At 45.8% G+C, this 71,461-nt stretch overlaps 4 protein-coding genes across 23 annotated transcripts in view; 2 read left to right on the forward strand and 2 right to left on the reverse strand.

Moving 5' to 3' along the window:
- The window catches only part of LOC109758571 (uncharacterized), an 11,596-nt gene extending 3,106 nt beyond the window's left edge, over positions 1-8,490 (forward strand). Inside the window, exons 3-4 of the mRNA XM_073501991.1 lie at positions 1-903; positions 8,465-8,490. The exon at positions 1-903 is cut by the window's left edge and continues 205 nt beyond it. Of these exons, the coding sequence (XP_073358092.1) occupies positions 1-903; positions 8,465-8,490 (929 nt within the window). The remainder of the gene's footprint in view (positions 904-8,464) is intronic.
- Positions 8,491-11,609: 3,119 nt separating this feature from the next.
- LOC109758568 (U1 snRNP-associated protein usp106) lies at positions 11,610-16,267 on the reverse strand. Of its 4 annotated transcripts, none has more exons than XR_012187816.1 (14): positions 15,927-16,267; positions 15,773-15,825; positions 14,715-14,883; positions 14,550-14,613; positions 14,078-14,157; positions 13,816-13,963; positions 13,633-13,694; positions 13,445-13,504; positions 13,175-13,233; positions 13,007-13,052; positions 12,789-12,870; positions 12,560-12,609; positions 12,225-12,467; positions 11,610-11,835 (listed from the first exon to the last, which is right to left on the reverse strand). XR_012187816.1 is itself a non-coding variant. In XM_020317431.3 (13 exons), exons 1-13 carry the CDS (start codon positions 16,071-16,073, stop codon positions 11,820-11,822), a joined length of 1,233 nt encoding a protein of 410 aa, XP_020173020.1. In that variant the 5' UTR covers positions 16,074-16,267; the 3' UTR covers positions 11,610-11,819. The 4 variants fall into 4 exon arrangements, 2 of the variants coding, with proteins under 2 accessions (XP_020173020.1, XP_040248466.1); XR_012187815.1 differs by having other exon boundaries at positions 13,007-13,055; XM_020317431.3 differs by lacking the exon at positions 13,007-13,052.
- A 52-nt stretch (positions 16,268-16,319) lies between these two features.
- LOC109758564 (uncharacterized) lies at positions 16,320-24,479 on the forward strand. Of its 16 annotated transcripts, none has more exons than XR_012187811.1 (8): positions 16,320-16,587; positions 17,181-18,114; positions 19,197-19,400; positions 19,674-20,036; positions 20,153-20,219; positions 20,390-20,446; positions 21,201-21,938; positions 23,883-24,479. XR_012187811.1 is itself a non-coding variant. In XM_045229927.2 (6 exons), exons 2-5 carry the CDS (start codon positions 17,209-17,211, stop codon positions 20,436-20,438), a joined length of 1,272 nt encoding a protein of 423 aa, XP_045085862.1. In that variant the 5' UTR covers positions 16,320-16,587; positions 17,181-17,208; the 3' UTR covers positions 20,439-20,446; positions 21,201-24,358. The 16 variants fall into 16 exon arrangements, 2 of the variants coding, with proteins under 2 accessions (XP_045085862.1, XP_040248468.1); XR_002231826.4 differs by lacking the exon at positions 23,883-24,479 and having other exon boundaries at positions 19,674-19,826; positions 19,913-19,977; positions 21,201-22,034; XR_006665409.2 differs by lacking the exon at positions 19,197-19,400 and having other exon boundaries at positions 19,674-19,895; positions 19,994-20,219.
- LOC109758563 (BAG-associated GRAM protein 1) lies at positions 19,746-26,953 on the reverse strand. 2 transcript variants are annotated; one of them, XM_020317421.4, is made up of 18 exons: positions 25,362-26,953; positions 25,207-25,263; positions 24,995-25,092; positions 24,774-24,849; positions 23,496-23,624; positions 23,342-23,388; positions 23,140-23,260; positions 22,891-23,007; positions 22,590-22,619; positions 22,401-22,500; positions 21,878-21,984; positions 21,652-21,798; positions 21,462-21,566; positions 21,198-21,344; positions 21,059-21,112; positions 20,625-20,688; positions 20,458-20,519; positions 19,746-20,024 (listed from the first exon to the last, which is right to left on the reverse strand). In XM_020317421.4, the coding sequence occupies exons 1-18, from the start codon at positions 25,710-25,712 to the stop codon at positions 19,917-19,919; spliced, it is 1,920 nt and encodes a 639-aa protein (XP_020173010.2). In that variant the 5' UTR covers positions 25,713-26,953; the 3' UTR covers positions 19,746-19,916. The 2 variants fall into 2 exon arrangements, with proteins under 2 accessions (XP_020173010.2, XP_045085861.1); XM_045229926.2 differs by having other exon boundaries at positions 21,198-21,566.
- Positions 26,954-71,461: the final 44,508 nt, after the last annotated feature.

Consider the following 71,461-nt stretch of genomic DNA (forward strand, 5'->3'; position numbering starts at 1 on the left):
TCATCAGCCGCACCAAGTGTAGTTTTAATAAGACTAGACCACTGTTAAGAGAAATTGTAACATACCATCTTCCGTGTTACTTAGCCAAGTTGGATCATGAAGATGTCATCATGTCTGAGTTGTCTGAAATTTTGATAAATCCTGGCAGCTACCAATCTGATTCGTTGAGCCTTGTCACACCTGTGTCACCACTGCTTCTGTCATCTATCAACCAAGCTTTGGATAGACTTGATGGGATTCCTGACCAAGCTCTTGTTGCAGTGAACAGGAAACTCATAGGAAAAACATCTATGCCGAAATTCTGGCATGTGCCTCGGTCTTCCAGTAGAGGGCATCTTATTGAAATAGTGAGGAAAAGATGCAAAATGATTATAGCGCGTATTGAGGAAGGTTACATGCCAAAGAGATTAGCAAAGGCCATGTCAATGGTGAACCTATACTGGAAGCAGAAGTTGAGATCCATGGATATTTCTCAGTTAGAGTACTTCCCCTTTTCAAAAGAAACAGCGTCTTTGCAAAATGATGTCCTGAATGCTCTTTGGTTGCTTCCGAAACTCCAGCATGATGACCTAAAATTGCTGCGTCCCATATTGGACCCAGATCCTAAATTTCGAAAGATGCAATTTAGAGTATCTTTGAGGAAGTACTTTAGAATACCGCGTGCATCTTCTACTTCCACTTCACCATCACCTCCATCAGGTGCCACCTCCAGCCGTGATACAAGAAAGCAGGCACAACCACCACTCTCTGCCAAGAGCACACCTGCCGGGCCTGCGCAGAGCTCTTCTTCTTCCATGGCATCGACAGGGCACACAAGTGATATTATTTGTCGTCGTTGTAAGGGAAGAGGACATTTTGCGAGAGAATGCAAATCTCAGCGTGTCATGATTGCTACTGAGGATGGTGGGTATGAGTCCGCTAGTGACTATGATGAGGAGACTTTGGCTCTTATTACACGTGAAGAACATGGTGGAGATGATTCTGAAAATGAGACGCAATACATGGCTCCTGAAGACGCTGACAGGTATGAATGTTTAGTTGCTCAACGTGTTTTGAGTGTGCAGGTCACACAAGCAGAGCAAAATCAGAGGCATAATTTGTTCCATACAAAGGGAGTTGTGAAGGAACGTTCTGTTCGCGTCATCATAGATGGAGGGAGCTGTAACAACTTGGCTAGCATGGAGATGGTGGAGAAGCTATCTCTCACCACAAGACCACATCCACATCCTTACTACATCCAATGGTTCAACAACAGCGGCAAGGTTAAGGTAACACGTACTGTTCGTGTGCATTTTAGTATCTCTACCTATACTGATTATGTTGATTGTGATGTGGTACCCATGCAAGCATGTTCCTTATTACTAGGTAGACCATGGCAATTTGATAAAAATTCTGTACACCATGGTAGAAACAATCAGTATACTCTTGTTCATAAGGATAAAAATATTACTTTGCTTCCTATGACTCCTGATTCCATTTTGAAAGATGACATTAATAGAGCTAATAAAGCAAAACAGGAGAAAAATAAGAGTGAAAATCAGATTGTGGCAAAGGAATTTGAGCAACAAATGAAACCTAATAATAAACCATCTAGTGTTGTTTCTGAAATTAAATTGAAAAGTGCATGTTTACTTGCCACAAAATCTGATATTGATGAACTAGATTTCAGCAAATCTGTTTGCTATGCTTTTGTGTGCAAAGAGGCATTATTTTCATTCAAGGACGTGCCTTCCTCTTTGCCCCCTGCTGTCACTAACATTTTGCAGGAGTTCGCTGACGTCTTCCCACAAGACGTGCCACCGGGATTACCACCTATTCGAGGGATTGAGCATCAAATTGACTTAATTCCCGGTGCATCGCTACCCAACCGTGCACCATACCGTACCAATCCAGAGGAGACGAAGGAGATTATGCGTCAAGTACAGGAGCTGCTCGACAAAGGTTATATACGCGAATCTCTTAGTCCTTGTGCTGTTCCTATTATACTAGTTCCTAAAAAGGATGGTACGTCGCGTATGTGTGTTGATTGTAGAGGCATTAATAATATTACTATTCGTTATCGTCATCCTATTCCTAGGCTAGATGATATGCTTGATGAATTGAGTGGCTCTACAATATTCTCCAAAGTTGATTTGCGTAGTGGATACCATCAAATTCGTATGAAATTGGGAGATGAATGGAAAACTGCATTTAAAACTAAGTTTGGTTTATATGAGTGGTTAGTCATGCCTTTTGGGTTAACTAATGCACCTAGTACTTTCATGAGACTAATGAACGAAGTTTTACGTGCTTTCATTGGACGATTTGTGGTAGTCTATTTTGATGATATACTGATTTATAGCAAATCTTTGGAAGAACATTTGGAACATTTACGTGCTGTTTTTATTGCTCTACGTGATGCACGTTTGTTTGGTAACCTTGGGAAGTGCACCTTTTGCACCGACCGAGTATCTTTTCTTGGCTATGTTGTTACTCCACAGGGAATTGAAGTTGATATAGCCAAGATTGAAGCTATTCAGAGTTGGCCGCAGCCCAAAACGGTCACACAAGTGCGGAGTTTTCTTGGACTCGCTGGTTTCTATAGGCGTTTTGTGAGAGATTTTAGCACCATTGCTGCACCTCTCAACGAGCTTACAAAGAAGGATGTGCCTTTTGTTTGGGTACCGCACAGGAAGAAGCCTTCACGGTATTGAAAGATAAGTTGATACATGCTCCTTTACTCCAACTTCCTGATTTTAATAAGACTTTTGAGCTTGAATGTGATGCTAGTGGCATTGGATTAGGAGGTGTGTTATTACAAGATGGCAAACCTGTTGCATACTTTTCTGAAAAATTGAGTGGGCCTAGTCTGAATTATTCTACTTATGATAAAGAACTATATGCTCTTGTTCGGACTTTAGAAACATGGCAACATTATTTATGGCCCAAAGAATTTGTTATACATTCTGATCATGAATCTTTGAAACATATTAAAAGTCAAGCTAAATTGAATCGTAGACATGCTAAATGGGTTGAATTCATTGAAACTTTCCCTTATGTCATTAAACTCAAGAAGGGTAAAGAAAATGTTATTGCTGATGCATTGTCTCGTCGCTATACTATGCTTTCATAACTTGACTTCAAAATATTTGGTTTGGAGACCATTAAAGATCAATATGTGCATGATGCTGATTTTAAAGATGTATTGCAGAATTGTAAAGAAGGAAGAACCTGGAACAAGTTTGTCGTTAATGATGGATTTGTGTTCCGTGCTAACAAGCTATGCATTCCAGCTAGCTCTCTTCGTCTTTTGTTGTTGCAGGAGGCGCATGGAGGAGGATTAATGGGACACTTTGGCGTGAAGAAGACGGAGGACGTACTTGCTACACATTTCTTTTGGCCAAAGATGAGACGGGATGTTGAGCGTTTTGTTGCTCGCTGCACTACATGTCAAAAAGCTAAGTCACGACTCAATCCTCATGGTTTATATATGCCTTTGCCTGTACCTAGTGTTCCTTGGGAGGATATATCTATGGACTTTGTTTTAGGTTTACCTCGAACAAAGAAGGGGAGGGATAGCATATTTGTTGTCGTGGATAGATTCTCGAAAATGGCACACTTTATACCATGTCATAAAAGCGATGATGCTGTTAATGTTGCTGATTTGTTCTTTCGTGAAATTATTCGCTTGCATGGTGTGCCAAATACTATTGTTTCCGATCGTGATACTAAATTTCTTAGCCACTTTTGGAGATGTTTATGGGCTAAGTTGGGGACTAAACTGCTTTTTAGTACTACTTGTCACCCCCAAACTGATGGACAAACTGAAGTAGTCAATAGAACATTGTCTACTATGCTTAGGGCTGTTTTGAAGAATAATAAGAAAATGTGGGAAGAATGCTTGCCTCATATTGAGTTTGCTTATAATCGTTCATTGCATTCTACTACTAAGATGTGCCCTTTTGAAATTGTGTATGGTTTCCTACCTCGTGCACCTATTGATTTGTTGCCTCTTCCATCGTCGGAGAAGGTTAATTTTGATGCTAAACAACGTGCTGAATTGATCTTAAAAATGCATGAGTTAACTAAGGAAAACATTGAGCGTATGAATGCTAAATATAAACTTGCTGGAGATAAGGGTAGAAAACATGTTGTGTTTGCACCTGGAGATCTTGTTTGGTTACATTTGCGTAAGGATAGATTTCCTGATTTGCGCAAATCAAAGCTAATGCCACGTGCTGATGGTCCTTTTAAGGTGTTAGAGAAAATAAATGATAATGCATATAAACTTGAGCTGCCTGCAGATTTTGGGGTTAGTCCCACTTTTAACATTGCAGATTTGAAGCCTTATTTGGGTGAGGAAGATGAGCTTCCGTCGAGGACGACTTCATTTCAAGAAGGGGAGGATGATGAGGACATCAATACCATTGTTACACCCACAGCCCCTGCTGCTATACATACTGGACCAATTACTAGAGCTCGCGCACGCCAATTAAATTACCAGGTACTTTCGTTTCTTGGTAATGATTCTAATGTTCATGAGAATATGATGCTGCCTAAATTGGATACATTTGTTTTGCTTACAAATGAAGGGCCTAGCTTTGAGAAGGATGAACATTGGAGTAAGAACAAGCATGGAGATGATGGCATGCGCATGGGGAACAAGAACGGAGTTACAAGTGATGATTTCAGGACGTTGAAGCCACCATAATGCGTGCATGAAGCCTTGGACGAAATATACAAGATGCTACTTCATAACTTTCGTCCAGAGGCTATTCTAGGTGCTGCGTCACCTTATTATTGGGTCAGGCCCATGTAATTTCGAAATACATAAGTATAGGCTGTTTTTAGAGTCCGTATGTGTGGGGAAACAAGAGATAGGGTTGGTTTCGGACCCCTTCCTCAAGGGCCACGAAATTCCCCCCTCTTCCTCCATATATACAGCCCTTAGGGCGTCGTTTAGACTTTGGGTTTTGTTTAGATTAAAAGTTCGCCATAGCTGCAACTTCGCGTACTTCGTTTGTGTTCAGCGACCAGACAAAGGCGTCACAGAACTCCACCTTGATCAATAAAGCTTTCATCTTATATTCGCAATATCCAGATTGCAATCTCAGTTTCTTGCTTGTTCTTCGTTTGCTCGCAGGAAACAGACCCTCGTGGTCAGGTTGATCGTGCTCTGGCGTGGTCGATAACCTCTCGGAGTTGGTTTAGCGATTGCTAAGGCGCGACGTCCTCGCACGTTCGTAGTCGGATCGTCAAAGTCGACTTCCACCAAAGCGATATCCATCATCTCATCGAAAGACGGGACACCTTTGCCTCTATCACCCTTGAGTCTGCAGAACCCAAGGGAAAAAGGCTTAGGTAGGCAAATGGTAAAACCAAGGTTGGGCCTTGCTGGAGGAGTTTTATTCAAAGCAAACTGTCAAGGGGGTCCCATAAATCACCCAACCGCGTAAGGAACGCAAAATCAAGGAACATAACACCGGTATGACGGAAACTAGGGCGGCAAGAGTGGAACAAAACACCAGGCATAAGGCCGAGCCTTCCACCCTTTACCAAATATATAGATGCATTAATTAAATAAGAGATATTGTGATATCCCAACATATCCATGTTCCAACATGGAACAAACTTCAACTCACCTGCAACTAACAACGCTATAAGAAGGGCTGAGCAAAAGCGGTAACATAGCCAAACAACGGTTTGGTAGGAAAGGATGGTTAGAGGCTTGACATGGCAATAGGGAGGCATGATATGGCAAGTGGTAGGTAACGCAGCATAGCAATAGAGCGACCAACTAGCAAGCAAAGATATAAGTGATTTCGAGGGTATGGTCATCTTGCCTGCAAGGTTCTCAGAGTTGTCGAAAGCTTGATCCTCGTAAGCGTACTCAACAGGTACCTTGATCACGAACTCGTCTCCCGGATCTACCCAAAACAAGAACACAAGAAACGAAACCACAATCAATCACGGGAAATGCACAAACAACATGATGCAATACATGAATGATATACAAGATATGATATGCGATGCATATGCGTGCTCCGGAAGAACAAAGATGAACAAGGCAGTAACTTGGCAAACCAAGCATGCCACTGGAAAGATGAGATGATTTCGGTCGAAATCGATATAAAGATCACCGGAAACGGATGCACGGTTTGCAAATGGCAAGCAAAACAAGAATGACACGAATCTGCGATTAACAGCATGATAGCACTTAGAATACAACAAGTAACTATGCTACAACACTCCAACATAGCAACAAAATATATTGCAGTAATCTACAGGAGATGCTTGACAAAAGATGAACACTGATCTACGGCTAGATCACAACATAACAGGTTCAAACAAACATGGCAAAAGTGCAAAAGATATCAGGTTCACAGACTTAGTGAAATTACTGGACATGACTGAAACAGCATCAGATAGCAATGTTCAGAGCAAGCAATCAACATGCTACAGGAACTTAACATAGCAAAACAAGGCATGGAATGAATCTACTAAATGCATGTGACAAAAGTCCCTTACTGACCATAAGCCAAAAAGGAACAGAAGATATGATGGCCACCTTGTGAACATAGCAAGTTTCGTTAACAGGTTTCAGACTTAGCAGAAAACAGAGCATGGCAGAAATAGTATTATGAAGACATCTTGGTGAGTTTGATGCACTCATCATCAAGCAATTCATGACAAAACAAGCATACCTACAGCAATATGGCATGTTTATGAAGTTATCCATGGCAAGATCAAGTTCAAATCATGAAAGGAACAACTACAACAAGCTTGGCAAATTTGAATAACACGTAAACAATCTGCCAGGAACATTTTATAGCAAAAGTAGAGCAAGATTAAGACATGCTATGGCACTCCATAAATGCAAACAGTGGCATGGATGGATAGAGCACAACTATATCTATAAAACATCCTTTCTGAACATCACCAAAAAGAGCATGGATCTCTCTGTAGCCACATGGATACATAGCAACAAAATAACAGCAGTAACAGACTTAGTAAAATTACTAAAGTCCCTGAAATCAGAAACATCACGGAGCCTAGTTTGCATGCTTGTGCTAGTCACCACAGAGATCAAAAAAATACATAGCATACACTTCTGTAAAGATGGCATGACATACATCAAAACACATGTAGAGCTCCTACTCATAAGATGCACACATCAATAGCAACAAAAATAACAATTCCTCAAGTTCTGATAAGTAACAGCAGTTAACAGCAACTAGCACTCTTGCACCAGAGATTTGGGCATCAAGATGGACCCAAATAAACATGGCACAATGGAATAAAATGAAGAGCATCTCGGGACGAACATTTCGATATATTACACGCACGAAACGGAGCTATATGCAGAGAGTTATGATGCGATAAACAGTTGCATATAATGCAAATATTTAGGACTAGGAGAAAAACGGGGAGGGGAAGAGGTCAACCAGATCTGGATCGGGCCGAGCTAGGGTTCGCCGGGGCTGCCGGAGTTGCTGCCGGAGACGGGGGAGAGGAGGCGCCGGCGGGGAGGACTCGGGGAGGACGCCGACGACGAGGAAGGGCGCGGTTGCCGGCGGGGAGGAGGGAGACGCCGGTGACTGCGGGCTCGGGGAGGCGCTCGGGCGGCGGGGTAGCGCGGAGGAGGAGCGGCGACGGGCGCGGCGCCGGCGGGCGCGGCGGCGGGGCGCGCCGACGAAGGGACGGGCGGCGGAGCGCGGGCTCCGGGCGGAGGGAGACGCGGGACGGCGGACGGCGGCGGCTCGGGCCTCAAGGGCCGGCTGCGGGCTCGCCGGGCCGCGGGCGGCGCGGGTACGGGCGCTGACGTGGCGCGCAGAGATTGGTCGGGCGCGGCGGCGGGTTTCGTCCGGCCGGCGACGGACGTGTCCGGCGGCGCGGGGGCGATTTGATCTAGGGTTTGACCCGGATTTCGGAGGGGGAGGTGTTTAAATAGATAGAGGGAGCTAGGAGAGTTTTCGCCCACACGATCGTGATCGAACGACCTAGAGCATGGAAGTGACTTAGAAGGGTTTTGGGCTGTTTGGAGGGGGGTTTTGCTGCAACACACAAAAGGACTTTGCGGTTACCCGGTTAACCGTTGGAGCACCAAACGACCTCCAAATGGCACGAAACTTGACAGGTGGTCTACCGGTGGTATACCAAGGCCACTTGGCAAGCCTCGGTCCATTCCGAGAACGTTCAACACCCGCTCACGAAAAAAACAAGAGGGGTGCGCCGGAGGAGGTGGGAGTGCCGGATTGCAAAACAGACAACGGGAAAAATGCTCGGATGCATGAGACGAACACGTATGCAAAAGTGATGCACATGATGACATGATATGAGATGCATGACATGAACAAAATGCAAAACGAAAGACAAAACCCGACCACGAAGGGAATATCCTAACACATAGCCGAAAATGGCAAGAGTCGGAGTTACCGATATGGAAAGTTACATCCGGGGTGTTACACCTTCGATATTTGTGAAGTTTTCCAGGAAGAAGATTGCATGTAGCATCTTGGAGTGCACTAATATGAATAAATAAACCCTTCAATATTTGTGTCGCCCAAAGGCTACAAATTCTGGTATTTACGATCCGGACTTCCGCCCACTTCTCGCACTTGTCAATGCGCTTGTAAACGTGGAGGTACTTGAATTCTTGGTCGCTGTTGCCCTGGCGATACATGGCGAACATGCGCACCAGCTGCGCGGAGGAACAAACAGTTGGCGGGCGCACACGGCGAAGAGAAGCGGGAGACCGGCGTGCCATACCTGATCCTTAACGTTGGCGCCGCTCTCCGGGCGAGCCGCGACCTCCTCGACGATCTCATGCCATTTGTTGCACGCCACCTGGATGAGCCCCCAATGGTTCGCCATTGCCTTCGCCCCGCGCTGCATGTAGACGCCTTTAAAGTAGGGGGTCGACGAGCTTGCGCTCGTCGAATTCGGCCTTGATGCGCTCCCAGTATGTCTCGATGCTCTGGTTCGTGCCGGTGGTCGGGTCGAGGCAGACGACTTTCCACGCTTCGGCGAGGCATTCCTGCTCCTTGGACGCCACTTGATGCGCGGCTCGCCGGTCCTGGCCGCCCTCTTCTTCTTCTTGCGCCCCCTCGTCGGAACAGTCGCCGGCTCCTCCTCCTCGTCCTCCTCCTCCTGCTCCTCCGGCTCCTCGCCGTCCATGCCGCCGCTGAGATCCACCGGGTCGTCCAGGGTAGCGAACCCGGGGGACGCGGCAGCCGCGGCCGAGCCTGCCGCGATGATGTCGTCCATGTAGGCGTCGGTTTCGCCGGTGTCGCCGAGGTGTGAGAAGGGCAGCGTGCCACGTCGGAGAGGGGGCGTCGGGGAGGACGCGTAAGCCGGCGGCGAGTAGTTGTATGGAGGGTACTGCACGCCGGCGAAGGCGGGCGAGGGCGTGCGCTGGGCCGGGTGTCCATGGGGGAAGGTGACGTTGGGTTGAACCCACCGTGCACGTCCCCGTCGGCGTAGCCCGGCGACGCCGTGCATCCCCATGGCTGCGGCGACGACGAGAAGCCGGATGGAGAGCCGACGCTTTGCTGGCTCCAGGGCGCGTACTGGGCATGGCCGCCGGGTGGATTCATCATCCCCGCGTGAGTCGCCTCGGCCTCGGCTTGGTCCGCCGCAGCCGCAGCCGCACGCGTCGCGTTGTCACGGGCCTTCTTGGCGATTGCTCTGTTCCGCCGGTCGGCGGTGATAGCCTCCCGTCGCTGAACTTCCGTCCTCCACTCGGCGTTTGTCATGCCCGGTGGCTTGGACGACGGCGCCCTCTGCTTCCTCTACTTCGGCTGGGCGACGGAGGCGGTCGCGGTTGTGGCGGCGCGGGGGATCACGTACTTCTTCGGCGCCATGGCGGCCGGCTGGGAGGCGAGCGGGAGGGAGATTGGCGGGAAGAATGGAGAGAATGGGAGGGAAGTGGGGGAAAAGCGGGAAGAAACGGCGGGAAGAGGCTCTCAACTCGCCGACAAAGCGGCCCCACGCCCCTTTTCGCTTGTGCCGGTGCCCCCAGGCGCCCCCCAGCGCGCCGGGTTCGGCTCGGGTCCGCCGGCACCAGTTTCGGCCCAAGCCGGCGAAAAATGGGCTACTGGAGGCGCGACTGGGCTGATTTTTGGGTGCCGGCGCGGAAAAAACGCCTGGGGAGGGCCTGTTAGGGGCGCGGCTGGAGATGCTCTGATGCACTCGTAAGTATTTGGCAGATTTGAACATGCACTCATCTAAAAGCTCACTCGTTTCATTTATGTTTTCACTATAACGATTTAGGGACCTTGATTCTGATTTGTCAAATGTAATGTTACATGAGAATAAGCATGCTTCATTAGAAAAAAAATAAAGTTGATTTAAGCAATAGAACCATGTCGCCTCTGGGAGGGACACGGGGGTCGAGGGAGGTTGGTGAAAAGAGGTTCCTATGTATTGCCTCTTTGGATTGAACCCAAGGGGAAAAGATGGACAAGTATTGATCCTTTGTCTTCCAGTGGTAAAGGAGTATACAAACCAATGTTGCATCGTTGTTCCCAAATCTGCAGGACACGGCCACTGCGAAGGGAGAAACCTGTAGTTGTTCTAGTTGGAGAAATATGTTGCGCCATTGGAGGACAGGAAGATGTTGTTTGTTTCAGGGTGAAGATTATAAAGCGCATGTCTAGCCTTGTCGGCGGGCGGCGGCTGAGGCATGAATCCAGTGATGCGCCTCGGCAAGGTCCACAAAGATGCCGATGGAATGCGCGCTCGTACACCTCCATAGCTGTTCTGCTGCATCATCACAAATGCTATCTACAGTATCATGCTGCTGCTAAGTCCTTGGCTAGACCTGGTTTGAAAAATCGAGGATATTACGATGGTAATCACAGACAAACGCTTTGGGGGAAGAAGCGGTTGAATGAAAGGGTATGTTCTAATCTCAACCCTTCATTTGCATCAAAATTTGTGAACTTTTTAAAATGGGGTGTACCCAAGCACGGCTCCTTTTTCTGGTAATTGCTCTATGACAGAGTCGGACAACAGGAACCTATTGAACAGAAAATCAGTACCTTGAGATACAACTGTGTTCTTTATGATGACAAGGTGGAAGAAACTTCAACGCACTTATTCTAGGAACCATTTGCCCTCAGATGCTAGGAAATATTTAATGCCCACCAAAAATAGAGGTACTTCTTGATTTGATGCGATCAGCCTAGCCATGCAGGTCCTCCCAAGAGATATTGCCCTGGATATTGTGAATTTGTGATCATGGGATGCTGGGGTATTTGATCCATCATCAGAAATTATAAAATCTTCAGGCAGGCAGTACCCCACTTTCAAGGATGGATATACTACCTCAAGGTGATCTTTCTGTCGCAGAAAAAAGAGCCAAGCCATCCAAAGCAGCAATCATCAAGTTCTGGACTGACCACCTCTTCTAAAGCACATCATGTTTCCAAAAAAGGGCATTGGTTGAATGTTGATATACTACTTCCTTTCTTTTCTGTTACTACTAATATGTATATAAATTTTATTTAATGAAAATTTATTGTAGAACTATTATTCTACGGTTTCAGGGTCAATTTTTCTCTATCTCAATTCAAGACAGAATAACTTGAGAAATCAACAGGGACGTTTTGGCAAGGGATACCATGAAGTACATAAGGTTGGCAACTGGTTAAAGCCATAACAGATAAATGGTTCAACATATCACGTTCATGGGTTATGGGGTGAAGGAAGATGCACATATATGTACATATACTAATAGAAACATGTGCCTTCCTCCAGTTGCAAGCCGGCCATTCTTGTCATCCTAGGCAGAACCCTCAGAAAATCTAATGCAAGCTTGCCTGTATCTAGTGCCCATCTCAACGGTCACGACGCCTGCAGAGACACCGAAATAAGTCAGTTGCATTTCATGAGTGCTCGCACGCTATTGATATAATTAAGTCATATATTACACAATAAGAATAATAATGAACTACTTCCTCTGTAGTGACCTAAACAATCTTATATTTCAACGATCTTATATTTCTTTACAGAGAGAGTATATAATAATGAACTGTATATAGGAATCTGATCTACAAGTTTATATGCACCAAGTGAGCTGAAGATTTATATCTTGTAAGTAATTTCAAGTTTCATTCACACATAACCTGGTGGGGTTTCAGTTGACTTGTTTTTGTCTAGTAATAATAGCAAGAGATAGCAACAGAGGAAGGAATATGCATAATTCAAACATTATGCGGTAACTAGAATAGATGTAAGCATACCCGTGTCGGTCATAGTCCCTAGAACTATCCCTTGGGGAACGTGACCTTCGGCGGCTCCTCGAATCATAGCTACGAGATCTCCCTGATTCTTTATCATGGTCATATCTACTTTCTCTGTCATGGTAGCGATCATGGCTACTTCTACGGTCATAATCCCTGTGCCTGTCACGACTGCTGCTTCGATCTACTCTATGACGGTCCCTGCTCGATGCTCTATCACGTTCTGTGCTCCTTTCCTTGGATCTAGTTGTTTGTACAAGGCAGCTTTTAGCACAATAATTAACAAAAAATTGTTGCTCTGTTAGGAGACTTTAAAGCTAGGAAGCCTAAGAGACCTTCTGTCATGTTCAGTTCGGTCCACCTTGCGCCTTTTGTTTTTCTCTTCCTGTACACGCAAAAAAGACAGAAGCAACACCAGTCTTATATAATCCCAAATAAACAAGTACAGAACAATTCAGGTACTAACAAAGGAAGACAATAAGCCAGCCATGTTAGCAAAATCTGGTACTAACATGTAACTCTGCAGGCCTACGCTTCACTCAAAAGATTATTCTGAAAACTAACCTGCAGTTCAGACAACTTCTCACGTATTAGCATATAACCCATATGGAGTTTCCCTCCGAAATGATCTGCTAAACGCCGGTCACTGTTTGGAAGAAAAAAAATTAGCCAAGAGCATAGCTATAAACAACAAGTTCTCAACAAGTTTGCAAGTTACATTAAACCCTTGACAAGACATCTATGATCCACAAGGACAAAAACATGTATAAATAAACACGCACATTCTTTAGCTGCAAAAGTAATCCTCGTAAAACTGGACCCAAAAGCCTGCTGGTGAAAAAGGAGGCACAGGCGTCTGTCAAAAGCTGAAGCACTTGAAACCCCATACACCACTATACTCATGACTCCATGGTGGAAATTCCTGGTTAAGCCAAAGGAAATGAATTTACCTGTCATACACGCTCAAGAATGCTCCACATATGTCACACAGGCGTAACTTTTGATCAGTCTGAACAAAAGATTACAAATGCACAAAATCAATATATAAATAAATGGAGACGAACTGAATATGTTATTATTGCTATACAACTTTTCTGCCTGAAACTTCACGACAAGAGTAGCCCTATCACATAGCTAATCCAATAAGTAGGTCTCCATGCAGTTAGCAAAAGGATTGAATTTTTGTTGTGGATTGCACAAGGAAAATCTGAGTTACTTACAATTTGAACGTGAGTGGACATTTTTGCCGAGTCAGGAACAGGCTGTGGCCGCGCACCCAGCTGGTTAGAGATCAAAACAAAATACATCAGAAAGAGAAATGGTACTTTGGCAACTAAAGCAGACGAGAGCTACCGTAACATCTAGTCAGCTGCTCCAATAGATTTAAATGCTAAAGATAGATATTAACCTTCTTCAGAGCTTCTGCTTCATCCAACAGTTTTTGTGCTTCATCAATCATCCCACTTTCACCTGTTCAGAACAAATGTTGTTTGTACATTATTATGCATCAATACAACACCAGATAAACAATGATTTGTGCTCTAGTAGTCAAGCAAAGGAGGCTGCAGGAAGTATGGTTAATGAAACACACCTAGTTCCTCTGCTTTTTTGAGCTTTTCATTAATCATTTCTTGTGTACGAGCATCTGGAGCAGCAGGTGCTGTTGATTGCGTAGCAGTTTGGAGAGAATTCACTAACAAAACACGGTCCTTATTAAAGGCTTCAAGGAGCAGCTTTGCCTTCAAATGAGAATAAAATCGTTATGGAAGGCACATGGTGGAAATAAATTCAGCTATATACTTAAGTTCAGACAACTCCAGTGTGGTAAAATTTGATAGCGGCCCCAGAAATACCTGCTCTTCAGCTCTCTGTTCCTTGAGTTTATCAACCTCTTCAGTAGCCCGAATTTTGCCCTCAGTGTTTCCATCAAAGTCTACAGGAGCAACAAGCGCAAAGAATCAAATGCTAAGTTGCAAACACATATACTTTAAGTTATATGCCACAAAAATTATATTGTGAGATTCATATTCAAAAGAAATTTTCAATGATACTATTTTTGTGGCAAGTAACTTATATTTTGCTAATTAAATCTATGGTCCAAATTTGACACAAAATACGAGAGGGACTAATAAACCCGAACGGAGGAAGTAATTTCATAGTAGAAGAATTTTCAGAGGTTTCATAAAGATAAATAATTGGAAGAATGGTATTCCAGAGGAAACTGAGCACAGAACCGTTGGGCATAAATAAAAGAATATAGTAACTTAGTAACAAAGAGAAATATTGAACAATAACATAGTTGTGGGAGAAACAAAAAGGACTTACCAAAAGTGTCTATCTCCTTCATCTTCTCCTTAATTTGTTTGGAGAACTCGAGTACCTCTTTACTCTGGTTTTGCAAGTAAACATTATCTTTCACCATTCAGTTTCCACAATGAAATAATCAAACATGGTATTAATGGGATCAGAAGAGTAATTAACATGAGGTACCTGTGTAACCTCAGTGATAGAAATTGCAATAGCTGCCTTGGCGTCTTCCTCCTCCAAACGCTTAAGGGCTCTTTGAATCTTTCTCTCGCACTCAACTATCAGTCTTTCTACAGTTTCTTCCAATTCATGATCATAGTTGTCCATACCTTTGGCTTTGGCCTCCTCGTATCTATTACTTAGTTCAGGAAGCAACAGAACAGATCCTCCGTACCCAACTGCAAACATGCTACCATAGAGATATGCATGGGAATGTAACCAAAAGAAATGTGTATGTGCTTCACTGTTACTTATCAGAACAACAGCGTACAACTAAACAACTATCACTAATTCCTCAGGAATTCCTTGTTAACTCAAGACTGCAATTTAGGACGAGTAAAGCGTTTAAAACAAAAAAAGATAAAGCATTCAAACCTCGTTTTCTCACCATAACATTAAAGGTGACCTAATAAGAGAAGGGACCTAGATTTGGTTGATTAGGAAAGGTTGCAGCACTAACATTGGATTCAGAGGGGAAGCCCTCTATATCACAAACCTAATGCTTCACAGTTCATTGTTGTCTTTTGCCTCTGAACTTGCACCATAACAATACTATAATTTATATTCGAATTGTCGATCAACAGGAGGCTCAATATCAAATCTCATACAACGAAACAACGCACACACTACTTTTGCAAACCTAAAGCTTAACACACATTGTTCTTAGCAGTCCATCAACATTTGAATAAATTTCAAAGGTTCATTTTGATCAATATGGAGGTCACAATAATCTTGACAAGCAAAATGTAGCTAAGTTGTGTCGTTCAAAGTGCATGATCCATGACTCCATACAATCATCCAAGCCCAGTATTAAATAAAAAAGGCAGGTAGTCCAGACAATCAAAAGTCCCTCCAATCTATTCTACCCTCACCTCAAACGAGCACTCAAAACTTCTTCAATCCAAACCGCACTATGCGAAGGGGAAATAAACTGAACTAATGTGGTCATCTCCACAAATCCGTCCATATATTGCCCTAAAATTACACGCACAAAATTGAGATGAACTCGAGTGGTAGGATACTCCTTGCGGAGCTGCAAGGAATGCAGCTTAGGGCACGGACCCATGTCCATCTTCTGCAAAACACCAACAACACAAAAACATATCAGCGAGCCGCACCGCGCCTAATCCCGATCGAAATTACAGCAGCAGTGTGCCAGCAGAAGAGGAAACGCACGGTGAGCTGGAAGAGGTCGTGGGGGCATAGGCCGGCGAGGAAGAGGCGGCAGACGTCGCGGTCGTAGTACTTGCGGCTGACCTCCCGGACGTCGCCATTGCGGTTGGCGCCCATGAGCTGGTCCAGCTGCTTCCGGATGGCGTCCATGGCGCCGCGCGGCGGGGCCCTCCCTTTGCTAGGGTTTTTGGTTCCGGGAGAAGGGGGAGGAGGCTGTTTCGGTGGCGTGATAGCGATTAGCGAGGAGGACGACGAAGGAAGCTGGAACCTGGGGTTCTGGAAGGTCCTGGATGCCGCCGGAAAAAGGAAACAACGGTGGCCGGTGGGTACCTTCCCCGCCGTCCGATCCTATCGACAGATTGTCCACACGGTCCAAATAGACGTGGCCCGCGGCCCAGAGCCCAGAGCCCAGAGCTGAGGGTCGTCACGGGCTCACGGGACAGAGCCCCGAGTCCCCAATTGCTCCAGTTTCCTGCTCCCCGGCGCTGACGCCGCCGGCTCTCCGCTCACTCAGGTGGTCTCTTCAGCGTTCCATCGGATCGCTGCAGTCTCCCCGCCGGTCGTTTCCCTATCTCCATCGACGGCCAGCCCTCCCTGTCCGGCGGCTCGTGGACTTTTGGCTCTGATTTCCGGTGGATCCTCCTCGTCGGCGCCTCCACCCGAGGTTAGTTTGTTGTCACGGAGGCTTCTGTGGGAGTTGATGGCGACTAACCCGTCGGCTAATGTAGTGTTAAGAGCATCGAATGCCTCATTATTTCATCTACCTTGCGGGATACTAACTCAGTTGCTGATTGAGTGATGATCATTGACTCTAACAGTTTGTCCATTCGGTTTGGTTGTGCGTAGTACTGTAGTTGGAATTTCGTAAAAAAAAAAGGATTCACACCTATACCCAAATCTCAGCATAAAATAAAACGGTGTGGGAGTTAGATGAGACTTCAGTTAACTCTCATTTAGATGAGACCTAGCCACTCCCAAGAAAAACATTCTGTTGTTCCAATATACAGTAGTTAGCTGGAAATAAGCTAATCGATGTTAAATCGTTCAAATACAAAAATGACTTCATAGGTTCTGTGCTGCACTCTTCAAAGATAATTTGAATCTGCCATAGTGGATCGTGTTGATTTTAGGATCTTAGATTGCATTAGGGTTAATTTTTTTGTGAAATTCAAAGCTACAGAATACACCTAATAGATCGCTTCACAATATGAGAGCCTAACTCTTTGTTCATTCATCTCACCTTTTTCTTTCTTTCAGGATGCCGTTGTACTGATTCAGAGTTCCAATGGACAACCTTGAGAACACGTCAGAGGACAAAGGCTTAAATTTTCTGTGCAATCTATCTGACGTAGAGGTCGTACATAGCATGACACAGCTCTTACTTCATGCATTGGCCACAGCTTCAGTGGACAGCACCACTGGTGATATGTTCAAGAGCCCAGCATCTGTAGCTATTGGCATGAAGACCGAACTATCAGGGTACATGAGTCAGAGATCTGAAACACTTGTTCGCCAATCTATGGATGGAGGCGAGGATCATTCAGATCAATTAACAAAAGCATCCTCCAGGCCGACGGAGTTCCTGTCAGACTTGATCGATGAGTTTGTGACCTCAAAAAGGGGCATGCTGAGCCATGTCTCTGGGCTTTTTTCTAGCGAAAGCCGCCTGAACAAAATTAAAGACTTCATGCAAAAGTTAGAGACGGATAACTCGTGGGCCCAGGATGAAAGGAAGGCGACTGCATGGGCTATTCTGGAGAACATAGACAGTAAAGGCATTTTCCATTGCCCCGAGAGATTTGACATGCCAGATAAGCTAGCTGAGCACACAAGTCAATGCAAATTTAGGATACTGAACTGCACAAATGATGGATGTGTAGCTTCTTTCTGTGCTATTCATACCGAAAAGCATGACGCTGTCTGCCCATTCAAGCTCCTACCATGCGAGCAGCTGTGTGAACAACATGTTATGCGGTCTGAGATGGACAAACATTGTGGAACAGTTTGCCCTATGAAGCTTACCAACTGCCCGTTTTTTAGAATTGGCTGTGAAACAGCCTTTCCACAGTGTTCTCTTGATAACCATTGTTCGCGGTTTCTACAAACCCATTTGATGTATGTCGTCAAGGTGATTACAAGACAGGGTGATTGTGTTAATGATATGGATCAACGGCTGCAACTCCTTGAGAAGGTGAGTACTTATTAGAATGATAGAATCTGTTATTGGCCCTTCCAAGCGTTGTTTGAATGGAGGTGATCATTAGTAGTTTCAAGATATAACGCGAAGTCATTTCTCAATTCGGCTTGCTATTTTTTTCCGATCTGATATCTAACGTGCAAACTCAGCTGAAGATAATTCAGCTCAATAGCTTTGAACTGGTGAAAGAGTACACATGATTTATTATAATTCAATTCTATGCCCCTGCTCAAGTACCGCACTCTGGAGTAGCTTAGACGAGATTATCAAATTGGGGTATGTGACATCCCAGCTTAATAGGAATGATAAACTACTCATATCAACAAGGTGCACCTTCTTTTCCGGGAGCCCATCCGGAAGGAACCTCAAAGTTAAGTGTGCTTGGCTTGGAGCAATTTGAGGATGGGTGACCGACTGGGAAGTTGATCCCAGGTGCGCACGAGTGAGGACAAAGTGCGTAGTAAAGACTAGTGTTGGTCTATGGGACCAGTCTAGATCCCAGGCGCAACAGCCAGGAACCGGTGGGTAGATCCCAGGCGCAACAGCCAGGAACCGGTGGGTTTGGCCGGGGCGTTAGAGGTAACTTCTACGAAATTCACTATTTCATGAGCTCCACCCAAGTTTGGTTCAGTTTCTTAGAGAGTTAGAGCACCCAACTGCTGCTAAATTCGAACTGCAACTAATTTCATTAAGACCCCAGAGAGAAAGCAAGATCACAAGTGGCCTGATTGCAGAGCCCTTGCACCATAATATCCAATGTTTTTCCCCTCGGTTTTGTCTTAAAGTGATCAACTAGTTTATACTTGTATATTATATAATACATTCACTGTCTAAAATAAACGCACTATCCAAAATAAACCTGCTATACTTTTCTGTTTCACTGTTATCTACTACTACATTACAAAGAGGGTAATATTTCCTTCACCAAGTTGTAATTGTTGAATCCTACTTATAGTTTTGATTATTATTTGATTCTGAATAGAAGTGGTGGTTAATTTTGAATGGGAAATGTGTATCGTTCATAAACCATTCCAGAAAATAAATCTGGATTAATTCTTTTGTCAATCTTATTACAGGTGCAATCATTGAACGAACTCGCTGGGGCTTTAGATGTCAAGGCCCTCACTCTGATTACAAAGGAACAAGAATCAAAGATAAATAAACTCGAACGGGATCTCAAAGCCCAAGAAACAAGGATGAAGAAACTTGAGAATGATCTTAGGTCACGGAAATAATGATTGCTGTCATGTGCTCATCATTGCAGCCTTACTGGAAACCAGGTGGCATACATTGTAGTATATGTAAATAATCGGTAGCATTACCATAAGGTTTACCATCCTGTTGTCCGTTGTCCATGTACAAATATAGGTTGTAGAAAAGTCAGCTTTTTTTCAGATCAGTTGATAATTTGATGCAAGTTATGTTTTGTCACTTCTATAATAGAGCAAGTACATGGATTTTACAGGGATGCGGTGGATTAGGATCATCTGCCATTTCCTTTTTGTTGGTTTCTACCCAGGTTGGGCTATTCACAGTAATATGCTACTTTGCAGGAGTATCTTTTTTCCTTCTCAACAGTCAACACTTTGTCGGAAGCATTTTGTGTGCAAGGGTGGACCTTTGTAGGTCGTTTTAACAGCAAGTTTTCATGGAGGACATGTTGCAACAGTATCATCATTGGCTTGGCTCTTCGACGAAGCTTTCAGGTTACAGCGCAAGCAGCCTCCAAATTCTGCAAATATGTCCTGTATGTATGCGTACACAGAAATATGCAGGTGGTTTTCTTGTGCAGTTCGTTATGCTGAAGATGTCACCACAATATCTTCCCTATTTGGCCCATTTGACTCAGCTTTGACGGTATAATCACTGGCAGCCTCCAAAATCTTGCAAACTTCTCTCCTGTACTGCACCAGAAGGTCCAGATCATGTTAGGAAGACATTGTCAAATGCTGTTTGTGGAACATCAAAGTACAGTTTCCATTTACCTATATCGTTTCTATTGTTTACATTAATTGAGGGTTGTGTGGTGCAGATCAACTTGGAGTCATTTTATCATCTTCTTGTCATATTCCTAATCAGTGATGTCTAAGAACCAAGAGGTTGCCTGAATCCCGGACATTTTGTTCTTTCATCAATTGTTATCAGATTGATCCCTTTAATCTGAATTATGATGAAATAACTTCTGAATGCTGGATAGTTCAATACAGTTATTATTCAAAGTGGGCGGATGGTTAGAATCCTAAACTATGCCATTTCTTTCATGTTACAGATGTGAATTATCAGTACTCCATCTTGCCAGCATGGAGACCTTAAAATGAACAAGATGGTACGGCATACCTCCTCAGTTGCTCCAGATTTTATTTTTGATTGCAAAATGCACCACTTCTTCATGTTCACACCTATTAGGTGCACAAATTTAAATGTAGTATTTACCCGATACATCTTGTGCTGGATAAACATAGTAGGAATTTTCTAAAGGAAAACTTGATAGGAATTGAACTTACCAATCTTTACATCCACTTGACATGTTGAACTAGAGGTTGTCCTTAGAGACCACCTGCAGTGGATCTGTAACAGTGAAACCAAGGCATCAGCTACAGTTGGCCTCCAGGGAAAAATATTTACGTATCTACTAGCCAAAGCAAGTATTTTGTGGTCTAACCTCGAGAAAAAAGTGGTTAAAAATGGGAATTTTGTTTGTTGTTCACTAGCATTTATATCTTAGTAGGGTATGTATGAATATACCATTATGTTAAGAAAAAACTCCAGGTTTAGGTTCTAAATACTGTGCACAATTAACTGAAAGGGGGCTATCGTTATTGAATCGTGTCCAGAAGGGTACAAGTTTAATTTTTAACCACTTTAAAAGGTACTATTCTGTTTTCACTACATGTCAGAATCATGGATGTAGAATATGCCATAAGATGTATCCAAATACCTCAAAGTAAGAACCAAATGGGACATCGTGTGCTTGCTGCTTTGTTTCATAGATCTGAAATCAAATAAGGACAGATGCTTGCATTAAAGGATGAAATACCACCATAAATTTAATTTGTAGTGATCTTTTTTTTTGTTACCAGGTTTCTTTTGTCGTTTGAGAAAGAAGCATGCTGCAATTCAGTTACCGCAGTGTCTGGAGGACACAAAGGACTGTGGCATAGTGACCTGAAAGTTACTTCACGAACATTTCCACCGTACTCATCTGAGACATGCCACTTACTCAGCTGGAGAAATTTAGAACATTTGACTGTTACGTCGTCTAATGCTAGCAGCAACCAACTTGGTAAAAAAAATTGAGACCATGAAAAGGATATGCCAATAGCGCAATTGACAAAATACACCTTTAAATCTGTATCTTTTCGTGTATTTCGGTACTGCTGGAAAAACATTGCATCGTCACCTAGTATCACAGTGAAAAAATTCTCAGGTGTACCAGGGAAGGTATTCTGAAAAATCATACCATGTTGAAAATTAGGGAAACGAAAAGTAAATATGCATATTCAAAAATAGAAAATTAACTGGGATGCTCACACTGGTTATGTCTACAAGAACATGTTCATTGATGAAAGGTTGAAATGTGATAGTCAGTCCAATTCTTCTGTCTTCTGTCTTTATGTTGTCTGTTCTGCTGCTAATAACATTCATACTCTCTCCTTTAAGAAGCAAATGTGAACTCACCTGCTTGTACAAGTACAGGTTGTCAGGTGGTTTCCCCAGAAGCAAATGAAAAGACCAAACAAGATTACTTTCTGAATACCTGCTTTTCGGCTTCCAATGTTGCTCGGTAACTCTGCAGCGCCGTCTCTAGAGCTCGAAATGTACGGTTTCTGTTCCAGAAGGATGTGAACTTGTACCTTACGCTTCCTGAACCATTAAGGCAAGGATGATCAATAGAAAAATCTATAAATAGTTTTGCAACATGGAAGATGAAAACAACAACAGCAGATCTATATTTCTAGGACTCATTTTGCTGTTGGTGCCTTCGATAGTAAAGATTTACCAGGAGTATCAAATTGGAAATGGTCTAGTCCAAGCTCTCTGAAGTTAAAATTTCAGAAATCAGACATATAATCCATAATAACACCTGGTTTTCCAATTAGGCATGTGACTGAAATCTTCTAAATTTTCAGAAAGCGTACACATCGAATCCATGATAGAATCTTGTTTTACAACTAGGGGTGTGATTTATTTAACTTTGTAAAAAGATTCCATCGAAAAATAATTCATAATCTTGGTTCCAAGGAGGATGCCCAAGATTACGCCAACAGAAAATAGTTTACCATTTTGGCAGCACAATGGAGATACCCCATGACCACCTGCGCCAGTATGAAGAAATATAGTAATAGCTGGGTTTATAAGGGAGTGCTGGCTCCTCCTTATCTGTGGGGTGAAATCATGCATGTGTTAACCATCTCAACCATTTAAAATCAAATATTAAGGTCATAATAAGAGCTTCATAGGTTGCATACCTCATATATGTCTTGTAACGGAATGATCACCTAAAAATAATTGGATAATAAGAAAATTATATAAGGATGAATTTGTGAACAGAGAAAAGAATCTGAACTTGCTTGTCAATATATCCGTACTGTACCGATTTTCTGCAGCAATGGCCTGATTAGTGTGTGTTAGTTAGCAAGATTTATATAATTGAGTGACAATTTATTACCTCATGGATTTTCAGACGTGGCTGATATTATTTACCTTGCTCATAAGTTAAAACCATGCAAAGATCAGTTTGGGGTTTGCACTTTTAGAACATGTACTTACATTTAATTGCTTGGAGAATACGTGTGACTGGAAGCACAGATGCCATGAGGAGATGCACATACGCCCATAGCGCAAGAAAGACCTCTCCAGAGCACAAGAATAACTGTGGTGAACAATCTGAAAGTAGAAAAGGCAATCATTCGGTTCAGTTGAGTATGCAATACGTTTTTTTTAGATAGCTTACCAGGCTTGCTGCCTGGTGAGTATGAAATACTGTATGTGCAATTATCATTTGCCGAGAATTAGTACTTCATCATGAGGGAATTCGATTGTAGCGTGCAGAGGACTACTGTCTTCAGTCATTGCCAACCGTTGCCTAGCGAGTATGATCTTTCTCTGGGACTTGGCTCCAGTATACTGCTTAAAGAAGCTGGAAACATTTGGTGAAATAAGAAGGATGTTTGCCTACCTTCACAAATAATGCTGTTCATATTTCTCAAATCAACGTTACCTGTCAGAAGTCGACGACACTTTCTTTGAGCTAATACGCAAGCAGATCTGCAACCCGATACTTGTGTTGTGAGCGGGATTGTACATGCGGTGGCTACTGTGATGAAGCACTGAGATGAGGAAGGCTGGTTATTATTCATAAATGCATATCCTACCTGACCAGATCTGCTGTCCAGGTCGTACCAAACGGCTCCTGTTTCATCTTCGGCGAGGATAGCTACAGTTACAGATCCGATGACTTTGCGTTTGCATACATTGTCCCAGTCATAAACTGTTATGATTACCTATCCAGAAAGTAAAAAATACATCACACTTTTGAGCAAGCGCGTGTCTCTGGCATCAAATGCGTGCCTCGGCATATTTTCTCGATTTTTTTATTTTTTTGCTGAAAACGTCTCAGTTCCAGCTTCTGTTTACGAAACATGCTGAGCAGATAAATCTAGCTAGCCAGGTTTCATTTACAACTTGGTTCCCATAAAGTTCATATGATGTTTGTGCCAGGTTCCAGGTAGGTAACACCTTTGCTTTTGAATCATTGACAGGAGCAGTGCGTCGGTTGTTGCTTCAGAGAAGCTGGCTATGATGCTGCACCTGCATGCAAGCATATGCACGCACTGCACTCTCCCATAACTACTTTTGACAACCTGCAGCCCATTGTTCAGTTCACTATTCAAAGCCTGAATCGAGGATCGATGGCGTCAGGTGCACTCTAATTTACCCTATATTATTTGGACCACTGTCTTCGTGGGAAAGTAAGTGCCTTTCAAAAAAATTATGATGCTACTACTTTCTGCCACGGTTCCGAAAGATCGTCGGCAAGCCGGCTCGGCACTACTATATGTATGCCGTGCTCTCTGAAGATTCTCAGAGAGAATGAAATAAAACTAACAGCAGCACTGCATGGCGCAAAAGCATTGCTTTGTACTACTAACACTGTAGGTTGGCATACACCCTGTGCTTTTCTTTGCGGAGCATTTGTCTAATCTCTACTCCATCATGCCGTATTGCTCTTCTTTCACGCTTAACATATTCAAACTGGAACCACGCTTTGTGAATCAAAGAGCCGGCTAATTTAACTCATATACTCACGCTTTGTGGTTTTAGTACCTCAACATTTAATATGGATCGGAGGTAGTGGTATATACTGAGACATTTTTGTTCCTTTTTGAACTGAGACATCCATGATTAGAGTCTCGGCGGCAGTGGGCCCGCAGGGACGGCGGGTGGACTATTTGTGAGTGTGTGACGATGATTAAAAGCGACTAGTAGAGCGAATGGGTTCTAGACTATATTTCCAAAAGAACACCTTTCAGATTCTCAAGAGAGAAAAAACACATTTCTATGTTCTAGGAGAAGAAAAAGGTAATCATCGTGTTTGCTGTGGATAGAGATGATGAAAGAATGTGTAGGAAGCTGTTCGTTCATAATCATACCTCAGCTGGAAGTTCTCTGGCCAGGAAGCTGAACGCCTCCCCCCACACGGGATTTCTTTGGCTAGGCACCATGGGACTGCACGCACAAGCACAGTATGAACTATATGAACACCTCACTTGAATTGCAGAGCAGCATTATACTCCCTCCATTCCTAAATATACGAAGTTTTGGTAGTAAAAAGGAATAAAATTTAAGAAGAGGAGGGAGTGTTATTGCACACCTGAAGCGCTTCTGCCTGCCGAGGGAGATGACGGCGTAGGGTTCTGAGGTCCCGTTCAAGTTGGCGCCGATCAGGTACTTGGCAGACACCAGCTCCAGCTGACGCAGCAACACATAAGCAGAGTAAGAACAGGCGCCGTTTCTCTCTTCTCTGCTAGCCAGGTGCTAGCTGTGTAGTATTAGTAGTATGTTGGAACTTGGATAAAAGGGTACCTTGATCACGTACGCGGTGGAGCTCCGAGAGCCAGAGCTGTCAGCCACAAGAGTGATCTGCAGGGTTGATCAGGGAAAATAAGCTGTCCTACCATTTGAGGGGGGAATGCAGGTCAATGTATGCACGCCGTGTACGCATGCTCGATCGATCTCACCTCGTCGCCGGCGCATCCTGGTTCAGCGAACGCCCTGCTTCCCTTTGCGCTGCCCCGCGTCCGGCACCGGCGGTCTCGGTCGTAGCTCTTAGTCGTGGAAAAAGGCGGGGAGGTGGCGGACGCGGTCTCCTCGAGGATGAGGAGCAGCGCGACGGCGGCGGCGAGAAGTGCCACGGCGGAGATGGCCACCTCCGCCTCCCACAGCGACGGCAGGAGGGATCTCAGCAACCACGAGCAGTGCGCGCCCATGGCCATGCTCACCGTCTCTTTGCTGTGAGGGAAGCAAAGATCGGTTAGCGGGGCATATAAAGTGCAACCAACCGTCGCCGTCGGTTTGGCTCCGAGGTGCATCCAGTGAGTCTCCCGCGCCTGTCACGTCACGGTCTCACGGAGGCTTTTACGGATGCCTCACCGCGCGTCAACCTCCGAAACAAAATTGGTTGTTTGAAACATCATGTAATTGGCTCCCGCAATCATATGGGTGCAAAGTACTTCTCTCGGAGACTGAGGACGTTTACCTTTCTTTACTGCCGGCCGGGTTACCAACCAATTAGATCGACCGCCTCGGCAGACGTTAGATGGCGCACGAGACATCCGTTCGATCTCCCACCACGTCAGCCGCAACCTTTGCTTGTTGTGCTTGGTTGGTTTGCAACACGGACCTTGTTACGATTATGCGTATACATGACATGTGCTTTGGTCATCCATTGCAACATGAGACATGGTGTGGTCATCACCAGCTTGAATGACGTGGGGCCTTTGGTCACCCACTGCAACATAAACCATGTTGCGGTCACCCATTGCAATATGGACCATGTTGTCGTCACCTCCAGCAATAACGACAACATCACCGAGCAGCCAGCTCGTCATAGCTCCACCTCTTACAACACACACACATGTTGCAGCATCGGCGGTGATCCACCACGCTCCTCTGCACCATCCGGCCATGGACGACAATGGAGGATGAGGAGATGGGTGGACTTGTGCACGGGAGGCGACCATGCTTGTGCTCAAGTGATGAGCTGATGACCAGTGCGAATGGATTGTGGGAGAGAAGAGGATGAGAGATTAGATGGATGGAGGAGACGGACGACGACCAGAGGAACACCAACATACGCGAGGGCCGCCACAACAATAGATGCGGAAGAGAAGCATGGGGAGGAGTTAGGATGGAGTTGACTCGCACACTACATCTCACACAAAAACGATAAGCGGTGCGTTGGGCACCAAGGGGCGTGCGTCGCCCGCGCGAGGTGGTGGACGCGCCCATGTTATCAGTCGGCCGATTGGAAGTTTTCCCCCCTTCTTTTGATGGATGGGAGCTAGGGTTCATTTCTTGAAAAGATTGATCGGTGTAAGAATAAGGTAGCATGTATTAGCGTACATACTTGATGTAATCCTAACCTTCCTATCTGCACCTCCATATCTATTCTTTCCTTTTAAACTAGGATTAGATCTTGGAGGACAAGTATAGGCTGGCAACAGTGGCGGTGCCAGGATTTTAATCATGTGTAGTCAACTCAATCTTGTGTTGTCAAGATATATGTATTTCTACAAATTTTGTATTATTTTTGGCATGATTTGTGCTTATATATGATACTTTTTCCACAAAGTTGTGTAGTCATTTGACTACACAGCCTATACATTGGCTTCGCCACTGGCTGGCAATGTAACTGTATATATGTGCGCCCTCTGGGCCTCTAATGCAGCGATCATATTCTCCTAAACTATCTAGTCTACATGGTATCAGTTTTTCTTTCCTTCCTGTGACTTGCTTCCGCTACACCCCTAGCTGCCGAGCCCTAGCATCAGCCACTAGCCCTGCCCGTCGTTGCTACCATAGCCATGGATTTCGGCGACTTCGCCTCTACTCCCAACTCCTCCCTCGCATCCGGGTCCCAACCCTCCAACCCCTTTGCCGCTAGCTCTGTCAATCCTGCTGCTCCTAGTGCCATCACCATCCAGCTCATCAACATACGTAACCACGTCACCGTCATCCTCGACTTCGACGAGTCCAACTTCTGCATCTGGCAAACCTTCTTAAACCTCACTTTCCGCAAGCTCAGTCTTCTCGATCACATTGATGGCTCCGTTGACGCTCTTATGGCGCTGGGCGACGTCGAGTGGACCCAAATCGATCAATGTATCGTCTCCTGGCTATACACCATTGTCTCCAAAGATATCCTCGAGATCATCATCCAGCCCTCCAACACCGCCGCCAACGCTTGGACCGTCATCACCGACCTCTTCCGCGACAACCGTCTTCAACGCTCCTGCTTCGCCAAGCGAGACTTCCTCAACCTCGTCCAAGGAGATCTCTCCGTGACCACCTTCGCCAGCGAACGGAACGGATTCGAACTTCTCCTAGAAAAGTTTCCGGTGCGAAATTCAAAAAAAGAGTAATTCAAAGGAAAAATGAATTTGAGCTGGATGGCGAAGCTGTGTTTGCTCTCCCAAATCGAGCCGTCTCAAGTGTCTCTCCGACACACTTCGCGACGTGGGCACTCTGGTCACCGACCAGGACATGCTCACCACGTTCATCAACGGGCTGAACTGCGAGTTCGGCCACTGCATCGCCGCCCTCACCATCAACCCTGCTGGACTGACTTTCGCCCGTGCTCGTGGCGCTCTTTTGCAGGAGGAACGGCGCCTCGCGCGCCATGCACAGCATATCCAGGCGACCGCCCTCGTCGCCAACCACTTCTCCGGCTCCCCCACGCCTGCACCGCCGGCTACCCCGGCGCCTCGCCCAACCGCGCCTGCTCCGCCTGCTGCTGTCTCGGGTAGTCCCGGCCGTGGCAAGGGCCGCAAGAAACAGCAGCAACAGCAAGGCCATGGCGCCCCTGGCGCTCCTGCAGCGTGGGACTCGGCCGCGCCGTTTTGGCCCGTCGGCAGCTATCCGCTGTCCGACATGTTTCAGGCGTGGCCACCGAACTGGCGTGCTCCTGGCGCCGGTCTTCTTGGCCCACGCCCTGGCATCTCCACGCCCCAGGCGTACGCTGCCCATATAGGACAGCCGGGCCTTGGGGCTCCAGCGGTCTACAATGGCTATGCTCCAGCGCCTCAGCAGCATCAACCCCCTGCATGGGATCAAACGCAGCTCCACGCCGCCCTCAACAACTTCTCCTTGCAGCAGGGCGGCGGCGGCGGCGGCTCCAACTGGTTCTTTGACACAGGCGCGACTGCCCACATGGCCAGCGATCCCGGGATCCTCTCTTCTTTGTGTCCTTCTTCCAATCTCTCCTCTGTCATATTCGGAAACGGAGACGCCCTTCCCATTACTCACATCGGCAGTGCCTCTCTCCCTACCTCCTCTTTTCCTCTCTCTTTACGTGATGTAGTAGTCACTCTTAATCTGATTAAAAATCTTATTTCAGTTTGTCTTTTAACTCGTACAAATTCTGTTAATGTTGAATTTGATGAGCTTGGTTTTTCTGTCAAGGATCGTCGTACCCGCGCGATGATTCTCCGATGTAACAGCGACGACGATCTCTATCCGCATGTCGCCAGCCATCAAGCTCTTCTCGCCAGCACCACCGGTCTTTGGCACCAACGTCTTGGTCACCCCGGACATGATGCTCTTTCTAGAACACTTTCTTCATTTGATTTTACTTGTAATAAATCACCCCCTACAACGTGTCATGCTTGTAGATTGGGGAAGCACGTTCGTCTACCTTTCAAACAATCTGATAGTCAAGCAAGTTTTCCTTTTGCTCTCGTTCATTGTGATGTTTGGACATCTCCTATCGTAAGTGTTTCGGGATTTCAGTATTATCTTGTGATGCTCGATGACTACTGATGCGGAGCATCCGACGATTATCCCCATGTACACTCGAGCCTATGCCATTGGACCTAAGGTGAACTCGTTCCTTTCCGAATATTCCCTTTCCGCATGCAAGACATGGATGCTACTTCAAGCGCGGACCTTGTTCATACTCAGGTACACCCGAGGAGACCATGGAGAATCCAAGGACCAAGGCCAAGCATGCGCGGAAGCAAAGGAAGGAGAAGGAAGAAGAGACAGCTGCTACAGGCCCCGGACATCCGGCCCCAGCCCGGACATCCGGACCAGCCCAGACATCCGGCCCGACCCCCGGAAATCCGGCGCCCATCACAGAAGACACCCGAAGCTGGACCAAGTCAGCCCGGACATCCGGCCCGTCGCGAGCCGCCGGACATCCGGCCCAGCTCCCGGAAATCCGGCGCCCCATCACAGAAGCTGGACCCTGCCAGCCCGGACATCCGGCCCCAGCGCCGGACATCCGGCGTCTCGGGAAAGCCCGGACATCCGGCCCGTCGCCTAGACATCTGGCCCCCTCCTGCCTACGTGCAGCGCATCTGGGCCGAGGCCCATGTACCCCTTCGTCCCTTAGACTATATATACTCCCCCTCCACCTACGTTTTAGGGTTAGCATTGGTTTAGCTCATATGTGAGATAGAGCATTGCTCATCCATTACAGATCTACTCCACGAGAGAGAGACCGCGGCCCCTCTACGGAGAAGATCCACCTTGGGTTCAAGACCTCCTCACAGAGAAGACCCCCATCAAGACATCCTCACGGAGAAGAACCGGTTACCCTTGTATCGTCCTTTGTTGGACTTGGATCTTGTATCTTACCTTTGTGTTCATCGATCTAGCGCATGTGTGATCTATTCTTGTTGGTTGAGTGATTTCTCTCGTGTTTCCCTCGTGTTCCCCCTCGTGTTCATCACGTTCTTCGTAGGGATCCACTCCTTTCGTGAAAGATCGGCCATCTAGGGTTCCACCCTACATCATCTTGGATCAGAGCTTAGGTTTATCATGAATTTGGAGCCTCCCCGTTGTGTTTTCTAGCCTAGTTTTGTTGATTTTGTCCCAAATTCGAAAATCCCCACCAAAAAATAGCCCCCAATTTTTTTTTGTGATTTGTTGGTTTGATGATGTTTTGTTGAATTTGATCCGTGGATTTGCTTTGTTACTTGTGGATCTAGCTTTCCCCCAATTTTCCCCACTTCCATCCACGAAATCTCTCCAATTTTGCCTCCGAAATCATCAATTTCCGCCCCCAAAATCGAGTTCCTCGAGTTCATCCTCGGATTTGGAGCCCGAACATCCGGCCCGCAGCCCCGGACATCCGGCTCCTGGAGCGCATTTTCGCGCAAGGTTCTGGACATCAGGTCCCGGAAATCCGGCCCGAGCCCCGGATGTCCGGCCCCTGGGAATTTCAGCCATCACCGTTTCACCGTTTTGTGCATAACTAATTCATCCGGAGTCCTTTTTTTTACGTTCTTTAGCTCGTTTTGAAGCTATTGACATCCCCCATAACATAAAAATAATACCATCACTATTTGACTCCATCAAATTTTTGGAACTTTGGCATCTTTGCCTAGGGCCTCCACCATAACTTCCGCAAAACCACCATAGCCTTCCGCAACCTAACCCAATTTGTTCCTCATTCCATTTGTGGTTGTTTGAGTTGTGATTTGAGTCTCCTAAGGTGTTTAGGCTACTTAGGGACGGTTGCTTCTTCATCAACCACCACCATAACTTCCTCATAGGCTTACCCACCATACACTTCCGACAACAACCTAACCCAATTTTGTTTATGTTGTGAGTTGTGTCTCCTAAGGTGTTTTGGCTACTTAGGGACCGTGCTTCCAATTCCGACACCGTGTACAGTCCATCCACCTTACCCTCGACTTCCGCATTGCGTCTCAAAACCCATCATTGCATTTCCGCAATCCCATTGAGCTTCCGCAAAACCACCACCACTTTCCACTACCACCGTTTGACATTTGACATTTGAGATTTTGAGTTCGCGGTTTTTCCGTTTCCTAAGGTGTTTCGGCTACTTAGGGACGAGTATCCATCATCTTGGTATCTCCATCAAGATCACCGCCACTCATCATCACCTCGGACGGTAACCTCCATATCATCTCGGTATCGTGGTATCCCTCCATTGTATATTCCCTTGCAATTGCATTGATAACCCCTAGCCCATTTTGCGTTACTTGCCTATCAAGACTAGCCATTTGAGTATTGCCGGCAACGTTACTTGTGCACATTAGTGGTCTACACCTTCCATTGCATACATACCATATCATATTGGTATCATATAATCTCGTGTGCCTCAAGTTTGTTCCCGCATATACACAATTGCTATCTTGGTTTGTGCATTGTGCAAAAGTGGCCATATCATAAAAAAAAGAAGAATAAAGCTTTTAAGCAAAAGAGAAAGAGCAAAGAAGCTTGTAAGCAAGTGCCATAGCATCATCCCACATTGCATAAGATTGTCATATCCGATCATCTTGGATCAAACACCGGGAACCATACATACATAGCATACTTGGGATAGAAGTTTATCCATTTTGCATATCATAGGTTGTGCACAAGTGTCGTATCCGCCTATAGAGCAATCGTGCTAGCCTCTCTCTTGAGTTGTGCAACACGAGCGTTTTCCGTGGACTCCACATTTTATGCTCATTCCTTGGTTGCACGACCCCATTTATCTATCCGTGTGTGTGTTTCCGTGTACCATTCTTTGCTATTGGTCTACTTGTTTCACTTGCGAATTTGTGAATCTCTTTCAACATTATTGACTCTTGCTAACATTTTGCATCAAATTTTTGTGCCACTATCCTCACCGAGCTCCACTATAAGCCTTACTTGTGTAGGTGTGAGAAACTGACAAGAATTGGTACCAATTGTGCTATTTTCTTGTTACACATTGAGTGATCATTGATCCATTTTCAACATCGGTCAAGGTACATTTGGTATAGTTCTTCTCTTTCTCCCACTCATATTTGCTCGAGTCTTGTGATGGATAGGCAAGGCATTTCATCTCCGGTCTTCGACAACAACGACGGCGCGAACAACCACATCACCAAAGCGTCCATCTTCGATCTACAACGACAAATGCAAGGCACACAATCTACCTTGCGAGAGCGCCTCGACAACCTCGCCATCGACATACGGCACTCCGAAGCAAGGAAAAGGGACTACATCGACACCAAGTTGGGCGAGCTAAAGGATCAACTACGCGACATGGTGGCCGACTACAAGTCTTCTTCCCTTTCATCATCCTCAAGGCGGCGGCGAGCAAGTCGATCATCTTCGGAGCGCCCACGCGATGCAAGCGCAATTCGTCCACGTCCACATCTCCATGGCGACCACCATCACATTCGTGATCCACATCGTCATGAAGGGCAAGTCACCTCCAAGCAACATGTGCACGACGACGACGAACGACATCTACTACGAGCTCAAGTACGACAACGACACCATCAACATGAAGATGCTCCACAAGCGCAAATGCACAAGTCCCAACAAGCACTACTTCACGCCAAGTCCAAGCTTCATGAGCATAAGAGAAGACCGCGAGACGAGCACCACCAAGACGGAGCTACGGCTACAACAACCACTTCAGCATCTTCGCCAAGTGCTATGAAGGCATCTTCGCCTTCGGACGTACGGCATCTTCGCCTACTTCCCATGAGTTCACCTACATCAACATCTTCAACAACAAGGCGACCACCTACGAGCGAGGGCGACACTTCCATCTTCGGAAGCCCCTCAAGGAAGATGGCCGAGCATGGGAAATTCCCTTCGGTCATGGAGACGAGCTACGAGGTGCCACATCATATGGGCCTCCAACAACAAGACGGCGACAAGAAGGTTGAGCATGGGACTATCCCTTCAACCAAGGCGGCGATAGGAGTTGAGCATGGAGACATTTGCACCAACATCTCTCCGACACCCACATATCATGAGATGACCCAATTGCCATGTGAGGAGAGCATTTCCTATGAGAGGATGAGTGTGACCACCACTAGCCCCACACTTGAGAGCATGCCACACATCCTATGTGAGGTTGACAGCCATTTGAGTGACTCCACCAACCATATGAGTGAGAGCATCATACCGGGAGTGAGTGAGCCACAACACTTAGTGAGTGAGGTAGTTGATAGGGCATGTGAGGCCACTACGATTTCTAATGACTTAACCTCTACTCCTAGTGTGTTTTGTTCTTTGGTGCTAGGTCTCCTACATGACGACACGCCTATCCTTGACGATTCCATACCTCCAATGGGAAAACCGATGGCCATGGTGGAAGAAGATGCACCCCCACATGGTTCCATCAAGATGAAGATGATAACGACTTGATCTTCCACACCTCACCTACAAAACATGTGCAACCTTCCAAAGGTAACATAGGTGACAATGCTTCTCTTGTCCCACTAGCGGACTATCTCACCAATGATTGCTTGCATGATGTTGACACACCTATTCCCATGCTTCATGCTAGTGCGACTTCTTCATGTCATGACTTACCAATTTATGATGAATATGATGATGATCATGTTAAGTTGCCTAGTTGTGATGCTATGCTCCATAGGATATCATGTGAAAATTCTATTGGTCACTTCATGTTTGACAATCCATTGAACTTGTCATATGCTATGAGTGAGATCTCCCATATTGCTTCATTTCAATCTCAACATAGTAACTATGCATGCCCCATTAAGATAAATCCCATTTGCACTTATGGCATAGATGACGAGATGATGGTCATTGGCTTTTGTTTTTCATGTGATGATATTGCTATGCTTCCTTTACATGATTTGCGCAATTCATCTACTATACCATGCCATGATCACATTGTTTCAAATATGCATTGTTTTGGATGTTGTAAATATTCTCCATGGGATGTTTCCACTAATGCTCATGAGGAGACCCCCATAGTTTCCTCATACATATTAGGAGATTTTGATGCATTCCATACTTTGCATGATTCCCATAATTGCGTGCACCATATGCATTCCATGAATAACAATGCTCTACATATTTCTCATGATGCATTACATCCTTTGAGTCTCCATTATGCTATACATAACACCAAACCTATCATGATGGATGACATGTTTCTATATCACACATCTCATTTATTTGAGCATTGGCTATTTTGTGCTAACCGACACAAGCACGTATGCATCATGATGGATGATGTGTACATCTACCACGCACACACAATTTTCCCTTTGTCTTTGTTTTGTGTAGGTACTTATGAACACTCGTCAACCTCACAATCCCATGAGTTGACGAAACAAGCTCTTGAGAGCAAAGATGACTTGGGATCCCGTGGATTGTCCTTCCCACCATCCCCTTCGCGCAATGACTTCGCGCATTCCTTTTACTTGGCTCTCACACGGCTTTGGGCTATATATCACTTGTTATGTTATGTCCATTTTCACTTTGCATGCTATGCCTCTTTCTATGATTTTGCCATGCAATTGTGACCCTTGCTTGCTCTTACCCATGATTCACCATTATGATACTCCTATGTGTATTTGCATGCTTGGTGGAGATCCTTGTTGCTATTGCCATGTTTATCATGTGCCCCATGCTAGATGCTATTTTGCTCATATCTTGCCTTTATGCTTGTGAAATGTCATGTGCATTATATATGCCCACTATTTGCACACATGACATGTTTGCCATGATTCCTTCTAGTATGTTGCATCTTCGCACTACTAGCTTGCTTGAGTTGATCTCTATGATTGCTTGCTTTGTTGCATCACCCATGTTCCATTACTCGCTTTCTTGGGTTGATGACATATATGCTCATGCCTCTCACATGATATATCTTGTTTATTGTCACTTGCCTCCAATAATTGCCTCTATGCTTAATGATCTTGGAGACTTGGACACTTCACTTGTGATGCATGCTTGGTTGATTGAGCCTATTGTATTTGGTTGTTCTCGCATCATATGCCTCCATACTATGAAATGCTCCCTTGTCCTTTCCTATGATGAGCATGATACATACACTTGTTGGGTATCTTACCACTCGAATGATAGGTTTTGCATTTACGCTAACCTCATTTGTTTTTCCGAGTATTTGTCATGTTCTTTCATTTTGAAGGATTCTCAAGGCATTACCATCAAGAGACATATTGGTTTTGTGAAGGCGTATATGATGTGCAATACCAACATTTTCGACAAACTCATCAAGGTGAACTCCTTCCCTTTGAGCCATCCTCAAATACGCATATTGGATGGGTCATTCTTTCATTGTTGTTTCCTTCTTGTTGTCTACATGATACATCTCGCGAATGGAGGAGCGACATTGGAGATTGGCTCTATGGACCTTCACATTGAGGAGCGCTCGCACTTATTGGATGCACCTTCCAACCTCCACTCATGCCACGACATCGAGCATTGGTACATCAACACTCCTTTGACACATTGCATCAACACCTCCATATTTGTTGATTGTGCTCACACATGTCATGCTCGATGGACATATCATAGTCACCACAAGTTTGCACCCTATGCATGGATTGACTCACATTATGCTTGTCTTGTTGCATCTATTTCCATGTCATCCATGATATATGGGCTTGTACACTTCCTTAGAAAATTTGTTGTGATCTTTCTTGATGGCATATTCATACATCATGATCATATTGCCTACCATCAATTGCATAATAACTTATTCATATTGAGCATCCATTGCCATATTCATGCTATTGATCAACCGTCTCACTATGACATCATTTTGCACCGTGGTTGCATTGATCATATTCACAACACATTTGTGTGCACAATGAATGCTTTTGCTCCCATGAATGCTTTACATCTCATTCCATATCATCTTGCTAAGCTTCATGTGCTTTGTCATGAACAACCTTGCCTCGCGGACTCATTCTTACATGATGGACACCTTGTGTGCGCTAACCATTGTATTTCCAAGTGTCGTTTGTGTTTGCTCTTTTTGCATGCGTACCACTCCGGAAACACCTTGGAGTACTTGGATTGCGCCATGACTTCCACTCCGTCCAATTACAAGTCCGTCCACGACAACCGTTTCCATGGTGATGAGGATTTCGATCCGAGGTCGGATCTTTCCCAAGGGAGGGGAGATGATGCGGAGCATCCGACGATCATCCCCATGTACACTCGAACCTACGCCATTGGACCTAAGGTGAACTCGCTCCTTCCCGAATATTCCCTTTCCGCATGCAAGACATGGATGCTACTTCAAGCGCGGACCTTGTTCATACTCAGGTACACCCGAGGAGACCATGGAGAACCCAAGGACCAAGGCCAAGCGTGCGCGGAAGCAAAGGAAGGAGAAGGAAGAAGAGACAGCTGCTACAGGCCCCGGACATCCGGCCCCAGCCCGGACATCCGGACCAGCCCGGACATCCGGCCCGACCCCCGGAAATCCGGCGCCCATCACATAAGACACCCGAAGCTGAACCAATTCAGCCCGGACATCCGGCCCCCACGCCCGGACATCCGGCCCGTCGTGAGCCGCCGGACATCCGGCCCAGCTCCCGGAAATCCGGCGCCCATCACAGAAGCTGGACCCTGCGAGCCCGGACATCCGGCCCCAGCGCCCGGACGTCCGACGTCTCGGGAAAGCCCGGACATCCGGCCCGTCGCCCGGACATCCGGCCCCCTCCTGCCTACGTGCAGCGCATCTGGGCCGAGGCCCATGTACCCCTTCGTCCCTTAGACTATATATACTCCCCCTCCACCTACGTTTTAGGGTTAGCATTGGTTTAGCTCATATGTGAGATAGAGCATTGCTCATCCATTACAGATCTACTCCACGAGAGAGACCGCGGCCCCTCTACGGAGAAGATCCACCTTGGATTCAAGACCTCCTCACGGAGAAGACCCCCATCAAGACATCCTCACGGAGAAGAACCGGTTACCCTTGTATCGTCCTTTGTTGGACTTGGATCTTGTATCTTACCTTTGTGTTCATCGATCTAGCGCATGTGTGATCTATTCTTGTTGGTTGAGTGATTTCTCTCGTGTTCCCCTCGTGTTTCCCTCGTGTTCCCCCTCGTGTTCATCACGTTCTTCGTAGGGATCCGCTCCTTTCGTGAAAGATCGGCCATCTAGGGTTCCACCCTACATCAACTACTCTCACTATGTTTGGACTTTTCCATTGCGTCGCAAATCGGATGTTTTTCCCACTATTTCTCGTTTTCATGCTTTTGTCGCCACCCAATTTCAATGGTACATCTTAGCTTTTCAAACTGACAATGGTCGTGAATTTGATAATAATGCTTCACGCACCTTCTTTGCACAACACGGCATGCATCTTTGGCTCACATGCCCTTACACCTCGCAACAGAATGGTCGCGCCGAACGCATACTTCGCACATTGAATGATAGTGTACGCACACTATTATTTCATGCTCACATGCCTCCTAGGTTTTGGGCCGAAGCACTAAATACCACGACCTATCTTCTGAATTTTCGCCCTTGTCGCCCACGCAATAATCTTCCACCTCATCAACTTCTTTTTGGTTCACCACCCGACTACTATCACCTTCATGTTTTCGGATGCCTCTGCTACTCTCACCTTTCAGGAACATGCTGTTGGAGACTCCCTCACCGCCGGTTGTGCCCTTGCAGCCCGATCCTCTGGTGGTTCCCACGTCACCGGCCGATCATCAGCATGGCCCAGCGGCCGCCCCTTGGGCTGCTGGAAGTCCAGCCGTGGCCGCCCCTGCATCACCTTCACCAGTTGCCACGGCTGCTGCTTCTTCTACCGGGTCGCCCAGTTCAGCTGCCATGGCAACGAATTCTGGTGCCACGGCAGCCACTTCTACGAGCATTGCTCCTGGGTCACCCACTTCGGCTGCCATGGCTGCTCCTTCTGGTACTCCAGCTGCTGCCTCCCACGACTCTTCAGCAGCCAGTTCGAGCCCGTCGTCATCTCCCGCGGTGTCCTCCGGCCCTGCCGTTGAGCTCGCCGCGTCTTCGCCACCTCCGGCTCCGGTTGCACCGCCGCGGGCGGCTCCATGGCTTCGCCCTTCTGACGTGTCCATCCACACAATGGCCACACGTGCGCGGCATGGCGTTCTGCAGCCCAGCCGGCGTTTCGAGGATGCTCATGCGGCTGCGGTTGTGCCTTCACCGCTTCCCTCGTCTGCCCGTGCGGCTCTTCGTGACCCTGCGTGGCATTCTGCCATGCAAGAGGAGTATGATGCCCTTCAGGCCAATCACACATGGACTCTTGTGCCTCGACCTCGGGGTGCCAATATCGTCACCGGTAAATGGGTATTTCGGCATAAACTCAAACCCGATGGTTCCTTGGATCGTTACAAAGCTCGTTGGGTTGTTCGTGGATTCACTCAACGTGCCGGCATTGACTTTGGTGAGACTTTCAGTCCCGTGGTCAAACCAGCCACAGTCCGCACAGTCTTGCATCTTGCTGCTTCTCGACATTGGCCCGTGCATCAGTTGGACGTATCCAATGCGTTCCTTCATGGAGTCCTTCAAGAGCGTGTTTACTATGCTCAACCGTCGGGTTTCATCGACGCAACATATCCCGAGCATGTATGTCTGTTGTCCAAGTCTCTCTATGGGCTTAAACAGGCTCCACGCGCTTGGTACACACGCATTGGTGATTTTCTTTGGCTCTTTCGGACACCTCACTCTTTGTGCTTCGTCGTGGTTCAGACATGGCTTATTTGCTTCTTTATGTTGATGACATTGTGCTGACAGCTTCCTCGACATCATTTCTTCGGATGATCATCACCTCTCTCAGCACTGAATTCAAGATGAAGGATCTCGGGCCTCTTCATTTTTTTCTCGGTGTTGCAGTTCGTCGCACGGCCTCTGGTTTCTTTCTCTCTCAGGAGAGATATGCTGAGGAGCTTCTTGATCGTGCTGCCATGTCTAACTGCAAGCCAGCCTCCATGCCTGTTGACACCAAGCCCAAGGTCTCGGCTGCCTCTGGTGAGCTTGTATCGGATTCCACCTTCTACCGAAGTATTGCAGGTGCTCTTCAATACCTCACCTTGACACGGCCGGACATAGCCTATGCTGTCCAGCAAATTTGTTTGCATATGCATGCTCCACGTGATGCTCATTGGGGATTGATCAAGCGCTTACTACGCTATCTCCGCGGTACTACTTCACATGAGCTTCGGATCGCCGGCAACCCCTCCATCGCCATTGCTGCTTATTCCGATGCTGACTGGCTGTCCGGACACTCGCAGGTTTACTTTCGGATATTGCATTTATCTCGGGGACACTTTGGTGTGTTGGTCCTCCAAACGCCAACCTACTGTTTCTCGGTCGAGTGCTGAAGCCGAATACCGTGCGGTGGCCAATGCCGTGGCTGAATGTTGTTGGCTTCGTCAACCTCTTGTCGAGCTCCATTGTGTCGTTGACAAGGCCTCTGTGGTGTTCTGTGATAATATCTCCGCGGTATACCTCTCTGCTAACCCCGTTCATCATCGTCGGACGAAGCATATTGAGCTGGACATACATTTTGTACGCGAGAAGGTGGCTTTGGGACAATTCCGTGTTGTTCATGTTCCTACAACTTATCAACTTGCCAACATCATGATCAAGGGGCTTCCTACTTCTTCATTCGAAGCTTTTCGGTCTAGTCTTGGCATCTACTCCGACGACGCTTCAACTGCGGGGGTGTAAGAATAAGGTAGCATATATTAGCGTACATACTTGATGTAATCCTAATCTTCCTATCTGCACCTCCATATCTATTCTTTCCTTTTAAACTAGGATTAGATCTTGGAGGACAAGTATAGGCTGGCAATGTAACTGTATGTATGTGCGCCCTCTGGGCCTCTAATGCATGCGATCATATTCTCCTAAACTATCTAGTCTACAATCGGAACTAGGTAGAGTAGTTCTTTTCCGAAAGACCGGATACAAAGCAGAACTTAGATGCACTGCACACACACACCATCAATCACACACGCACGCACACGCGCGCGCACGCGCGCGCGCACACACGCGCACACACACTCATACCGCGCCAACTGAAGACCGGACTCATACACACACACGCACACTAATACCGTGCCAACTGAAGACCGGACTCGTACAGCTTCAGAACTGAAACTTCTGCCATCTCGCTATCAACAAAAATGCCTACCCCATTGTAGATGATCTTTCTACAGAGCAATTCCAAAAACGGAAACCACTTTACTCCCATGAGCTAGCTATGTTTTTTCTTTAATAATAGAAATTTTATTGATCTAACGGAAATTAATGTGCAACCACATAATAAGTATCACGTAGAGCAATGTCTAGCCCAGAGTTTGCTAGAACTATTCCAGTGAGCCCTCCTATGGTGAACAAAAAGATGAACCCTACAGCAAATAACATGGGTGTTTTGTATTATTGTATCGAACCTCGCCACATGGTAGCGATCCAACTAAATTTTTTGATTCCCGTGGGCACAACTATGATCATGGTAGCTGCGGTGAAGTAGGCACGCGTATCAACGTCTAAGCCCACAGTAAACATATGATGAGCCCAAACTAGAGTTCACCTCCAGTGTAGCCATGGTTGGTTATCATGCTAGAATACAATATGCATCACAATATGTGGATTGGCTAAATAATTTATGTGTTGTACACTTTTCTTATTATTAGCTACCTCACCCTACATATCATGTTAATAAAGGAAAAAGAAAATACCCACACGAATCTTCACTTAAGATCAATGATATATGACTTAGATGTGCAATACTTATGGCACATCTAGATATGCTTTAGCAAAACTGCACGTTAATTTTATTTTGATTTATTAAAGAATCATTATGTAATTTCGTTAATGTCCTCTTCCAAAAGGAAAATTGACGATCTTCCTTGGGCAAACTTTCACCATATTCAATTCCCCCGGCTTTGCCAATGCCCTGGCATCACCATTTACTCATTTTAGAAACAAAAAAGGCTTTCCTTCTGTGGTGCTTACATCTTGTACTTTTAACACAGAAATCCATATATGTATATGCCGTTTGACTTAGATGATTAGACACTGACAATGGGAAAACAACGTAAGTTGCAAAAATATTTAGCTTAGAATGAAGTATAAGGCCTAGGGCTACATGTCCACGACTTATTTGGTATATATTACGTTGCTCGTAAATAGACGACCTCCTACAAAGCGTCCGTTCACACTTTTCCAACTTTCTCTTAATACGTGATGAAGGGGCACATACCCCATGTATGAAAAAGTTCAAATTAGTCAGGTGACAATACTATGATTTTCCTCGTGATGTCGTAAGTTTATAAAAGAAAATATTTTTGTAGAAATATCTAAAACATGGCATCTTGTATTTATGAATGGTGGGAGGTAGTTGTATTTTCGAACTAAGTTGATCATTGTGGTGTACTATTAATTAATATAACCAATCATCTTTTCCTATCTGTTAATGACGACTCGGATGATTAGAGGAGATGATACACTAAACTAGGGACCCCCTAAACTAGTATATGCGGCTCATAGTAGCATTATAGCAGGAAAAGAGATTACTAGTAACAACCCAATGAGACTATCCAGTACTAAGAGCAACTTCAATGGGGCGACCCATTTCGTCCGCCTGCCGTCCGTTTGGATCGGCGCGGACATAAAAGGCGGCCCAACGTGCCGACCCAAACGGACGCGCGTCCACTTTTCGTCCGTGGGCAACCCATTTCCGGTTTATTTTTGAGCCGGATTTGGGTCGGCGCGGACAAGCGAAGGGCGCGCGCGTGCTCGCCTTCTCCTCTCCCCGGGCCCGCTGGTCGGTGGCACATTGGCCTCCCCCCTCACCCCCAGCCAACAGCAACCCTCGCCCGCCTCCTTCGTCGCCGCCGCCGCCCATTTTTGCCGGCGACTCTGCCAGCTGCCCCCGCCTCCACATCCGCCTCGTAACGCCGCCCACTCCCCCGTCGCCCGCCACCGTCGTCTTGCCGCCGGGGAGCAAACTGCTTCCCAACGCCGCTCCGCCCACCCAACCCTGTCAGAGAGAAGAGAAAAAGATTTGCTCAAGAGCAAGAGAGTGCTAGGAAGGATGTCGAACGTGCCTTTGGTGTTTTGCAATCTCGATGGGGCATCGTTCGGTATCCTGCTAATACCTGGAGCACGCAGAAACTGTGGGAGGTGATGACTGCTTGTGTGATCATGCACAATATGATCGTGGAAGACGAGCGCCCGGAACGTCTGTACGATCAAGGCTTTCAGTTTCAGGATGAGAATGTTGTGCCTGAGCATGGAGTACGGCTATGTTTGAACAGTTCACCCAAGTTCATGAAGACATGAGTGATTGGGGAACTCACGTGCAACTGCAAAATGATTTGGTTGAGCATATGTGGGCTCATGTTGGCAACCAATAGATGTATCTTCTTTTATTCGTTTGCAAAACTATGTGAACCATTTTTATTTGTATTCGGTTTGTAATAAAACTATACTATTTATTCGTTTTATTTGACAATATGTTTGAATGCATCAATGTAAAATTGGGCGGCCAGCCGGCCACGCCGGTGTGGCCGGCACATATGGGTCGGCGTGTTAGACGCGTTGCCGACCCATATTAAAAACAGGGCGGACGTCGGACGGACGACCGATCCAAATGGACAAAAAGCGGACGAAATCGCCGCGGTTAGGTCGCCCCATTGAAGTTGCTCTAATGCCCCAGCCAAAGAGTTTTGGTCTTGAAACTAGGCAATGATTAGGTAAACACTTTCGAACTGATAGTCCATATAATTAGTAGTGAACCGACGCCCCCGAAGAATCTTCCATGCCGTTTTGCTATTATATATTTGGCCGAGTTGTAAAGTTTGCGAGACATGGTGGCGGACTGGGCGCAGGGGAAGAAGAATGGAAAACAACGAAAAGTTCTACCTCTCCGCGGCGCCCGAGTGCGCCAGCAATCATTGGATTCATTGATCCAGCACCAACTGAGGCTTCGCCTTATGCTTCTTTATGTCCTCCGAGCGCCAACTAGTTCGGATGGGAGAGAGTAGCATTTTTTTTTTGAAAGGTCTAGCAATTACTGGCTTTTCATTGCATTAGCAGGAAGGGAGAGAGTAGCATGGAAAGGGAGAGACACGGCTGCGAGTAAATTACATCAGCAGTCGTTGTACCTGAGGTATACGTTCACTTTGGTAAGTGAATTTCAATGTACCCATAAGACAGTCACAAAAGGGGTTTAAGTTATACTCCCTCCGTTCCTAAATATTTGTTTTTCTAGAGGTTTTAAATGGTGACTATATATGAAGCAAAATGAGTGAATCTACATTCTAAAATATGTCTATATACATTCGTATGTGGTTGGATGGTCACAGATATTTGCTACGGTATTCAGGATATATGCAAAATAATGATCTTTTTAGAAAAGTTATACTTGATTATCACCGGATATATTTGCTACGGTATTCAGGATACATGCAAAATAATGATTTTTTTCATTATTGATCTTGATTACCAAGAGTTCGTTAAAAGAGTTGTGTTAAAAGCATCTCCAACGGATCTCCAAAATGCTCGGCTTCAGCCGGCTGATTTCTCGATAGTAATCCACCGCATCGACTGGGTGCCATGCGTCTGCTGTGGACCTTATCTCTTCGCCCTGTCTCCTACCTTTCTCTTTCACCTACATCTCCTCCCAATTGCCAAGCTCTTCGCTGCTACTCGGGGCGCACCTCGATTGGGGCCACTGAAGGGGATATGAGGGGCACCTAGGTGCTTCAGGGGATGCCTGCGTTACTGCAATGGAGGCGTTGGGGATGGGGCAAGCGCCCTGCGTGTCGCCGCCATAGCCCGCGTGCTTCATCGGTCCATCCTTGGATGCATCACGCGAGCCGCTCTCTAGGATCGCAACATAACCGGTGTTGCGGAAACATAGTCGGTGTTGGAGAAACATAGCTGCTTCAAAAACATCTCCCGTGCTTCAACAACAACGGCGGAGCTGCAAGACAGAGGTAACCGCTATGGCAGGATGTTTCTGAAACATGGCCTATGTTGCAGAAGTCCATGAGACCACGAAAAAAATCCACAACATAATCTTTGTTGGAACGCAACACAAGCTCTGTTGCAAAGATCCGCAACACAATCTCTATTGCAAATGTTTCCGCAACACGAGCTCTGTTGCAAAGCTTCTGCAACACTACCTTTGTTGCAATGATGGTACGGGGCTGGGCCACTGGATGGTGCCATACCTAATGACCATGGAGCCGGCGTATTTTCTAAAAAGATCCGCCGGCCGATGCATAGCACATCCCTGAAAAGATCCCCAATAAATGGTTATTAGGGGTGTCCCAATAATTTAGGGGAGGTTTGTAGGTGAAGTATTTTATCAAATCCCCATAAATCCGTCTAATAATGTTTTTTTCCTAGTTCTCTTTCAACTAGCATAGAAATGGCATATGCATGTCTAATCTATCGGAAATATGCCCTAGAAGAAATAATAAAGTTGTTGTTATCATATATTCTAGTTCATGATAAATATTTATTATCCATGCTAGAATTGTATTGATCGAAAACTTAAATATAAGTGTGGATACATAAACAACACCGTGTCTCAAATGAGCCCATATATTCTAGTTCATGATAAATATTTATTATCCATGCTAGAATTGTATTGATTGAAAACTTAAATACATGTGTGGATACATAAACAACACCGTGTCTCTAATGAGCCCCTACTAGACTAGCTCGTCGATCAAAGATGGTTAATGTTTTCCTAACCATAGATATGAGTTACAATTTTATAACGGGATCACAGAATGATGTGATGGGCAGACCCAACCGTAATCTTAGCATTAGATCATACCACTTAGTTTATTTGCTACATCTTTCTTCATGTCAAGTATCAGTTCTTTAGACCATGAGATCATGCCATTCCCGAATACCAAAAGAATACTTTGTGGGTTATCAAACGTCACTTCGTAACTGGGTGATCATAAAGTGCTCTACAGGTATCTCGGAAAGTGTTCGTTGTGTTGCATGGACTGAGACCGGGATTTGTCGCTCCGTGTGAATGAGAGATATCTCAGGGCCCTCTCGGTAATACAACATCATGAATGGCTTGCAAGCATGTGACTAACGATTTCTTTTAGGGGATCTTGTATTACGGAATGAGTAAAGAGACTTGCCGGTAACGAGATTGAACTAGGTATGACAATACCGACAATCGAATCTTGGACAAGTAACATATCGTCGGACAAAGGGAATTATATACATAATTAACTTAATCCCCGACATCGTGGTTCAACCTATAAAGATATTCGTTGAATATGTGAGAATCAATATTGGCCTCCAAGTCCCGCAATTAATTATAGATCGGAGAGGTGTGTCGGTCATGTCTGCATGATTCTCAAACCAATAGGGTCACACACTTAACGTTCGGTAATGCTAGGGCAGTATTGGGATATTCATATGGTGAAGTACAAAAGTAGTTCGGAGTCCCGGATGGAATCCTGGAAATCACGAGGACCTTGAGAATGGTCCGAAGGTAAAGATTTATATATGGGAAGTCATATTCTGGGTTCCTAAAAAGTTCGGAAATTTTTGGTAGAGTACCGGGAAGGTTCTAAAAGGTTCCGGGGGTTACACCATGGGGCCCAATAACCCAGAAAGGGCCCACATGGACCGAGGGGTGGGGCTATAGCCCACAGGGGTTGGCCGCACCAGCCCCCAAGGCCCGTGTTGTTTAAGTCTAGAGATAATGATGCGGAGCATCCCTCGATCATCACCATGGATGTCACACCGCCACCGCAAGGACGGAGAGGACCGTGGACAAGAGCTCGCGCACGCGCCATCGAGGACGAGGTTAATTCTTTCCTCTTTGAGTTTCATTCGGAATCACCTATGAATCGGGTCCTACCTCAAGCGGGAATGTTGTGCATTCTTAGGTACTTCGGATATCGTCACGATGAAGCACGGAGGAATCACCAAGTTCACCGGAGACCTACGGAGGAGGAGAAGGAAGAAGGACGCGCGACAAGAGAGAAGAAGGAGGAGCCCTGGACACCCCGGGTGCCCGGGCACTTTGGCCCCGGAGGCCCGGCCCCTCCCCTGGCGCCGCTCCCAGCCGGCCCCGGGTGCCCGACCATGGAGGGCCCGGGTGCCCGCACCACCCCGGGCACTGCCCCAGCCACCTCCCGGGTGCCCGGCCTCCTGCGCCCAGCCACCCTCCGGGTGCCCGGCCTCGGAGCCCCGGGTGCTCGGCCCCCTTGTCCCAGCCGCGGCGCCACCGCGGGTGCCCGGGCCTTGTACCCCGGGTGCCCGGTCTCCCTTCAGCCGGCGCCCCTGACCGGGTGCCCGGTTCTCCGCACCCCGGGTGCCCGGACCCGTCCGAGTGTGTCTACGTTTTTAGGGTCATTTTAGACCTTTGTATCCCCCTCTCCCTCTATTTCGTCCCTAGACTATAAGTACCCCCCACCTAGCTCATTTAGAGGGATAGCAAAGTATTTGATAGACAAAGAGAGAGCTTTGCTCATCTTCCTCCTCATGGAGATCATGACCTCCTTAGGGAGAAGATCCACTTGTGGATATCAAGCCCTCCTCTTGGAGAAGGATCCCCATCATAGGATCATCAAGACCTCTCTCCTCTTGGGATTGGGATGAACTAGTACCTTGTATCTTTCCTTTGTTATTCTTGAATCATTGTGAACTCTTGTATGTTCTTGGATCTAGCATATGTGTGATTGGATCTAGTCAATTTGAGTGTTTCCCCTCTTTTGTGTTCTTCGTGTTCTTCGTGTTCTTGGGGATTTCCCCTCCAATTCGTGAAAGATCCCCATCTAGGGTCCCACCGTACAACATCTTGGTATCATGAGCCATGGTTTCTCACGAAATTGGAGCCCCCTTCTTGTTCTCTAGCCTAAGTTTGTTGTGTTCTTCCCAATTTCGGAAATTCCCCACCAAAAATAGCCTCAATTTTTTTTTGTGATTTGTTGGTTTGATGAGGTTTTGTTGGATTTGATCCATGGATTTGCTTGGTTTCGAGTGGAGCTAGCCTTCCCCCCATCCATCTCCACCTTTCCCTCCACGAAATCCACCAATTTCTCCCATTTTCCCACAATTTTCCGCCCAAATCCGACACCCGCGGGCACCCGGACCTCAAACCCTGGGCACCCGGACCCCCCGCGCATCTCCGTTGACCACCCCGGGTGCCCGCACCCCGAGCCCCCAGGCACCCGCACCCCGGGCTGTTTGCCCCGGACCACCCCGGGTGCCCGCACCTCTTGCCCCCGGGCACCCGGACCCCCGGGCCTCTTCTTCAGCCCAACCTCGCTGACCACCCCGGGTGCCCGCACCCCCAAACCCCGGGCACCCGCACCCCCCCGAATCAGCCCACCAACATTCACCATTTCGGCAATAACTTTCGCTCCCGGAGTCCGATTTTGATGTTCTTTAGCTCGTTGAGTAGCTATTGACATCGTCCATCCATCTAGATGGGTCACAACACCATTTGACTCCATCAAAAGTTTGGCATTTTGGCATCTTTGCCTAGGCCATCCACCATATCATCCGCCAAACCACCATAGCTTTCCGCAACCTAACCCGTTTTTGATCCATATAGTGTTTGTGGTTGCTTGAGTGGTGACTTGAGTCTCCTAAGGTGTTTCGGCTACTTAGGGACGGTTGCTTCATCATCAACCACCTCCACCACTTCTGCATTGCTAACTCCGGAACCACCTACGCATTCCGCTACCACCATTTGACATTTGCCTTTGGAGATTTTGAGTTTGCGGTTTTTACCGTTTCCTAAGGTGTTTCGGCTACTTAGGGACGGGTCTACATCATCTTGGTATCTACATCAAGAACACCGCCACTCATCATCGCCACGACGCCATCTTCGACATCGACCACTTCACCATTTTGACACCCTAAACGTAAGCAAGAACGGTAACCTCTATATCATCTTGGTATCATGGTATCCCATCATTGTACATTCTTGCCTTTAAATTGTTAACCCCTTAGCCCATTTTGCGTCACTTGCCTATCGAGACTAGCCTTTGAGTATTGCCGGCAATGTTACTTGTGCACATTAGTGATCCGTACCCCCATTGCATACATACCATATCACATTGGTATCATCTTGGTATCATCATATCATCCCTTGTGTCAAAAGATTGTTCTCGCGTATACACAATTGCTATCTTGGTTTGTGCATTTCGCATAAGTGGCCAAAAAAAGCTTTTAAGCAAAAGAAAAAGAGAGCAAAGAGCTTGTAAGCAAGTGCCATAGCATCATACCACATTGCACATAAGATTGTCATATCCGATCATCTTGGATCATCTTGAGAAGAACACCGGGAACATCATACACATATCATACTTGGGATAGAAAGCTCATACATTTTGCATCTTATAGGTTGTGCACAAGTGTCATATCCGCCTATTGATCAATCGTGCTAGCGTCTCTCTCGAGTTGTGCAACACGAGCGTTTTCCGTGGATTCCACATTTTGTGCTCATTCCTTGGTTGCGCGACCCCATTTATCTATCCGTGTGTGTGTTTCCGTGTGCAACATATTGCTATTGGTCTACTTGCTTCACTTGCGAATCTGTGACTCTTTTCCAACATTATTGACTCTTGCTAACTTTTTGCATCAAATTTTTGTGCCACTATCCTCACTGAGCTCCACCATAAGCCTTACGTGTGTAGGTGTGAGAATTGACAAGATCCGGTGCCAATTGTGCTATTTCCTTGTTACATTATTGAGTGATCATTGATCCATCTTCAACATTGGATAAGGTACATTGGTCTAGTTCTTTCCTTTCTTCCACTTACATTCGCTCGAGTCTTGTGATGGATAGGCAAGGCATTTCATCTCCGGTCTTCCACGACAACGACAACGCGAACAACTACATCACCAAAATGTCCATCTTCGGACTACAACGAGCAATGCAAGGCATTGAGCGACTCGCCATCGACATTCGCCAAAACGAAGCAAGGATAAGGGACTACCTCGACACCAAGTTGGTCGAACAAAGGGATCAAGTACGAGACATGGTGGCCAACTACAAGTCTTCTTCCCCTTCGTCATCTTCATGGCGGCGACGCTCAAGTGGCCAATCTTCGGAACGTCATCGAGCTCAAGCACTACAACACCATCAAGATGAAGATGCTCGCGATGCATACACCTACAAGTCCCAAAAATCTCTACATCAAGCTACGGCCAAACTTCACGAGCACAAGAGAAGACCGCGAGACAAGCACCACCAAGACGGAGCTACGACTACTACGACCACTTCGGCATCTTCGCCTAGTGTCATCAAGGCATCTTCGCCTTTGGACGTATGGCATCTTTGCCTACCTCCGACGAGTACGCCTACATCGGCCTTCCTCCACGGCGACGGTGACGAGATGATCGAGCATGGGATTTTCCCTTCGGTCATGGAGGAGAGCGATGATGTGCCATCTTCGGCCTTCATCCACGGCGACGACGACGAGATGGTTGAGCATGGGATTTTCCCTTCGACCACGGCGACGTATGATGACTTGAGTGACTTTTGCCACCATATTGAGAGTGAGAGTGACTTCACCACTAGCCCCATATATGATGAGCTGCCACAATTCCCATGTGAGGAGAGTTACCACCACCACCACTTGAGTGATTTGAATGACTCCACCATATGTGACATTGAGTGCACCTACCTTGAGGGAGTGAGTGAACCACCACATAGAGAGAGTGTGATAGTTGATCGGGCATGTGAGGCCATTTTGATTCCTAATGACTTAACCTCTACCTCTATTGTGTCTTCTCATTTGGTGCTAGGTCCCATTTATGATGACGCGCCGATCCTCGACGACTTCGTCCTTCCTACGGACAAGACGATGGCCATGGTGGAAAATGATGCACCCCCCACATGGTTCCATCAAGTTGGTGATGATGACCACCATTTGGTCTTTTCCACCTCATCTACACCACTTGAGTGGAATGAACAAGGTAATATAGGTGAAGGTGATGCTCTAGTCCCACTAGTGGACATTCTAAACATTGATTGCTTGCATGATGTTGATCCACCTATTACCATGCTTCATGCTAGTTCGACTTCCCCATGTGATGATTTATTACCCATTTATGATGAGTTTGATGATTGCCATGTGGAGTCTATTAGTTGTGATCCATGTTACATAAGATTTCTTGTGACAATTCTTTAGGTCACATCATGTTTGATAATCCGCTTGACTTGTCATATGCTATGCATGAGATCAACAATATGTCATATTTGCAATCTCATCGTAGGGACTATGCATATGCCATTAAAATTAACCCAATTTGCACATATGGCATATATGACAAGCTCATGGTCACTGGCATTTGTTTTTCTTGTGATGATATTGATATGCTCCCTTTGCATCATTTATCTCATATGCCATGCCATGACCACCTAGCTTCGGATATGCATTATTTTAGATGTTGTTCATATTCTCCATATGATGTTTCCACTATTGCTCATGAGGATACCCCCATAGTTTCCTCATACATTTTAGGAGATTTTGATTCATCCTATTCATTGCATGATCCCACTACTTGTGTGCACCATATGCTCCCCATGAATGAAAATGATATTGATGTGCCATATACTTGCATTCTCAATTTGTGTCCTCATTGTGTCATACACAATAACTATTCTTTCATGATGGATGATATGTTCTTATACCATGCATCAAATTTCATTAAGCGATGCTTATCTTGTGCTAACTCACACATGCACATACACATCATGATGGATGATGTGTATATTTTTTTTTGACTGGGGGATGATGTGTATATTTACCACGCACACACTTTCTTTGGTTTGTGTCTCTTTTTTGTAGGTACTCATGAATACTTGTCAACTTCACAATCCCATGAGTTGACAAAACAAGCTCTGGAGAGCAATGATGACTTGAGATCCCTTGGAGTGTCTTTCCCACCGCTCTCTTCACGCAAAGACTTCACGCATTTCTTCTACATGGCCCTCCCATGGTTATGGGTTATTGTCCATTACATATTATATGCCCATCTTGCCATGTTCACTTTACATGACATGATTATTCATATGCCTTTGCCATGCATTTGTGACCCATGCTTTGCATTACACATGATGATTGATTCTAGTACTTGTATGTGTTTCCAAGCTTGGTGGAGATATTGCTTGTTCTTGCCATGTTTCCTTTGTGATCCATTCCTATGATGATACTATGATCTTACTTTATGCTCGTGCTTGCGATATGTCATGTGCATTACCTATATCCACTTTTCTCTCACATAACATGATCGCCATGATTTCCTCTAGTGTGTTGCATCTTCGCTCCACTAGTTTGCACGACTTGATTTCTATGCTTCTTCATGTTGCATCCAATTCTTGGACTACTTGCTCCTATCATATGTTTGGTTGCACCAACCTCATTACTTCACATATGCCATGTCCCATTGCTTGTCACATGATTGATTTGATTGCCTCGCACATGTTGCAACATTGCTATATCATTTATGTTGAGTGCCACACTATCTTCACCACACCATATGCACGTTATGCTTGGATTGTCTTGCACTTACCCCATGTGTTTAGACATTTCACTTCATTTGGTGTAGCGAATGATTCTTATGCCTACCATCGACCATTTGTCGAGCGCTTTATGCATGTTTGCTATGATCTTGAGGTCGATGCTTGTTCTCTTGTCAAACATATTAGCATATCTACCTCCCATTTACATGCTTGTTTCCATGATGTCCTTGATTTTGCTCAATTTATGTGCTTACATGCCATGCCACACTCCCTTGTCACACCATATGCTATGCTTGATGACGACACTTGTTTGGTGAATCACCTCTTGAATGCTTGGTTTTGCACTAACGCTAACCACATTTGTTTTTCCAAGTGTTTGTTGTTCTTGCTCCTTCTGAAGGAATCACAAGACGGTGCGACATTGGCGAGTGACCGTTACGAGCTTACACATGACAAGTGCTTGATGGTTGTCCACTTCTACACGGCGACACCATCTCTTTCCCATGGTGATGAAGATCACGATCCGTGGACGGATCTCTCCAAAGGGGGGGAGATGATGCGGAGCATCCCTCGACCATCACCATGGACGTCACACCGCCACCGCAAGGACGGAGAGGACCGTGGACAAGATCTCGCACACACGCGCCATCGAGGACGAGGTCAATTCTTTCCTCTTTGAGTTTCATTCGGAATCACCTATGAATCGGGTCCTACCTCAAGCGGGAATGTTGTGCATTCTTAGGTACTTCGAATATCGTCACGATGAAGCACGGAGGAATCACCAAGTTCACCGGAGACCTACGGAGGAGGAGAAGGAAGAAGGACGCGCGACAAGAGAGAAGAAGGAGGAGCCCTGGACACCCCGGGTGCCCGGGCACTTTGGCCCCGGAGGCCCGGCCCCTCCCCTGGCGCCGCTCCCAGCTGGCCCCGGGTGCCCGGCCATGGAGGGCCCGGGTGCCCGCACCACCCTGGGCGCTGCCCCAGCCACCTCCCGGGCGCCCGGCCTTGGCCCTCGGGTGCCCGGCCTCCTGCGCCCAGGCGCCCTCCGGGTGCCCGGCCTCGGAGCCCCGGGTGCCCGGTCCCCTTGTCCCAGCCACGGCGCCACCCCGGGTGCCTGGGCCTTGGACCCCGGGTGCCAGGTCTTCCTTCAGCCAGCGCCCCTGACCGGACCGGGTGCACGGTCCTCTGCACCCCGGGTGCTCGGACCCGTCCGAGTGTGTCTACGTTTTTCAGGGTCATTTTAGACCTTTGTATCCCCCTCTCCCTCTATTTCGTCCCTAGACTATAAGTACCCCCCACCTAGCTCATTTAGAGGGATAGCAAAGTATTTGATAGACAAAGAGAGAGCTTTGCTCATCTTCCTCCTCATGGAGATCATGACGTCCTAAGGGAGAAGATCCACTTGTGGATATCAAGCCCTCCTCTTGGAGAAGGATCCCCATCATAGGATCATCAAGACCTCTCTCCTCTTGGGATTGGGATGAACTAGTACCTTGTATCTTTCCTTTGTTGTTCTTGAATCATTGTGAACTCTTGTATGTTCTTGGATCTAGCATATGTGTGATTGGATCTAGTCAATTTGAGTGTTTCCCCTCTTTTGTGTTCTTGGGGATTTCCCCTCCAATTCGTGAAAGATCCCCATCTAGGGTCCCACCCTACAACAGATAAGGTCTTATCTTTAAATTTAAAGGGTTAAATCTAGAGATAAGATGTTATTGTTAATGCTTTCGGTCTACAAGGGTATGTAGACACTCTCCCTCTCGTTGCTAGAATCTCCATAGAATATGTCTTGGGTGATTGTAGGAAACTTTTTGTTTTCCATGCAACGTTCCCCAATCAGTGGCATCATGAGCTAGGTCTATGCGTAAATATTATGCACGAGTAGAATACAAATTGGTTGAGGGCGTCGATGTTCAGATTGCTTACCTCTTTTGTCATATTTGGATTTGGTGGTATTGTGGGATGAAGCGGTCCGGACGAACTTTACTTTTCATGGCACAAGAGACCGGTTCCTCGATTGACATGTAACTTGTATTGCATAAAGTGGCTGGCGGGTGTCTGTCTCTCCCACTTTAGTTGAATCTGATTTGACAATGGAGGTCCTTATAGAAGGTTAAAAGGCAACATGTATATCACCATTGTGGCTTTGTGTAGATGAGAACGGTTCTTATTAGTTGCCCCTAGAAGCCACGTAAAAATTGCAACAACAAAGTTGAGGACGTCTAAGTTGTTTTTGCAGGGCATGTGGTGTGATGTGGTATGGCCAAGATGTGATTTGATATATGTTGATGTATGATATGATCATGTTTTGTAATAGGTTCTTTACTTGCATGCCAATGAGTACGACAACCGCAAGGAGCCATAAGGTTGTCTTAATTTATTGTATGACCTACGTGTCAATCATTAAACGCCATGTAATTGCTTTACTTTATCGCTATGAGTTAGCAATGGTTGTAGAAGCAATAGTTGGTGGAGACGACCACATGATGACACCTCGGAGATGATGGAGATCATGGTGTCATGCCGATGCTTTGGAGATGGAGATCAAAAGAAAAAGAGGATAATGCCATATCATGTCACATATTGATTGCATGTGATGTTTATCCTTTATGGATCTTATTTTTCTTAGAATGACAGTAGCATTATAAGATGATCCCCTCCACTTAATATCAAGATAAAAATGTTCTCCCATAGTATGCACCGTTGCGAAATTTCGTCGTTTCGAAGCACCTCTTGATGACCAGGTGTGATAGACTCGTCGTTCACATACAACAGGTGTAAGCCATTTTTACACATGCGGAAATACTTTGGTTAACTTGACAAGCCTAGCATGTACATACATGGCCTCAGAACACGGAGGACCAAAAGGTTGAACATGAGTCATATAGAAGATATGATCAACATGGAGATGTTCACCATTGAAACTACCCCATCTCACGTGATAATCAGACTTGGGTTAGTGAATTTGGATCATATATCACTTAGACAACTTGAGCGATGTTGATATAAGTGGGAGCTCATTAGTAATTTCATTAGTTGAGCTAGTTATCATGAACATAGTCTTAATTTCTTTGCAAATTATGTTGTAGATTAATGGCTTGCACTGTAGCTCCCTTGAATTTTAATGTGTGCCGAGACCTCAATCCTAAGTCACATCGATATAGCATAATACACATCATATCACTTTGCGGCCTCACCCACGGTAACCCACGACTGCCACATTTACCTTGGTCGGGACTGTTTGCGCCTTTTGGCTCACGTATATGATTGCGATGCTAGCATGCATATGACAGAGAACCCGGTTCAACATGACTAGTCATAAACCAAGGTGGCACAAACATAAAGGGACATGCATAGGTAACCCAACAATGCACATGTCAGTCATCAATGTATGAACCTAAGTCGTAGCAAGCTATAAGGACTTAAAGGAACAACACGACATTTCCCCATAGGGACAGACACAGGAGCAAACAAGGATACATGTCGGTCAATCCATGTGTTCCGAAGCAGTAGCGAACTACCAAGGCTCAGTTGAAGCACTAGGAGGCATTTCCATGTAGGAAGGCTACCAAAGTTAGATAACTAGGTGTCGAATCCCCCCCACACCAATGCATTTCAAAACATACACACAATATGCACGATATGCGTAGATACAACATGACATCACAACATAACTCTATGACTCAAAGTATTTATTTAAGAGGCTCTGAAGAGCCATGCTAGCATGATATTACAGACATAGGTCTCATGACCCATCATACAAAGTCATACAAGCAACGGAAGCATAAATCTGTCTGAGTACAGACAGCTGAAAAGAAAGAAGGCTAGAAAGCCTGTCTATCTATGAGATCCTCCATAGGAACCAGACCTCTGTCTGGGATTCCCAAGCTAGTTGTCAAAGCCCACATGGAACTACTAGTGAGACTAAAGTCTCCTCCGCAAAAACATAAATTAAGCAAACACGAGTACAAATGTACTCAGCAAGACTTACATCAGAACTAACTATTTATGCATCAGTATTAACAACAGGGTTGTGGAGTTTAACTGTAGCAAGCCAGCTTTGACTTAGTGGCTATCCTGAACTATGACTACCAGTAATTTCTTTGGGGGTGAGAGAGCGCAGACGAGTCCAGATATTCACCACATCAATACACCACTATGGATTCACTCCCGTCTCCCTACAGGAAGGCCATCCATAGCACTCACGCTTATCTTGTGCATTTTAGAGTATCCACTTCAAGTTATCTATGAACCATATAAGTCTTCCAAGTAGTCCATATCCACAGACACGACTATTCAAATAGATCATATTACCATGCAAGTGTGTACTTCTTCACACATGCTCTCACCACTTACCACCATATACACGTCATGTATCTCGTCAACCTTCAAGCGGAAGCCTGGCAAGGGCGACCACAATCTGACTAACCACGCAAGACTCTAGTCCAGGTTTATCGCCTATCTGAGGCTAAACCCGCAAGGGAAGTCCGGCTGAAGTTTCCATCACTGCCCAAAACGATGTATGCAGGGTTCCCAAGTCCACCTCAACGGATGGTTATAATCTTGGTACACCAGGCCACTATGCCTAGTCTGTCCCGTACCCACCTGTATCGGGTGCCACTTGGTAGACTACTAGCACTACCTACAAATACCAGAAACTAGTTGCAACTCCTGGACAGAGATCGAGGCGGTTAATAACTCGAGAGAGCTGGATTACCGGAGCCCAATGTGTGGTAGTAACTGTTTTGGATAACATACACATGACTCAGTTCTTAAGGACGGTCTCAATGAGACAACCCACCATGTACTCCTACATGGCCTCTCATCGCTACCTTTAGCAAATCATGTTCACACACTTAACTCTGAACATCAGGACATGAGCACAACATTCCAGTTCATTCCCGGATGAATCAGACCTGACACAACTCTAAGCAATAGTAGGCATAATAAGCAAGCACAGATGAGTAGTCACAACATGGCTCAAGCAATTCCTACTCATGCTAGAAGGTTTAATTATTTACTGTGGCAAAGATAGGACATGCAGAGGAATGGGTTCAACTATGGCAACATGTAACAGTTGAATCGTTGTTGTCCTAATGCAAGAGAGCAGGAGCGAGAGAGTGGGATTGTATCAGAGTGATCAAATGGGGTTTGCTTGCCTGTCACTTCTGAAGATAGTATTATTCTTCATCGGTGTCAATGATCATAACATCGAAATCGTCTGCTACCGAGAGGGGACAAGCACTAAAAAACTGTGGCACCCAAGTTTTTATTTGGATTTTTTGAAAAGATTTTATTTGACTTGAGGGGAGTGATTTAAAATTTTTTCTTCAAGAGAACTCTCCCTCTCATATGTTTTCTTTATGGCAAAATTTTTATTTGGATTCACCCAAGATCTGCCTTTGACCTTGGGAGTTCTTGCTCTTCATTTGGACTCAAGATAAAATGTTTTTTTCATTTGGGAAAAGAACTTTTGAAAACCTTTTTCTGAATTTGCACTATGGCTTTTGGAAGGTACTTTGCCACTTTCAACTATTCCTTCTTGCCATGGCATAAGTACAAATCCTCTCTCCTAAACACTCCCTCACCTCTGGATCATGATTTACATCAAATCCAGCAAGTTGAACCTCCCCATGTATTTATTTTTCCATTCAAATTCTATTCAAATATTTTCTGCCTTCTATTCCACCTCTTGGAGATTTACAAAGGAACTCCATTTTCTGTTTGGACTTTTACCACCAAACTTCTTTCCCCTCCTAGTCCTTTGAACCCTCAACCTAGAACCATGAAGATCCACTGGTCTCCAGTTCAAAATTTTCAAACTACATCAGCTGCAAGTTTGGACCAGATTTGGCAAATTTGGTGAAATTCATTCAAAACCTTCTCCAAAAATTCCAAAAAAATTCATGCAGCCCCTGGGTGCTTTGAGTGGTCATCTCACCAAGTTACAGCTCCAGCAAAATTTACCTCTTTACCAAAACCTACTATCGAACACCTGCAATGCATGGTCACTGTCAAGTTTCAGTAACTTCAGAGTTTCAGTTCAGTGCTTGCTGTCGTTTTCTTCAGAAACGGGCATCGATCTCGCCAGTACCGCCGCGTCGTCTTGCTCCTCGTCCTCGCCCACTTGTTCCTGCACCGCACGAGCGCCTGGCACCTTGCGGGCGTCGGTGACGGGCAGCAGGAGGTGCGCCGCCCCGTGACCGACGCCGGCGGCGGCTTTGCGGACGCCAGCGGGAGACACGGCGCCGACGACTCCACCCAGCGCCGCCCAAACCACCGGAGCCCGCCGCGTGGCCGTCCACTCCCCCGAATGCGCTGCCGCTCTCGTCGTGAACCGCAGGGCGCGGAGCGCGCTCTCTGCCGCCGTTGAGCCCGTGCGGTCACCTCACCGTGGGCAGACGCCATTACGCCAGGGCCAGCTCCGTTTAGCTGCAAAACGAGTCCCGTAACATCCACCGATGCTGCCCGACCGCTCAAACCCTCTGCCAACCCACTGCTCCGCCGTAATCGCTCGCCGGAGATTCTCCGTTCACGGCCACCCCGTCGATCTGCCTATAAATAGAGGTCCCGAGCTTCAACTCGAGCACCCACCAGCCCTGCACTTCCTCTAGAGCACGCCTATCCACTGGAAGAGCCCCGAGGAGGTCTCCTTCCTCGACTCCGGCCGCCGCGACCCGCCACGGGATCCAGCCCGATTCGCCCCCGTGTGTGCTCCGCAGCCTCCATTCTCTTGCCAGTAACTTCACCATGCATCTCTCGTTCTGACCCGCACTTCAATTTGAAGCTTGCAGCCCTCCACCGGAGTTCCCCATCCTCACCCGAGCCGCCGTCCGCCGGAGATAGTGTCGCCGTCGACGTGGTGTTCCCCGTTGGACGAGTCCACCACCCACCGACGCGGAAGAAGACACCGAAGCTCTTGGTACCCTCCGTTTCTCCTAACTCGCCGTGGTTCGACGCCGGCGTCCACCGCCGTCTTCGGGCGCCGGCGAGCCTTTTCAAACCTGACATGCGGGCCCCGCGTGTCAGCCTCTGTTCTATTTCCCCGAACCGTTTTCTGTTGACGCCTTCGGGCAAAATACGTCTTCTCTCTTGCGCTTGCGCATTTCCAAACGAATCGTTTTCTGTTTTCTCAGTTAAAACCCTGGAACTTTTCTGTTTCATTACAGAAAGGTCCCTGGATAGAAACCTTTATAACTTTTTAATAAAAAGGTATTTTTGAGTGATTCTTTTTCTGACATTCTTAAAATTTTGTCTAGTTTTTTATGGGATTTATTTGGGAAATATTTGGCAAAGTTTCTGTGCATGTGTTGGTTTTCACGTTAGTACCCGTTTCGTGATTGCCGTAGGTTCCGGGAGAGGTGACGGAGCCGCGAACTTCGCCGAGCTAGATTCCGACTTCTCCGAACCAGGCAAGCATGTTTGGACATTTGATATGGCAGAAGTTTTGCATGTTCATGTGAAAGTTTGTGTGTGGCATATGAGTGTCGGTAAATATCTCGTTGCTCGTAAGGCAACGACCCGGTTGTTCCGAAGTTGCGATGACCTCTGATGAGAGGTGGCCTAATCATGTAGTGACATGAAGGGCAGCAAGGTGGTACTGTTGTAGCATGCCAGCCTTGCGTCATCCGACTTGCTTCGACGTTAACATGGTTGGAGCCACGTTATCGATCTTTTCCCGCATGTTCCAAAGTTGCGATGACCTCTGATGAGAGGTGGCCTAATCATGTGGTGACATGAAGGGCAGCAAGGTGGTACTGTTGTAGCATGCCAGCCTTGTGTCATCCGACTTTTCCAACGTTAACATGGTTGGAGCCGTGTTATCGTCCCTTCCCCTTTCCGTGCTACCACATGTCTCATTGCCAGGATACGGTTTAGTAAGTTGGTAACCTCTTTCCGTGTACACACCAAACAGAGAGGCCGGGATGATGGTACCTTGGCCCAGGATTAAAGCCAGTCATTCGGTCAGGGGGCATGGGTGTTTCCGGTTGGGACCGAGAGGGGGGGCACCCCCTTATAGCGCGCGTATAGAAATTTGATCCCATGCTACGCGAGGTTGTAGCCTCCCCGACTCAAGGTTTTTCTTGAATGTTGCCGAGGGTGATCCCTGGCTTCGGATGGTTGAATTGGGTGTGTACTGGTTAGACGTGTTCCTTCCAGAACACCGTAGACGGAACTAGTCCCCGTGACTACTGAAATCCGTTGGCTGTGGTTAAGTACAAACTCTGCAGAGTCAATTCTTTCCAAATCATCGTATCCATGATCAGTAGTGTATACATTATATCCATATCTATCCATGTGAAAAACTTGTCCCCGGTGAACAAGCTCAAGTGGTAAAATCTCAGGTTTTATTGTTATTCCAGTGGATGGACAAGCTTTATTTTGTGTCTCATGCTTGTGATAATTTATGTCTCCGAGCTGTTGTAATAATGAAATGTGATATAAGCCCTTTAGGTGACGTCGCGCAGACGTCCGACTGTGGCGTGTACTCGTTTCTCACTTTCGATATAAGCCCTTTATGTGATGTCGCTCAGACGTCCGACTGCAGCATGCACTGCCTTTACTTTCTGTTATAAGCCCTTTATGTGGTGTCGCCCCGACGCCCGACTGTGGCATTATCATTCCGCATTTTCCGCTCGAGGAGTCTTTCAGACACTCGTTTGGCACCTGCATTATTATTCCGCATTTTCCGCTCGAGGAGTCTTTCAGACACTCGTTTGGCACCTGCATTATTATTCCGCATTTTCCGCTCGAGGAGTCTTTCAGACACTCGTTTGGCACCTGTATTATTATTCCGCATTTTCCTCTCGAGGAGTCTTTCAGACACTCGTTTGGCACCCGTATTACTATTCGGCAGTTTCCGCTCGAGGCGTCATTCAGACCCTCGCTTGGCACCCAGTATTTATTATCTCTATGTCTGATCGCACTGGTTAACTTATTCATGTGTTTCATGTTTGCCTTTGTTATACCTTATGTCCGAACTGTCTTGCGAGTACTTTCATAGTACTCACCTGGCTTGTTGATTTGGCCAGATGTTGACGAAGGCGATCTCTTGGATGAAGAGTTTGATAGCGCGTCCGATGCCTAGAGGAGTCCCAGTCAGTCCTGCGCGATCCCGGTTTTTGGTCACTTGTATTGTATACGCTTCCGCCACCCGCAATAAGTCTTCTCGAGTCTCACTCCGACGCTCGAAGAGCTGTAGTCTTCTGGAGACATATCACTCGCCTCGCGGTGATATCTCCACCATCGTCATTATCGTGAGTTAGTAGTCTGCCACCCTATCCGCCGTATTGTTTTATCGGCGTGCATGTAATAAATTGTTGGGCAGTCTCTGCTCAACTTTGTATTATATTTAGTACTCCTGGTATTTTTTTTCTTCTGTGACCAATGTATTGTCTATCAGTGAGAAGGAATTCTTCCTCGCTGGTCCGTAACAGGGATTGGTTTCTCAATAATTATTTTATTGAAAAACCGGTCGTGACAAAAACCAGAAGGAACACAATCAATGTGATTCAACAAACATGATGCATGATCATGACATGTTAAGGTACCGAGTTCACCTAATGCAATAGTTAACAATTTAATTGAAGTGGAATTATTGCAAATATAGCATTTCCAACTTCAAAACAAAAGAATAAATGTCATTTATATGTTTTGTCCTAAACAGTGGAGTTAACTTGTTCAAACATGCGTGATCATGGCATAAACAGATTCTTCATATTTTTTGATAAATTTTCATATATAAGTTATTTTATTTGCAGTTATGGTTGAATTACTATGAATTTTAGAAGCTTTGGCAATTTATGGAAATAAATAAATCATTTAATTTATCCAAATTCCAGAAAAACAATTATTGCATCACGGTTGCGTCAACAAGTCAATAGGGTCAAACCTGACCAGTGGATCCCACTAGTCAGTGACCCAGTGACTTAACATGTTTAACTAAACCTAATTCAAACTAAGGAGGGGCTTAATTAGCGCCGGGGGGGAGGGACCCAGTGTGAGTGACTTGGGGAGGCAGATTAGTGGCTAAGTTAATTATGTGAAACAGGGGGCCCACATGGGAGTGACTCACCGGCGCTCAAGCGCGGTGGCGCGCCGGCAGCGACCAGAGCAACGGCAGCGCACTCGGGACCTCGTTGGAAAAGTGCTACCAGCATCGGTTTGACATGCGGGTGGTTGCGTTCGAACGCGCAGTGGCGCATGTCGAACGATGGTGGTGGATGGCTTTGGGGTGGCCGGAGTCAGGCACGACGTCGACCTCGGCAGCTGCCAAAGCACGGTGATGGCGCGGACGGCCTCTACGGGGCACGAGAAGGCGAGCTAGGGGGTGTTTTCATCTTCTGTGATCGTCCTGAGAACGATGGCATGCTCAGGTGCAAGCTACGACATCTATAGCCGCGGGGTGTCATGGTCGGCGGCATGGAGCTCTCGGCTCCGGCGAAAAGTACGGCTAGGGGACGCGTACAACAGCGAGAAGAGAGGGAAAAAAGGCGGGGCTCAGAGCGATTCGGTTGAAGGGTTCAGCGGGCTTGGGGAAGGCCTAGACAAAGGAAATCATTGCCAGCGAGCGGCGGACAGAGCCAATAAAGGCAGGGTTGATGCCGTCTACTCGATGCTCTTCCGAATGCGATCTTCAAAGTGAGGATGAAGCAGAGCTCGACCGAGCATCTGGACAAGCTGGCGCGGTGAGGGAACGTCGGTGGCCATGCGGACGACGGCGGTGCGCTCTAGTGGCTCTCAGTGATGCTCAATATCGGTAGGGGGAAGAGGGCTAGAGGAAGCAGAGAGGGAGGGAGAAGTTATAGGGGGTCTCGGGCGTCTCCAGTCATGGATCAGGGCGAGAGGAGGAAGTAGGAGGTGGCGCAGGCAAGCACGCATGTGACAGGTAGCAGCCTGCCTGCTCTGGCAGGAGGTAGAAGACGCATGTGCCCCGGTGGGTATAGTGCAGGAGGTAGAAGATGCATATTTGTATGTTTCTCAATGGGCTTTTCCACAAGCACATAAAATATTTCAGATTTATCTATAATTATATTCTATATTATGAATATAATACTCAAATACAATAGTGATTTAAATTCAAAGCCCAAAACAAATCTTAAAAATGTTCATAAATTTTGGTTTGATATATAGTTCGTGCGAAAATTCAAAGATCTATTTTTAAGGCATTCTGGAATCATTGAATGCAATTTTAGGGTTATTGCCCTTTATTTAATATTTTTTGAGGATTTTGAAAATTCCCTCAATTCAACTTCAGAAATTTAAATATGATGCATGATGCTCATTGATGCATCTAATTACAACATTATTCTAGGGTTGTGACAATGTGTTCCTAGAGAAAGAAAAGTTGAAAGATGATGGAAGCAACTATGTGGACTGGATTCGTAATATGAGGATTATCCTCACTGTTGCATAGAAGGCTTATGTCCTTGATGCACCGCTAGGTATGCCACCCGCTCCTGCCAATCTAGACGCTATGAATGTCTGATAGGCAAGAAATGATGACTACATGATAGTTTAGTGTGCCATACTTTACGACTTAGAACCGGGGCTACAAAAGTGTTTTGAGCACCAAGGGGCATATGAGATGTTCCAAGAGCTGAAAATGATATTTCAGGATCACACTCGTGTGGAGAGGTATGATGCCTCCGACAAGTTCTTTAGCTGTAAGATGGAAGAGAACAACTCCGTTAGCGAGCACTACTCAAAATGTCTAGGTACTTCAACCGCTTGAATCAGTTGGGAGTTAATCTTCCAAATGAAGTAGCGATTGACAGGGTTCTCCAGTCACTGCCACCAAGCTACAAGAGCTGAACTATAACATGCAAGGGATGCTTAAGGCCGCGGAATTAGAAATCAAGAAAGAGCATCAAGTGTTGATGGTAAAAAAGACCACCATTTTCAAGAAGGGCAAGGGAAAGAAAGGGAACTTCAAGAAGAATGGAAAGCCAGTTGCCACTCCAGTGAACAAAACCCAAGCCTGGAATCAAACCTGAGACTGAGTGCTTCTATTGCAAGGGGAATGGCCACTGAAAGTGGAACTGCCCCAAGTACTTGGCAGATAAGAAGGCTGGTAACGTCAACAAAGGTATATTCGATATACATGTTATTGATGTGTACCTTACTAGTTCTCGTAGTAGCGCATGGGTATTTGGTACTAATTTGGTTGCTAATATTTGTCACTCGAAATAGGAGCTGCGGAATAAACAGATGCTAGCTAAGGATGAGGTGACGATGCGCGTTAGAAATGGCTCCAAGGTTGATGTGATCGCTGTCGGCATGCTCCCTCTACATTTACCTTCGGGATTAGTTTTAAACCTGAATAATATTATTTGGTGCCCATGTTGAGCATGAACATCATATCTGGATATTGTTTATTGCGTGATGGTTATTCATTTAGATCAGAGAATAATTATTGTTCAATTTATATGAATAATATATTTTATGGACATTGCTACTTGTGAGCTGCGTTGGGATTTTCCCCGAAGAGGAGAGGAGATGCAACACCATAGCGATAAGTATTTCCCTCGGTGAGGACCAAGGTATCAATCCAGTAGGAGAATCACGCAAAGCCCCATGAACAAAACCTTCACACACAAAAGCAAATACTTGCACCCAACGCAGTCAAGAGGGTCGTCAATCCCCTTGAACTCGTTACTTGTAAGGATCAAATCTGGTAGTGGTAGATAGATAAATTGCAAAACAAAATAATAGAAATGAAATTGCAGCAAGATATTTTTTGATTATATATCTATGATAAAAGTAGACTCGGGGGCCATAATTTTCACTAGATGCTTCTATCTTGAACACATAGCATATAGTGGGTGAACAAATTACTGTTGGGTAATTGATAGAAAATTTCATAGTTATGACGATATTTAAGGCAATGATCATGTATATAGGCATCCCGTCCAAGACAAGTAGACCAACTCCTACCTGCATCTACTACTATTACTCCACCCATCGACCGCTAGCTATCCAACATGCATCTAGGGTATTAAGTTAATAAAAACAAAGTAACACCTTAAGCAAGATGGCATGATGTAGACAAAGTAAACTCAACTAATATGAATAAACCCCATCGTTTTACCCTTAATGGCAACAATACAAATACATGTATTTTCGCTTTCTATCACTGGGATAGAGCACCGCAAGATTGAACCCATCACAAAGCACCTCTCCCATTGAAGATAAATCAATCTAGTTGGCCAAACCAAACAGATATATCAGAAAGAAATACAAAGCTATAACAATCATGCATAATAAAATTCAGAAAGGACTCAATTACTTCTCATGAATATTCAGATCATAAACCCACAATTATCGGATCCCAACATACACACTACAAAAGAAGATTACATCGGATAGAACTCCAGGAACATCAAGGAGAACATTGTATTGAAGATCAAAGAGAGAGAAGAAGCCATCTAGCTACTAGCTATGGACCCGTAGGTCTGTGGTGAACTAGTCACGCATCCTCGGAAGGCAGCAAGGATGATGTAGAAGCCCTCCGTGATCGATTCCCCCTTCGGCAGAGTACCAAAAAAGTGTTTTGGGTGGCTCTTTGGTATATTGAGTCTTCTCTGAAGTCTTTTATGCATGATTGTTATAGGTTTGTATTTCCCTCCGATCTATACGTTGGGTTTGGCCAACTAGATTGATTTATCTTGCAATGGGAGAGGTGCTTTGTGATGGATTCAATCTTGTGGTGCTCTATCCAAGTGACAAAGTAGGGGGCAAGATACGTATTTGTCGGGAAACGTAGCATGCAATTTTAAAAAATTTCCTACGCTCACGCAAGATCTATCTAGGAGATGCATAGCAATGAGAGGGGAAGAGTGTGTCTACGTACCCTCGTAGACCGAAAGCGGAAGCGTTTGACAATGCGGTTGATGTAGTCGAACTTCTTCTAGATCCGACCGATCATGCACCGAACGTACGACACCTTTGAGTTCTGCACACATTCAGCTCGATGACGTCCCTCGTCCTCTTGATCCAGCAAAGGTGTCGAGGAAGAAGATGAGTTCCGTCAGCACGATGGCATGGCGACGGTGATGGTGATGTGATCCGCCCAGGGCTTCGCCTAAGCACTACGAAGATATGACCGGAGGCATAAACTATGGAGGGGGGCGCCGCACACGGCTAACAATTGTTGGTGTGTATTCTAGGCGCCCCCTCCCCACCTATATATAGGTGGGAGGGGGACGGGAGCAGCCTTGGGTCTCCCCAAGTAGGAGGAATCCTACTTGGGGGCCTATTCCAATTCGCCCCCGTACCATATTTGCCAGAAAGGAAAAGGAAGAGAGGGGAGAGGAAAGGAAGGGGGAGGCCAACTACTCCCTTTCCTTCTCCCACTTGGCCGGCGGCCTAGGAGGGGTGTGCCAGTCCCTTGTGGGCTGGTACGCCCCTTCCCCTTTGGCCCATGTGGCCCATTAACCTCCCGGGGGTTCCGGTAACCCCTCCGGTATTCCGATATGTACCCGGTACACCCCAGAACACTTCCAGTGTCCGAATATCATCGTCCTATATATGAATCTTTACCTCTCGACCATTTCGAGACTCCTCATCATGTCTGTGATCTCATCCGGGACTCCAAACAACATTCGGTCACCAAATCACATAACTCATATAATACAAATCGTCATCGAAGGTTAAGCATGCGGACCCTACGGGTTCGAGAACTATGTAGACATGAGCGAGACACCTCTCGGGTCAATAACCAATAGCGGAACCTGGATGCTCATATTGGCTCCTACATATTCTACAAAGATCTTTATCGGCCGAACCGTTATGACAACATACGTTATTCCCTTTGTCCATCGGTATGTTACTTGCCCGAGATTCGATCGCCGGTATCTTCATACATAGTTCAATCTCATTACTGGAAGTCTCTTTACTTGTACCATAATACATCATCCCACAACTAACTCATTAGTCACTTTGCTTGCAAGGCTTCTTATGATGTGTATTACCGAGAGGACCCAGAGATACCTCTCCGATACTCGGAGTGACAAATCCTAATCTTGATCTATGCCAACTGAACAAACACCTACGGAGATAGCTGTAGAGCATCTTTATAATCACCCAGTTATGTTGTGAGTTTGATAGCACACAAGGTATTCCTCCAGTATCCGGGAGTTGCATAATATCATAGTCAAAGGAATATGTATATGACATGAAGTAAGCAATAGCAATAAAACTGAACAATCAATATGCTAAGCTAACGGATGGGTCATGTCCATCACATCATTCTCCTAATGATGTGATCCCGTTCATCAAATGACAACATATGTCTATGGTTAGGAAACTTAACCATCTTTGATTAACGAGCTAGTATAGTAGAGGCTTACTAGGGACACAATGTTTTGTCTATGTATCCACACATGTATCAAGTTTCCGGTTAATACAATTCTAGCATGAATGATAAACATTTATCATGACATAAGGAAATATAAAATAACAACTTTATTATTGCCTCTAGGGCTTATTTCCTTCAGTATTTGTATTGTTGCCACTAAGGATAAAATGACGGAGTTTATTCATATTGATTGGGTTTACTTTGTCTACATCATGCCATCTTGCTTAAGTTGTTACTCTGTTTCATACTTAACACCCTAGATGCATGCTAGATAGTGGCCGGCGGGTGGAGTAATAGTAGTAGATGCAGACATGAGTCAGTGTACTTGTCTTGGACGTGATGCCTATATACATGATCATTGCCTTGAATATCGTCATAACTATGCGCTTTTCTATCAATTGCCTAATAGTAATTTGTTCACACACCGTATGCTATGTGCTCGAGAGAGAAGCCTCTAGTGAAAACTATGCCCCCCGTCTACTTTTATCTTATATAAAAATACAAAACTATCTTGCCGCAATTTTATTTCTATTATTTTGTTTCGCAATTTGTCTTATTACCTACCACTATGAAATTTAATCCTTGCAAGTAACCACCGAGGGGATTGACAACCCCCTTGTTCGCGTTGGGTGCAAGTATTTGCTTTTTTGTGTGCAGGTGCTGTTCACGAGGCTTTGTGTGATTCTCCTACTGGATTGATAACCTTGGTTCTTAGCCGAGGGAAATACTTATATCTACTGTACTCAATATCCTCTCCTCTTCGAGGAAATCCCAAACGCAGCTCAAAAGTAGCAGTTTCCTTAAGGAAGAGTCGTATATGATGCAACTGAAAGGTTTTGTCGATCCTAAGGATGCTTATATGGTATGCAAGCTCCAACGGTCCATCTACGGACTGGTGCAAGCATCTCGGAGTTGGAATGTTTGCTTTGATTAGGTGATCAAAACTTTTGGTTTTATACAAATTTATGGAGAAGCTTGTATTTACAAGAAAGTGAGTGGGAGCTCTGTAGCATTTCTAATACTATATGTGGATGACGTATTATTGATTGGAAATGACATAGAATTTCTGGAAAGTATAAAGGGTTATTTGAACAAGAGTTTTTCAATCAAATTCCTGGGTGAGGCTGCTTACATATTGGGCATCAAGATCTATAGAGATAGATCAAGAGGCCTGGTAGGATTTTCACAAAGCACATTCCTTGACAAGATTTTGTAAGTTCAAAATGGACCAGTCAAAGAAGGGGTTCTTGCCTGTGTTGCAAGGTATGAAATTGAGTAAGATTCAAAGCCCGACCACGACAGAAGAAAGAGAAAGGATGAAAGTTGTCCCCTATGCCTCAGCCATAGCCCATAGGCTCTATAATGTATGCCATGCTGTGTACTAGACCTGATGTGTGCCTTTCCATAAGTCTAGAAGACAGGTACTAGAGTGATCCAGGAGTGGATCACTGGACAACGGTAAAAATATTCTTAAGTACCTAAAGAGGACTAAGGAAATGTTTCTCGTTATGGAGGTGACGAAGAGCTCATCATAAAGGTTTACATTGATGCAAGCTTCGATATTGATCCAGATGACTCACAGTCTCAATCCGGATACATATTTATTTTGAATGGTGGAGTAGTCAGTTGGAGTAGCTCCAAATAGAGCGTGGTAGAAGCATCTACATGTGAAGCGGAATATGTAGCTGCTTCGAAAGCGACGCACGAAGGAGTCTAGATGAAGGAATTCATATCCTATATAGGACTACCTAGTGTATCGGATCCAATGGCTATATTTTGTGACAACACTGGGGCCATTGCCATTGCCAAGGAACCAAGGTTTCATAAGAAAACAGAGGACATCAAACGCCGCTTCTAACTCCATCCATGACTACATTAAGGAGGGAGACATAGAACTTTTGCAAAGTACATATATATCAGAATATTGCAGACCCGTTGACTAAACCTCTTCCACGAGAAAAACATGATCAACACCAGAACTCTATCGGTGTTAGGTTCATTACGATGTAAACTAGATTATTAACTCTAGTGCAAGCGGGGGAACGTTGTAAATATGCCCTAGAGGCAATAATAAAGATGTTATTACCATATTTCCCAGTTCATGATAAATGTTTATTATCCATTCTAGAATTGTATTGACCGGAAACTTAAATACATGTGTGGATCATAAACAACACCGTGCCCCTAGTGATCCTCTACTAGACTAGCTCGTTGATCAAAGATGGGTAAGGTTTCCTAAACATAGACACGAGTTATCAATTGATAACGGATCACATCTTTAGGAGAATGATGTGATGGACAGACCTAACCGTAATCTTAGCATCAGATCGTATCACTTAGTTTATTTGCTACAACTTTCTTCATGTCAAGTATCAGTTCCTTAGACCATGAGACCATGCCACTCCCGAATACCGGAAGAATGCTTTGTGGGTTATCAGACGCCACTTCATAACTAGGTGATCATAAAGATGCTCTACAGGTATTTCGGAAAGTGTTTGTTGGGTTGCATGGATCGAGACTGAGATTTGTCGCTCCGTGTGACGGAGAGATACCTCTGGGCCCTCTCGGTAATAAAACATCATGAATGGCTTGCGAGCATGTGACTAATGAGTTTGGTCACATGGATCTTGTATTACAGAATGAGTAAAGAGACTTGCCAGTAGCAAGACTGAACAAGGTATGGCGATACCGGCGATCGAATCCCGGACAAGTAACATATCGCCGGACAAAGGGAATTGTATACAGGATTAACTAAATCGTCGACATCGTGGTACAACTGATAAAGATCTTCATTGAATATGTGGCAATCAATATGGGCATCCATGTCCCAGTATTGATTATTGATCAGAGAGGTGTCTCGGTCATGTCTGCATGATTCTCGAACCCGTAGGGTCACACACTTAACGTTCGGTAACGCTTGGATAGTATTGGGATATTCATATAGTGAAGTCTGAAAGTAGTTCGGAGTCCCAGATGGGTTTTGTGACATCACGAGGAGCTCCGGGATGGTCCGGAGGTAAAGATTTATATATGGGAAGTCATATTCAGTGTTCCGGAAAAGTTTGGGAATTTTCGATAGAGTACCGGGAATGTTCTAGAAGGTTCTGGGGGTTCCACCGTGGGGCCCAACGACCTGGGAAGGGCCCACATGGACCGTGGGGTCAGGATACAACCCACATGGTCTGGCCGCAGTAGCCCCCAAGGCCCATGTCGTTTAAATCTAGAGATAAGGTTTTATCTCTAAATTTCAAGTGTTAAATCTAGAGATAAGATGTTATCTCTAAGTTTAAAATGATTTCTCCCTTGTGGACGGCCCTAGGAAGATTTTGGCCGCCCCTCCCTGCCCCATAGCCTATAAAAATAAAGGGGAGGCACATGGGGAGAGCTACCCTGCCACCCTTGGCCGTCGTCTCTCCCAACTCCTCCCCGTCTCCTTGCGGAGACGCTTGGCGAAGCGTTGTTGTAGTTCCGCTGCCACCACCAACACCACGCCGTCGTGCTGGCCTAGATCCCATCTACCTCTCCATCCTCCCTTGCTGGATCAAGAAGGCGGAGAACCGATCCGTATGTGTGCGCATCTCGGAGGTGCCTTCCATTCGGCACCGGATCAGATTGGATCACGAAGGGAGTACGACCACATCAACCACGTTCTTTAGATTTTAATGCTTTCGGTCTACAAGGGTATGCCGATACTCCCCCTCTCACTGCTAGCATCTCCATAGAATAGATCTTGGATGATTCATTGGGTTTTTTTGTTTTCCATGCAACGTTCTCATCATAATCTTCCAATATAATAATTAAAATAATGTTATTTCAGAGACACATAATTGAACATAATTTTGAAATCACAATTTATGAAATTAGATTTGAAATTCAAATACAAATTAAGTTCATATGAAAATGCAACAAATCTGTAAAACATATCATGAAGAAGTTTATTGCCCAAAGAGCGCCCACAAATGTTCAACAAGGTCATCATGAAGTTGTTCATGCCCCACGTGGTTTTCAATATGTTATGCATTTCAAGAAATTTCTCGAGTCGTTGTTCATCCCTCTCTGGATGAATATACAGTATATAAATTTTGTTTCCCTCATACTTATAGTGAAAGTATTTGGGCTATTCCTGCTTGTCCTCTATGATCATGTCATGTAGGATCACACATGTGGTCATGATGCACCATAAATTCTATTGGTGTCAGAATCTTGCATAGCCACAAACAATGGGAAAGCGAGCTTGCAGAACCCCAAATGCCTGCTCGACATCCTTTCTAGATGCTTCTTGATGCCTCGCAAAGTGAACTCTCTTGTTACCTTGACGGTTTGATATTGTCTTGACAAAAGTAGATCATGAAGAATATATGATACCCATTGACTGAAGTTCACCGGTAGTGCCTCCCCACCAACAAGCCTTGAAAACGGAAGAGATCTTTGCAAAACATTCAGGTCACTGTGAGATCCTAGCAAACCAAAATATGAATGCCAAATGCAAAGGT

Source organism: Aegilops tauschii, chromosome 6 (genome assembly GCF_002575655.3).
Source record: "Aegilops tauschii subsp. strangulata cultivar AL8/78 chromosome 6, Aet v6.0, whole genome shotgun sequence".
Lineage (NCBI taxonomy): Eukaryota > Viridiplantae > Streptophyta > Magnoliopsida > Poales > Poaceae > Aegilops > Aegilops tauschii.

What these genes read in the sequence shown, in the direction of transcription:
- LOC109758564 (XM_045229927.2), top strand. Translation starts at nt 17,209, where the DNA reads ATGGACAACCTTGAGAACACGTCAGAGGACAAAGGCTTAAATTTTCTG. An exon ending in GCGTACACAGAAATATGCAG is followed by an intron (nt 19,896 to 19,993) that starts GTGGTTTTCTTG and finishes AATCACTGGCAG; the next exon opens with CCTCCAAAATCTTGCAAACT. An exon ending in GCTGTTTGTGGAACATCAAA is followed by an intron (nt 20,089 to 20,389) that starts GTACAGTTTCCA and finishes TTCATGTTACAG; the next exon opens with ATGTGAATTATCAGTACTCC.
- LOC109758563 (XM_045229926.2), bottom strand. Translation starts at nt 25,712, where the DNA reads ATGCACCTCGGAGCCAAACCGACGGCGACGGTTGGTTGCACTTTATAT. An exon ending in TCGAATTCCCTCATGATGAA is followed by an intron (nt 23,008 to 23,139) that starts GTACTAATTCTC and finishes TTCTACTTTCAG; the next exon opens with ATTGTTCACCACAGTTATTC. An exon ending in TTCTTGTAGACATAACCAGT is followed by an intron (nt 21,567 to 21,651) that starts GTGAGCATCCCA and finishes ATGATTTTTCAG; the next exon opens with AATACCTTCCCTGGTACACC.
- LOC109758568 (XM_020317431.3), bottom strand. Translation starts at nt 16,073, where the DNA reads ATGGACGCCATCCGGAAGCAGCTGGACCAGCTCATGGGCGCCAACCGC. An exon ending in TCCTTGCAGCTCCGCAAGGA is followed by an intron (nt 14,884 to 15,772) that starts GTATCCTACCAC and finishes ACTAAGTAATAG; the next exon opens with ATACGAGGAGGCCAAAGCCA. An exon ending in AAGCAGAAGCTCTGAAGAAG is followed by an intron (nt 13,505 to 13,632) that starts GTTAATATCTAT and finishes ATCTCTAACCAG; the next exon opens with CTGGGTGCGCGGCCACAGCC.